At 39.2% G+C, this 72,089-nt stretch overlaps 1 protein-coding gene across 2 annotated transcripts; it reads left to right on the top strand.

Annotated features, from left to right (window-relative positions):
* Positions 1–48,422: 48,422 nt before the first annotated feature.
* CIBAR1 (CBY1 interacting BAR domain containing 1) lies at positions 48,423–68,847 on the top strand. Of its 2 annotated transcripts, none has more exons than XM_058024480.1 (8): positions 48,423–48,501; positions 50,275–50,509; positions 52,964–53,032; positions 58,115–58,216; positions 61,760–61,864; positions 62,390–62,503; positions 64,071–64,190; positions 68,027–68,847. In XM_058024480.1, exons 1-8 carry the CDS (start codon positions 48,470–48,472, stop codon positions 68,135–68,137), a joined length of 888 nt encoding a protein of 295 aa, XP_057880463.1. In that variant the 5' UTR covers positions 48,423–48,469; the 3' UTR covers positions 68,138–68,847. The 2 variants fall into 2 exon arrangements, with proteins under 2 accessions (XP_057880463.1, XP_057880471.1); XM_058024488.1 differs by lacking the exon at positions 48,423–48,501 and adding an exon at positions 48,665–48,818.
* The last annotated feature ends 3,242 nt before the right edge of the window (positions 68,848–72,089 follow it).

The following is a 72,089-nucleotide window of genomic DNA, read 5'->3' as shown; positions in this document are numbered from 1 at the left end:
TGTCCCCTTTGTGTAGCTATGAAAATGCAGCCAATTAGGCATAAAATTCTTTTTTCCGTATGAGCAGCAAGTTAAACAAATTGATGCCATTTAAAATTAACATGGAAAAAAAGAAAGAAAATTGGTGGCATCAAATATCCAATAATCAATCTTTTATTTCATAAAGAAAAAGAAAAGGAAGAAATTAGGGCTGCTATTTCTAATTAAAGTAGCAAATAGAGATGTGATAAACAATGAGGGTTATGATTGCTGCCTATAAGTATGATGTGGGGAGGTAAACACACGGAAGAGAAAGAGCTACTTAAGCAAAAGGAAAATGGTGGCATGAGAACAAATGGGTATAAATTGTTCCTGAACACATAAAATTGGATTTAGAAGAACATTTTGAGCCATTAGAATAAAACGTTCCTAATATTAGAGGAGGGGGAAATTGCATAAGTGGGATAAATTGACGCTTATTAAATATATTCTATAACCTGTTTTCATCTGAAAGCAAGGAATTGCTTGCAGTAATCACGGATTTCCCATTCAATCTAAAACTGTGCGTCCTGGGTTGTCTATATGATGCTTCAATCCCCAATCATCTGTTCTGTCCATGCTGAATAATAAGTTTTGCACCTTTAAGACTTGTTTGAGAGAGTGAAGGGGGCAGAGAAGAAGCTGCAGTTTGTTTTCAGACACTGCACTCACTCCTCCACATTCCTGCTCCTGGACTGTGTTGTCTGCCGATGGACAGGCAGCAGGACAGAGCTCTCCTTTGTTTTTGGTTAGTTTTAGCTAGCTGAGGCAAAGTTCCCTGGGCTGTGGGGTTTCTTTCCCTTTTCTTTGGGCCTGTTTAAACCTGCTCTGGACTGAACACCAGAGAGCACCGGCAGCTGCAGCTGTGGCCCACCGGGCCGGGCCTGGGCCTGCGGCATTTCCAGCACTGAGGGACTGATCAGAGACTGAGTGAGCTGAGCTGCAACCCAGGGAGGGGACTTTCTGAGTTTGTCATCTCTTTTGGAGCAGCAAGAGGTTTTATTGTTTAATATTGTTTAGATTTTATTGTTTAATAAACAGTTTTTTCCACTTTTCTCCAAGGAGGTATTTTCTCCTGAACCGGAGGGTCCAATTGAATCTGCTTTCCTAGAGGAGCCCCTCTGGGGGTTCTCTCCCAGATTTGCCCTGTGTTTGCACACAAGGCCAAATTCAGATCTGTTGCAAGAAGCACAGCTCAAGCAATATTTGTACAACTGCACATTTTTACATTGAAAGAGAATCCATTTCTCTCTTTAAAAGGTAGAAACCGCCTTCTTCCCAAACCCAACAGACAAATCGGAGTTAATACCATTTCTGAATTTGGCCCAGTGTGGAACAGATTCAAAAGTTCATGTTTGAAACTGAAGCTGTCCAGTACAGAAACTTTTGGGGTCAATACTGAATTGTAGCAAGTAAATGTGAGAGAGCAGAAAATTCTGGGCTTTGTCCTTCTGTGGATGCTTTTATGTGCATGTTAGCCCACAGTAAAGACTGACATAGTGAGGACCACATTAGAGTGCAGCCTGGATTTTGACAGCTATAGATTTCTGAAAGAAGATAAAATATGTGCTGAAGAAACAATTAATTTTTGTACAAAAAATGCAGTGGTTGGACACACAAACAAATATGAGTTCTCATACAAATCAGCAAATCTACTCAAGAGCAGAGTGTGCTTGATCCTAGAAATCTCAAACCCCACTGCCTTCAAAGTGAGCTTGGCATTTACAAACAATGTTTGTAAATGGATCCATGCCAAGATGCTTGCATTAAAAAATGTGAGTGCATGCTGTATTATAACATTTTGATAAAAAAGTATAGAGGTAAAATAAAAGTAATGTACCAACTCTTCTGTCTGTTCATTTTTGCTTCAGGGTAAGAGTCAGATAAATGGTTTTCTTCAACCAACTTTCTACAAAATCCTGTACTACAGCAGAAAAGGTCAATGCTACAAAATCAGGTGCTTTCCTTTCAAATTGTGCTACTTTCACCTAATGTTATCAACTATTGTATGGAGCATTGTGTAAAATCCTGGGAAAGGACAGTCATTTATACATATTTCCTTCTTAGGGGTTTTTCATTGCATAAAAAGTCATCAATGATCTGCCCCTCACCTGCCTTTGATGCTGGGTGAAAGTTGGTGACTGCTGAATTACCAGCACAACAGGGGATGGAGGAGGCAGCTGTTCCTTGGGAGAGCTGGCTGCGATGTGGCAAGACCACTCCAAATGAGAACCTCCCTTGTTCTCATCGCACACAGAAAGTATCACAATGAATGGGGAGTGATGCAATTAAAAAAAAAAAAAAAAAAACACAGAAAACCAAGAAAACAAAAACAAAAAACAAAGAGGAGTAATATTGTTACAAACAGCAGCAGCATCCCCAGAGTACCACTGCAGCTCAGAGAACTGTTGTTTTGGGAATTGCTTTACTATTAGTACTAAAAATTAAGCAGTCTCACTAGATGTGGCTAACAGTTTTTAAACTGTCAAAGTGTTTCATATACAGTATCTCTGTTTCCCAATTCCATTTCCTCATTAACAAGGCCAGAAAAAAAATTACTGCATTAATTAGTTCTCCTTCAGCTTTTTTTTTTTCCTTCTAATTACACTGGCTCCCCCTCCCCTCCTCCCCTTGCCCATATACATCAAGAAACGTCACCACCTGCAGGGGAGAGATTGGTGCAAGCCTTGGCTGAAGGATCAGGACCAGTGTATGAGCAAGCACTGATTCATTCTTTGTCCAACACAACAAAGCCCCAGAGATTGAAACCTGTCCCTTGAACACAGGAACACTGATTGGTCCCAGTGCAATGGTTTCACATCCCTAACGATTTGGACTGGTTTTGGCTGGGGTAGAGCTAATTTTCTTAGTAGTGGCTGGTGTGCGGCAGTGTTTGGGATAGGTGATGAAAAGCATTGAAAACACAGGGATGTTTTAGCTGTGGCGGAGTGGGGCTTACACCGAGGCAGAGCCTTTTCTGCTTCTCACCCCACATCCCCAGTGAGGAGCATGGAGAGGCACAAGGGGCTGGGAGGGGATACAGCTGGGACAGCTGACCCCAGCTGACCAGAGAGAAATTTTAAACCATATATAGAATCATACTCAGCAATAAAACTGGGCAGAGGTGGAGGTTGGTGGAGACTGATTTTGCTCTGGACACCAACCTGTTTGTGGCGAGAAATTGTTTGCTTTTGCATCATTTGTGTTTCTTGGTGGTGGAGGGGGGAGAGAGAGGGAGGGTCCCTTCCTCTTTGTTGTTTTTTACTTCTTTTGTTTTATTGTGGGGGCGGTGAGGGTGGGGTGGTGTTAAATATTTGAATATTATTTAATTGCCTTAACTGTCTCAATCCACAGGTTTTCTCACTTTACCTTTCCAATTCTCCCCTTCATCCCACGAGGTGGAGGAGTGAGCAAGCAGCTAGCTGTGTGTTGTTTTGCTGTCTATTGGGGTTGAGCCACAGAAGATCCCAGGGCTCTGACCCTTGCTGGTGCCCTGCTTTCTCCCCAGCCGTGCTCTGCTGCTGCTGAGTGCAGCAGCCTCAGCATCGTGAGCCATTACAGGGGAAACACTGGAACCTCCAGCAGCTCCTGCTCTCCCACACAGCTGCAGCAGCAGGTGTGCATGGGCTGGTCACACACTTACCAGCACATTTTCTGCACTCAGCCTCCAGGCTTGTTAAGGCTTTTGTTAACACCAAGGTGAAAAAAGGATAATATCCCTTTATCAGTGTTTTCCAGGGTCTTATCTTCCTTTCTTCTCCTCAACCACAAAAATGACTGCTCTCCAGACACTACTTTGTCACTCAGCATTTTACAGGGGAAGAGAGATGGAAGAAATTGTTACTATTTTACAATTATTTTTACAATATAGTAAGCACGTGCAAGGTGAAAGGCTGAGCAATGACAACAGTACAGATGCAGCTGCCGCCTGCACCTCACATCCCTTTTTCAGCCTGTCCTCGCACAGCCTGTTGGTTTGACTTCCAAAAAAATCCCACTTAAATATCTATGTACTAAAAAACCTCTCATTTGCCCAGAAAAGAAAGCTCATTTGCACTGCATAATGCTGAATGTAATTTGATTCCACCAACTTGAGAGGTTTGCTGCACTGCACGGACACCTGTGCGATGAACCAGCTGCCTCTCTGACTGACATGCACACACAATGCGAACCTGCAAATCCCTATCTCTCCTTTCAGCAGGAAATGTAAGGCATTAAAATGTAGGCATCTTCCAGAATTTTTAGAAAGGACTGAAATCCAAAAACTGAACTCTCATTAGATGATGCCTGGGTAGAAAAGTATTTGGTGCTATTTCATTGTTAGTCCGATTCTTAACAGGGACAACATGAGCTCCAGTTTACAGTAACTGGGTAAATGAGCTTGACAAGAGTGATGTCTGTGCATCCAAAACTGGATTTCATACAAACTATACTCAGTGAGGCCAGCCAGGCACTGGATGATTTGATGGCTGTTTGATTGTTTCAGCCACTTTTTTTCTGGTAACTAAATGAGGAGTAGTTCCACATGACATTATTCGTTTTCTAAGCATCCTGTTAATTTCTCTGCTTTACTGTCCTGTGAGTGCTCAGCCCTCCTCTTCACTCAAAAAATAAATGTCTGGAGAAGAGACAAATTGTGTTGCTTGTGTGGACTGGCAGAGGATCCAGGGACCACAGCAGAAGTGCTCTCTGCCATCTTCATCTGCACATGAGGGCATTTCTTTGCTCAGCATGCACAGGGGTGTGCCCGGCAGCAGCCCCCCTTCAGGAGCAGATGCAAGCCGATGCTTTTGCTCTGTCCCCCATCGCTGCTGGGGAAGCACCGACAGCCCTCTTTAAGCCCCTGCCTCCAGATCTGCCATCTTCCCCTGTTCTTGCTCCTGCCTGCTGGGGCTTCTTGCCCCAGGAAAAGGGAGAGGAAAGGAGAAGGGTCACAAAGGACATCTGCAGGGAACGAGACAACCCTGCTAGCGTGCCTCAGCCTGAGCTGAGCTCTCCTTCCCATCCCATGCCTGGGCAGTCAGTAGTCATTCACTTCCACTCACAGTCACTGTATATGTCTTCTGCTGCCCTGCCTCTGGCTATGCTTAGCCAAGTTCTCATTCTTTAGGCAAAAGATGTGACAGAATGCATTAGATTTCAATAGAAAAGCCTCTTGATGGAGTTCATTGTGAAACTTCAAAAAGTTTTTGGATGAAGAGTCATGCGACCAAAAAAATTACCTCCTATAGCACAGAATATCCTCAATTTACCACTGGCTTTGGAAATACTTTTTAGATCTGAGATTTTAAAAATGCAGACTGTTTAATAAATATACATTGTTTATTTTACTTTCTGTTTATGTCCCAGTTTAATTTAAACAGAGTATTACAACCATACTGCTGATTTGATATGCTAAGTACCTGCCAGCTCAGCAATGCAAAATAGTTCAAAGAAGCATTCTTATATACAGAACAATACATTATTTTAATAATATTTAGTTCAATCAACAGCAAAAACTAAATCAAAGATCACAATACCATCATATTCATAAATCTGCACCAGTCATACTCTAAGTTCTAGATCGCTGTGTTGAATTCTGTACAATCAGGAATTTATAAGACCTAAAACCATTTTAGTCTTTGAATTTTTATATCATAAGGAAGGCAACTGATTTAATAAATGTGCTAGAGTTTATTCTTTCTTGTAACAAGAAAAATCTGGAGTAACCTGAAATTAGTTTCATCATCCAGAACTTTCAGTGGAATCCAAAGCAGAATGTACCTATCTCTGCTTATATATTACCTATATAATACCTATATTACCTTGTCTCATGTTTGATTTTTTTTTTTCACATTTTTGTACTGTTCTGTTTTGCAAACATTTGGTTTTTAATTTTTTCTTTGAGTAACACAATTGTTGAAAGAAATTTGAGTAACACAACTGTTGAACTCTCTTTTCCCATTACTATTGCTGATATCTGCATTCCACCAAAAGGAACAAGTTTAGTCGAGAGCGGAAAGTTAATTTTCTTTTTCCCCATGAAAGTAACAAAAATATTTATGAACAAGAGAAGATTGCTGGGAACTAAAACCCTGACTTTCTTCCCTGGTGTGAGAACTACAAAACTCTTCAGCTATGATTAATGAGAGTTCCAGGTCAGAGCTTGTAGCGACGACAACATATTAGGGAACAATAAGGGAACGGTCTCACGAAATACAGAACTATTTCTTACAGTGTATTTCCCAAGCTGCATCCACCACATTTAATAAACAGCTTATCTAAGTGAGAATGCTTCAGGAAATGTTGCCTTTTTGAGGACAAGAACACCAGGTATCTTCACACAACCTCACACTGTATTTGTTCATGATCATTACACCTTCACCATGAAAATTAACTTTCCTCTGTCCCACCAAGTACTCTCCTGAAATTATCCACATTCTTCACTTCACATCACTTGCAATTCTCAATAATCCAGTCCCCAAGGTCAAATTATCTGCCTGTGGCTCAGGTCATGTCCACAGGTGTTTTCCATCCAACATACTGTATCTTTCCTAGACAAGACAGAGATGGAAGTTCAAGCAGAAAACACTATCTAAACAGTGAGAATTTTCTCTCTCCATGTTTTGTACTGGGTCAGATAATGTTTGAGAAGAAAAATATTTCTCTGGTGTCTGGACTACCCTAAAGAATGGTGACAACCCAAGAGACAGATTTGTGTACAGAACAGATACATAACCTGCTAATTCCCTTAATGGTTTTTGATATTGACAATGTGTCATACATTTAAGGTATTTTTAACAAAGAATTAAATATAAATAATGCTTCTGCACAACAAAGTTCCTGTTTTGTCTGCATTTAAGTTAGTTGTTGCAGTTTTGTTTGCTTTTGGACAGGGGAGTCACTAACATATTTTTTGTTCATTGCTTTTCAATGAACTGGGCTGAAAACCTGTAGCTCAAAGAGATTAACTTCAATCCTGAAATAGGCCAGAATTACAAAGCAACCTATAAGTATTTTTTTTTATTTTAGTTAAATAACACCCTAATGGAATTTCATCCAGACCTATTGGTGTAGAATAGCCACCTTTTCCCCCTCGTTTTGTCCTTCCAGCTGCTAACCCTCAGCCATGATTACTCCATCTTCCAGCTGACATATTATTAAAATACAACTCTGTCATTCCAAGTGTATTTCCCATTCCAAACAGATGCTTCTGGTTTTAGTAATTTGACTAATAAGACCATACTAAGTGGCTGTATTGCTCCTCCTCATTTTGCTTTTAGTCACAAGGAGTATTTAGAAAAGCTGGACAATCCTAAATAATTTTGATAGCCAAATCACCCACCTATATCACTGTTTGATCTCTTTAAGCTCTTATATACATCCCCTCTTATCTAGTTTGCACTTAAATAAACTCAGCAGCGCTTCCCAAAACCCCACTATAATGATTCCCATTACCTTTATAAGAACCCTTCCTTTCTGCAACTTTGTGAGGTCTTTGAATCCCTTCCAGACTTAGAATTCATTTTCTTCATTTTCCAGTAAAAATGCTAGAGCCAGATTTTGAATTGTTCGTGCTTTTTCCCCTTTAATTTTTCCTGTTCCTCTTTCCTTTCTGCCTCCTTTTCTGCTTTCAAAATCAAATCATACAAGATTCAGATTCAGTGAGTAGTCAAGATAGATTGCACTTATATCAGCTTTATTTTATTAGAGAAAACAGGTAATAGTACCCAGGTGCTTTCCCTCATCACCTCTTTTAAGCATGACCTAATCAGGACTCATCACACGCACCAGAGCTACTGTCTAAAGGCTGTACCAGCTGTACCAGCTAATAACAAATATCACTGCAGTCACAGTCACTTGTGTGGGGTTCGGGCTCAGGAGACAAGAAATGGATGAATTCTACATTGCTTTAGTTAGAGCAAGGTGGGATCTGTTAATTAGCACTTGTTCTGATGGACAGTGTTGAAGTCTCCCAGGTTTAAATCTGGAACAGTGTCACTACTGGTTTTTCCAAAGAGTCATACTGTGCTTAGCTTCATTCTTCTAACCCTCAGTCACTGACAGCCTTCCAATTACTTGTCTCTCCTGTAGCACTGTGCCACTCAGTAAGTTGTCCCTCCTCCCAGTTTTTCCCTTACTGACAATTTTCAGCCCATCACCATCACATTTATCTCTCTGAACAAATCCACTTCTCTCTTGATTCCATCTGTGAATTTTGCTAACAGTACTCACCGAAAAAAAAATTGTATAGCAATAAATGTTGTGATCTTAAGTAGTTCTGGATATGTACAAAAGCTTACAATACATCAGTCCCATCTGCACTGTGCAGATGCCTGCACCACTCAACACTTACCTTCCAGCCAGACTATAACCTTTTTCATTCACGGCTTGCTCATTTCATTTCTTGCCTTTGTAACACTTCACTTCTGGTCTCCTGTATAGGATGTATTTTTTATAACTTTTGCAGATATAACCTTTGTGCCGCAGCTAAACTTGTTTCTCAAAATCACCCTGATCCGCAACTGAAACATGTTTATTTTCACAGCAAAACTTAGTCACTCCAAAATGGTTTCAAGTCTCCAGCTTCACAATTACAATAAAAACCCCTGTAATATATGTTTTCTTCCACACTGCTACCTGAAAGTCTGCAAGCTTAAAATTACATTGAATTCACTCATACTTAATGTCCTACAAATACTATAAGGTTATTCCAGAGGCTGTCTGCAAAAAAAGATCTGCAGAGTGGCACCATTTATTAACCTCTGTTTACTGATTCAGCAACAGCAGTAAGTGTTTAGATTCTTACTTCCTACACTGAAATAAATTAATAGATTTACTCTCAGCACCACCACTTTAACACAAATCACAAAGCCTGACCTGAGTATGTAGCATCTCAAGAGAATCAATAACACTGAAAAAAACAGATGAGCTGGCTTTTCTCCAAGAGGAAAGCTAAGTGCCAAAAGAACAGGCAATAATACCAGTATTAACATGTTTATAGCTTTTTTTTTTTATTCTGAACTCTGCCCAGGATCTGCTGGATGTAGCTAAGGAAAAGCTGCTGCACAGAATCATGTTTGACTCCCTGACTCTGGATCTACTTCTTCTCCACTTCTAGTTACAGTACTGTAAAAAAGACACTTTGGGCCACTCAGATTTTATATTTGCTGGCCTAAAATCTAAAGGAACATCTGCTCTTAAAGGACAGCCCCCGCACAGAAAAGCCTCTTTAGGCATAGCAGACCCCCATAATCCTGCAGGCTTTGGAAACAAAGAGCATGGTAAAACCAATTAGGAGCCAGACTGGTCCAACTCCTCAACAGAAGTTGTATGCTCTAGAGCACAGTCTCTGCTGTCTAACAGAACAAGGCATGCTACACTTACTTAAAATTATGTGAATACAACTGTTTATTAATTTTTAATTAGTTCTGTATCATCAAAAATACTATGATATGATATTATATTATCTTTTATTCAGAAAATCTGTTCACAGCTTCTGAAAATGTGCTGTTATTTCATCCTCACACAGAAGTTTTAGTCATAGTGTAATAAAGCAAGGAGAGATTTTTGAAGACTCTGTAATGGTTTGAAAAAGGAACCTTTGTATTTAAAATTCTAATTATGCCATTAGATAAGATCATTCCAGAAGACCTATTTTTTCCTACTGTGCACACAGCATAAAACTGGATTTCAGCTTAAAAATAAAACTATGAAATTCAGATAGAAAAAGACTGCCTGTAAGAGTGGGACTACTTTTAATCACAGACATTATGATGGCAATAAGACTTGAGAAAATAAACCAGTCTGTCAGCCATCCAGCTCCTCTTTTCTCCTGGACATCCCAGCAGGAACACTAGTTAGGCAACCCTGGTTAGCATTCGACTTTGCAGGCAATGACATAAGATGATATAATGTTCATGGGTATGTGACAACAATAAGTTTCAGTCATCCAGAATATGGATTTGAACAGATCTGCAAGCAAAGTCCTTTGCAATCCTTAATTTCTCTAAGGCACCTACACCCCCAGCCACTTTTAACACAAGTATGTACTTTCACCACATAAATTTAATTTAGTACTGTATACGCAGTGTAAAGAAACAAGCTCTTCAAGGGGGTGATTTCTAAAGAACAACATATGAGTTATACCAGGTCACAAGAAGAAGTATTTAGACTTTAAATGCTGTACTCCAGACCTAAGTTGTAACTATTCAACAAAAGCTCTTACAAAAGGTAGACTACCTTTGGTGATTTGTACCCTGTGTTGTTGCTCAGAGAAGTCAGTGTGGAAATTCTGCATCCATTAGAGGCAGTAAAAATTCCCTACAGCACCAAGACCCTTTCATTTGGTTAGCTCTGAAACAGTTCATAGTTAGAAAGTTATCCAGACTTCAAATGTGAAAACTAGGGCTCGAGACAGAAGCCACATATCCATTACTACTGCATACAATTCAATAAAACAGCAGGAGAACACATCTTTGTAAATATTTTTCCAGATAATAATAGAAAATCCTTACAAGTGATTCCAAACCTTTTCATGCTTATATGGTATAAATCTGAAGTAACTCCACTGGAATTCATGAAGTTCCAGAGCTGTAAAATCTGTATCAGTGATCAGAGACTCAAATTTATTAATTTTTGGCATACGTACCAACTTTTCTTTATGTATCTGACTAAACTGCTAGGTGTAATTTAACCAAGAGAATAAGCATTATTTGAATTTATAGGCTAAATGATTGCATGTCCTGGGAAATACTTGTAGCAGGTGCACGTTCATCTAAAGCAGATTTAGCTGGGGCATCATTGCTAAGATTGTTGGCACCTGGCTCTTTATTGTATAACAGTCTAGTAAGAGTTATGGCAAAAGAACAAACCGATGTTGGAGCAGACAATGTGCATTGGACTCTGGGTGTCTGTAAACCCAACACATCCAGCTGCATTCTAGGCATTAAAGAGTTATATATACCCACTGGAAGTGTACCATGGTTCTGGCAGAAGTTCAAGAATCTCTGAATTTTTATAATCCCCAGAAGACTTGTTTAATAACCAAAGAGGATGAAAATAGGGTTAGTATATCAGTATTTTTTTTCTTATATAACAAGGCTTCTTTAAGCAATGAAACTGAATTTTCACTCTGAAAACCCTAAATTATCTTCCAAAGACAAAACCTGCAGAAAAGCCACACTGGAACAATCTCAGGGGGGAAAAATTGATCTAAAAGGCAAACCAGAAAGTTAATGAGGTAAACAAAGAGAAAAATACATAGTCATGGATATAATATCAAAAGTATTTGAGAAGAGGCATAACCCCAAGAGTTCTTCAGAGACTTTGAAACTGATTGCAGACAGAAGAGAATTAAATGCAACACAATACATTAGGTAATTTTTTCAGCCAATAATTAATAAGTAGTTCATCGGTATAAACTGTCCATTCACAGTACATGAGTTTAAATGAACACATTCTGTGCTGAAAACTCATGACACTTTCAATACCCTCCTTATTTCACAAAAGTTAGAAGAACTGATGCAGCACAGGTTCTGATATTAATTACTCCCCTTTGTCTTTGTATTATTCCAGACTCAAGTGGCTTTGAAAACAGAATCAGCCTTTGTTTCTAAAATGCTAAATATGCATAGCAGGCACAACACACCTGAGACAGAGACAGATTAATTTCACAAAACACCTCCACAACTGTAATAACCCAAGCCCTGTTTTGTAGCAGATCTCACCAATCTCTTACTCAAACCTCCTGGGATGACTGGGGGCCTGGCTGTGGTCACCTGCAGGGATCTAAGTGGATTCAGCTCCTTTGAGTTCAAAGTGTTCACTGCTTCTTTCTTCTGGATCTTTTGACTTTGTTCCCATGTTTGTTTTTGAGGCTCACTTTAGTGTTGCTTTTCCTCTCTCAGCTGTTACACTACTTTCTTTGTCTTTCTAGGGACATTTTCCCCAAATTTCCTGGTTTGTTCCTTGTGTCTCATATGCAGCACATGGCAGCACCTATGCTTGACTTTGCAAGAGAAAAATTCTCAAGAAAAATGTTCCTACACTTACTACAAGCCATGTCAGCTACCATTTGTTTGTCCCACCTTCCTTGAAAGCTCACCTTTAATAACTGAGGCTATTATCAGCACCAAGGCCTGGCATGGCAGGTGTCTGTGGCATTTCAGGCTCACTGGGAGGTGCCCAGTAATGCAGCCAATATTTCTTTGTGGCCAAGACAGAGGCATTCAAGACTCCAGCAACTGTGGGTGACACACCAGCCAAAGAAAACCATACCAATGATACTTGTTGGGATTTTGGCTGACTAGAGATTGGAAAAGTACAAGGCTGTGGCTAATTCCAAGTCTTGCACCTGCAAGATAGCGTGTCCTTGGGCCTAGCTGTAGTATGATAACAAATAGTGAAAGAGACATGAGAAAAGAGAGATGTAACCCCTAAGGAATGGGGAAGAGCTGATGTTGTGGTGTAGCCAATAGACAGTGTAGATTACAGAATATTCATGAGTTTATTACTTGCTGCATAAGTGTCTGACGCTCTCTTCAATAAACAGAGCTTGCTGAACACTCATATTGAGTGTCTGAGTCTCCCCTCACCCAACAGATATTCTTCCTACTTCCAATTCATTCCAGTATCTACCACTGTGGTACACAACTATCAAGACCATTCTGTCTGCTTCCATAGCATTTCTGATAGTTATTGAAAATCGCTGTGTTTAAATACTTTTACATCAGACAATTTCTTATTAGTTGCCTTTGGGCTTATATTTTGATGCTGGGTACAGTATTTAATGACTAATCCATCAGAAAACACAGGTGGTTTATACAAAAAAAGCATCCAGTAACTGCTATATTTGAGGCAGTAAACACAGTTTGATTGGAGATGTCATTAATTAAATCAGATTCACATGTTATTCTGAAACACACACATCTTTTCCACACATCCTTTTCATACATAAGCTAATGCTGTTTTCTTATACTTCTGCAGAGTGATCTTAAAATGACACACCAGGCAATCATTAAACTGAGAACTTGATCCTGGATAAAAGTGAATAGTTTCCATCAAATCTGTGCTTGCCACTCTTTATCCATAGCTGAATCCAACACAATCCTTCTGATCTCAGTGGGAAGGACAGTCTCCATCCTAGTGCATCTGCTGCAAGTGCTGTTTGCAACCAAGAACAAGAGACTTTGGTTTGTGTTTTTGTTTTTCCTTTCCATCCTTTCAGTACTTTCAATAACATTAGATCTTTTCATTTGTGGATTTTTTTTTTTCTTCCAGACAGGCAACACATCTCCTATGAATTGCTGTTGCAGTACTGTGGCTTGGCTTCTGTTCAGTTAGGAGGACTTAGAGATCTTGTACAACACTGTAGGGGCCCCAGCATTCATGCTACTGATGCCTGAGTTCTCTGTTTCCTGCTCCTCTCAGTGCCATGGCCAACAAGTAGGATCAGCCAGACTCCATATAGGAAGCAGCTGTGCTCAGGGTAGACAAAAAAGATGTGTCATTTAGCCTGTGTTAAATACTGGACAAGTTTAAGCACACTTTTAAAAATTTTATTTTCATATTTCTAGTATCTTTTCATGTAGCCTTTATACCTTGACCAATATGTCTTTTATTTAAATATGTTCTGGATTCCAACTCCTTTGTTAGAGTGTCTTTTCATCTGGGAATTATTACCTTTCCTGCCAAACTTCTCATAGATATGTTAGTTTTGTCAGGTATACATGTACCAGCAACTAGGGAAAATCCTGAAATCACAAATTTGAAAGTACTTGCACTCAAACAAGGCCAGAGATGCTGTGATATTTATGATTTTTCTGTCCCAGTCAGGCTACATTTTGATTTTTCTGCACAATGAGAGTCAAATCCTCAGCTTCATGATCTTTTCCATGCATTTGAATATAAAAAATAGAACATGTTTTTCCGGCCTTTCTTCCCCTTTTCAGATTTAGCTGGTGAGGCTGGCCTACTTGACACTTCTAAGAAGTCTCATCTCCTGAAGTGTCAGTGTGTGATTTTTCCCTTTGACTCTCTGTTACTCAGTCTCCAATATTTCATTCTGCCAGGTGCAACAAGCATGCTACTTTATCCGTCTTTTGAACATTTGCTTCTAATGTATGCTGGGCTACCTGGTGGTGTGTAGCTGACACTGTCTTTAACATGCCTTGAATCCATCTGTCTGTTGGACCATATGGTTGTAATTTATTTGGCAGCCACGCTCCTAATCACAAACGGAGCATCCTTAAGTCTCTTCTATTCCAGGAGATGCACTAGTTCCTCATTCCAGCATTAGGATTATTGGGAGATTCATTTCTCAGACCTTCCCTTGCTGCTTTACAACCTCTTTCAGAGCCATCCTCAGCGTTCAGCAGTTCTCTCTGGGGATGTCCAGCAATGCAAAGCCTTTGTGCAAACCCTAATGCCAGACACAATCATTTATAATTTTTCCTGTGACATACAGACCCAAGTCATAGCCAGCTTCTGTCAGAGAAACATCTGTCCTTTCATTGTCTGAGCAGCTGTGCTGGCTCTCTTCCTGTAAGTTGGAAATGCTTCAGTCAATTGGTGAAAATATTATAAGTTTGGGGTAAGAAGGGTCCATTTCACAACCTGCTCTATTATCTAGACAAACTCTTGTGAGTTTATTACTTTTGCATGTAACTGGTGGTCATAAATGTTATATTTCTAACACACATCACTACATCTTCACTTATCTTAGACCATCAGGCACCACTTCATAATCTCATCAAGGTTTTATTCATTCCTGAATTTCCCTGAGGGTTAGCACATGTTAACAACCTGATCTGTGTGTTTAGGCACTGTCAAGTTTTTATCTAAGTTGATATGCTTGTGACACCATACCATTTTCCACCCCAAATTATCCCACCAAATTGGAGATGGTTAGGTCTGGTGTTTGCAATACTATCTTTCCAGAACTCTCTGTTCTTCCTTGAGATGACAGAGCAGGCCATCTCTTGAAGGCTTACAGCCTTGAGTGCTGAAGCCGAAGGAGGGGTGCTGTTTGCTGACTGCACACCATTTTCCTGCAGAGCAAGAGCTGGTGCCTCACTGCACAATCTGAAACGGGATCCCAGCAGAGCCTGATCCACCAAGAAGTCTTTTAATGATGCCACCTGTCAACCTGAACATAAAGCAACAGCAACTTTTCCTGGATCATTTTGCTAATATTTACAGTTCCTATCACACACCCCATGCGAGGTGTTTCCCCTCCATCGTAATTTGGGCCACCTACAAACCAACCAAAATACTCAATTTCTTGGCTTTGTCAATTTTACAGTACCATCCAAAAAGTTTTCTGGTTTCTGTGGTTTTGGTTTGGGCAGGAAGCCCTCATAGCCTTACATTGCTTTTTCTTCATCTATTAACAGATCAAAGACAGAGACAGCTATGGAGACAGAGCCTGACCTCCTCCACTTTGTTTAGCTGAGGCAGTGTCCACTTATTTATCCCAGGGTCTGATGTGACTCTTACAAGCCTTTCCTGACAGCAGATGCATCACCAGGTGTGTCACAGGTGCCTCTTTACATGCCATAGCTGACTGGATGGGAGGGACGTACATTTGAAGTGTGAATTGCTAACTTCCAGTTATTTCTAATCTATTTTGTAGTAATGAGGAGATAACAGCTCCTGTTTCAAAACAAAGTTATCTTGGCACTTCCACCTTCCTTGCATTCAGAGAGGGAAACTGTGATCCTTCAAACCCCTGGTCCTGCCTGGGAGCCTATCTTTCTCACTTCACTTAACTAACAAGCCCACCCAGAAAAGCCAAATCTGATGCCAGAGTGATAAATGTGGGTAGTGGGTAATCAAGAGCTGAGGAAAAAAAGTCCATCCTCCAACAGACAAGCTTTACTGGAACATGCACAACTATGCAGAGCTAAGCACTGACATGTAGCCTCTGTTAATAAACTCTCACCAGTCTGTTGGCCAGATGTCCTGTGAGTCATGAGACTGGAGATGCTCTACAGCAGAGATCATGCAGATTCAACTCCTTAAAGTTCAAAGCATCCGCAAGTTCAAAGCATCCACAACTCCTCTGTTCTGTTCACCTTTCACAACTTTTTACCATTTCTTTCTTTAAAGCTGGTAATTCCTCATCTTACCTCAGCAGTCACTTTTCCTCCCTGATCTGTTGCATTCCTTTCTTTATCTTTCCAAAGAGGCCTTTTTTGGCTTTCCTTATCTCCTGTTTTGCTTATGGAGTCTTAGATAACACAAAGGCAACAGCTACTCTTGTTCCTGAGGAGACAGGGAGGGAGGAGGGAAGGTTCAACCATAAAACGATTATGTCAGCTGTTACTTGTGCTGGCTACTTGGCCTGTAGTCTACTGACTTAAAATAAATTAAAGATTAATTCAAATTTAGATTTTGATTATTTAAATCTAGTCATACTAACCCATCACTAGTAATTCTTTACTTCTTTGGTATTTCAATTATATTAATGCCTTTTAAAATCCAAGAAAATGATGGCTATGAATTCTGCTTATCTGTTTTTCTCTTGAAGTATTTAAAATATTCTTGCCCTCATCTTACTGATGCAAGATTTTCCTTTACATAACTGTCATTCATGCTGTGCCATATCATGTCATCTGGATGCTTTATAACTATTTCTAGCTATTTCATCCAGTTTTGCTACTATAAGTTTTATTGACTTTTCTAGAATCATCCCCAAATTTGCTGCTATTCTCTTTCAGAGTGTGGTGGTTTTAATCACTTTAATCACACAGTTCCAATCTAGGTCACGTGTTATTGCAGGAAGCTTTAACCATATCCTCATTACTGGGTGTCTTCACATTTCCTGGGTGCTCCCCCAGAGTCCTGAAGGTATTTTGCCACTGCCTTTAAAAAATTGTTCCTTCCCATCATTCCATCTTTACCTGACACAAGTAAGATCAACATGGTGAACCCCCTGACACCTTCTGAAGAGGGGACCTATACAAAGAAATTATTCAGGTTTTTGGCAGACTGTGCATCTTGTCATACCATTTGTTATTCTTCAAAAGTTTGCAAAAACCATCATTTCCTTTATGGGTTTGATGTTCTTGATATACTTAAAAGTTTCTGGTTGTTTGTGCTAATGTCTCCATAGAGTGATTCACTATATCCCATTTAACTAGGAGAAAAAATGAGACTTTAATTAGTATGTACTCCAGACAACACAAGGAAACAATTCAAATATGTAAACACATGTTAAAAAACATGGAAAAAAGGAATATGATTAGAAACAGTTGGCATGGATTTGCCAAAGGCAAATTCTGCCTAACATGATAGCTTTGTATGGTTAAATGACTGGCACAACGGGCAAGAAGAAAGCAGTAGGATAATTTACACAACAAGACTTCACCAAAATCTTCCTCTTAGGGTCATCTGTGGCCAAGCTGGTGAGATATTGTCTGTAAAAGCAGATCATGAAGAGAAAATAGTCTAGATCACCAGGCTAAAAGGGTTTTGATTGGTGGTACAAAGCCCAGCCAGCAGTTCATTACCAGTGTCAGCCCTTAGAGATTGATACTGGGGCCAATACTGCTCATGACAGACCCAGAAGATTCTCAGTAAATGCAGAGATGATCAAACTGAGTGGAGCAGTCAATATGCTGCAGGCAGAGTTGCTATGCAAAGACTTCAGCAGCTTTGAGAAAAGGGCTGGCAGGAATCTTATGAAGTGCATAGAAGCCAAATGCCAAATCCTTCAATACTAAGCAATAATACAATCTGGGCAAATAAAGTGGTAAAAACCCTGAAGTTTTGCCAAAAAGGACTTTGGTGTTTTGATAAGCAGTACAATGAACACCACCAAAACGTTAGTCTGTTCTAACAGGAGTGTAGCCAGCAGGTTGGATCAAATTGTTCTTCCTCTGTTTGGCACTAATAAGCCTGGAGGACTATGTCCAGGAGGTGTTTCCAGTCCAAGAAAAACACAGACATAGTGAGCAAGGCCAGTAAAGGGCAGTCAATATGGTCAGGGCTGGAGCACAAGAGGCATGAGGACAGGATGAGGAACCTGACTTCCATCTGCCTGGACAAAGGCACACTGGAGCATTTTACTGCTATCTTCAGCTGTCTGATGGCACAGTACAAAGGAGATGCAGAAACTCTTCCCAGCGGTAAACAGAGAGCTGACCAAAGGCAGAAGACACAAGTTGGAACATACAAAATTCCCATTAAATATTAGGATAACCTACTACAAGGGCTGTGAAACACTGGACCCTAAGGGTTTATGGATCCCCCATCTTTGGAGATGTTCAGAACTTAATGAGACATTGCTAAATAAGTTGATCTATTTGGTCCTCCTTCAAGACTTCATTCCAACCTCCTTCTGTAAATATCATACATCCACCTTGGTAAGTCCCAGGCTGCTTCCACTTTCTCTGAGAATTTTCTTTGCAATCAAAAAGTTCCCAAATGACTCCTATTCCTGCAACATATTTTTTGCATTGATAGCCCTGCTTGAAACAAACTGGAAGGGTTGAGAGGGTGTACCCCATTAACAGGAATCAACAACTTCTGTGAATCAGATGATTTCTCATAGTCAGAAGCTGGGCACTTCTCAGCACCTATATATATGGTACCTAAGGTAAAGATGGTTCAGGTATGTCTTCTCTAAAACAAATCACATTTCATAGCTGATATTTGAGCTTAACCTCCATTCTCTCCCATTATTAGTAATCAGTAGAAGGATTAGTAGAGATAATTCACTCTCAATGTAGCGAGATGGTGACACAGTTTTAGGGGGTCTCCTTCCCACAGATCAGATCACATTCTGATTTCCTCTTGACATTTGAAATTTTTCTCTCAGGCAGCCCAGCATGACTGCTGAGTGACTGGATTTCCACTTTGGTAACTGAGAACATTGACTGTTGTGTTCCATCCATTCTCCCTCTGCTTTTATGAGAGGAGACAGCAACACTACATAGCCCCTATTATTTACACAAGTTAGGCTGAGTTTTTTTCTCCAGAATAGATTATATTAACACAACACATGTTAATTCTGCTACACTTTTGAAGGAAAAGAAGTAGATTTGCCATTTATACCTTAGATTTCTGCATTGTCTGAAACAAAACAAAACAAAAAAATCCTCAAGTCTCCTTTAACATAACATTACAATTAACTAAAAAATTGTCTCCTGACTTGAAGGGACAGGAGTTATCCAAATAAAGTAAACAAGTAGCTTTCTCTGCAGTGAAGCCAAAAACACCCTGCTGGTTTACATCTCAAGGGGGAAGTCATCCACTGGGATTCTTTGATGTCTTTTAAAGACAGCAGACTTCCCTTTGGCAAAGTCCTTAAAAGGGCTTCTTTCCCCTACAAGAATTTGTATTTTTTTCACAGAATGCTTAAGAACACGGTAAGACTGTAAGACTTCTATCCCTTCATTAAATTTTGTTGAAATTGGTAAGACAAACATTAAGGCACTAAGGTAGCTATATTCATACACCTTCACAAACATAATTCACATACACATGTATTCCCATTACCACATAAAGTCTTATTTCCTTAAGCAAGCAAAATAAAGATATCTTCACAGAAAAATGCAAAAAAAGGCCCCAAGAATAACACTCATCCTCAGTACTTTTATTATCAAAGTTTTTTTCAAGCAATAATTAAGGAGCAATCATCAATAATTCATTAGAGCAGTCTACCAACCAATTACTAACAGAGGTAGCTCACAACTATAGTATAAAACTCCAGTAGAAAAAAAATAAAGAAAAACAAGGCAAAAACCACCTTTTATTTATGTTATTCATACTCTTCCAATTATGAAAATCCATTTCAGGGATGATGATCCCAGCAGGATTACAAAGGGTCTGTGTCAACACTTCCAGCTGTTCCAGCCCTCCCCAACAAACACATAAGAGTCTCAATTTAGGCATGTTCCTTACAATCACCCCCACTTGCAGCTCCCCACCTAGTTGAAGAGGACTTCAGGTAGTAATATTCTCCTCTACCTCCATGACCAAGGACAATAAAGGATAAGCCATGGCACCACCCGTGCCTGCTATCGAACTCATACTTCTATCTCTGCCTGCAAGGCAAGTATTAAAAATAGCTGGAAACACTGACAGCTCTAAGTCAGAAATTCATGGGAGGGTTCTTAAGCTGGCTGTGTTTTCACTCAGTAATTTCCAACCTTCTCTGTGCCTGTGCAAACAAGCAGCCCATCACACCCAGCCACCCCCACATCTTCCCCAGCCCTGCTTGCTGCCCCGACCTTTTGCCGCTGGTGCCGCGGGACCGTCAACCTTCGTCACTGGGGACTGTGGGGAGTGACATCCCACATGAACCAGGCTTGCTGCTGCTGGAAGGTCAGCTTCTGCTCCATGTACAATGGAAAAAGCTGGAGGTCCTGAAGCCCATTCCAGTAGTAAAACTTAAACTGATGTACAAACCAATACAATGGAATCACTGCAAATATGTACTCTGTCAGATCCACTTAAACCCAGGCTGCATCCATTTATTTGTACTGATATCTATCAATCCAGCCAAGATGCAGTCAATGTGAAAGGATATTTGCAGGTAGAATTCAAAGTGTGACTTAAAACTGGCTTGGTAAAATTCAGGTAGGTTTTGAACCTAGAACAGGCATAAATTACTAGTGTGATCTTTCCAACTGCCAGAGTAAAAAAATTATATATTCTAAAGAGTACTAATCATCTGAAAGAATTCTAAAATTATTCTAAGTGAAAATTATCATCTCTATGGGAGATGAAAGTTATAGAGGCAAGCTTCATTAAAATGCATAATTAGGTACAGGAAATACAAAAGACTGATCATAAAGCAGCACAAACTAAAGCCCTGAACTACTGAAAGTATTCCTGAAGGATTATCCCAGAGTCTTAAAAAGGTGATTTGGATTTGATCAAGAGATTTTAAACCCGTGAAGAAAATGAGTAAAATTTAGGCTGAAGTTATGCCAATGGGATCTTGGTAACTTAAGTGTTGTAAGAAATGTTCTACATTTATGATATAAAGGGAAATTTTCACACTGGCATTCAGGATGAAAGAAGTATATATCAAATCTAACTTATTTTTATCTGTTTTTCTGTAATTTCATAGCATGAAGGGTGTTTTCTCTCCAACCTTCCTTCTATCCATCAGCTCCTTTCCCCTCAAGTATTTTGGTCAATACCAAAATTTCACAAAATCACAGAATGGTCAGATGGAAAGGGAGCACAGTGGGTCATCTGGTCCAACCTCCCTGCTCAGGCAGCGCCATCCCAGAGCACATGGCACAGGATTGTGTGCAGAGAGTTCCTGAATATCTCCAGTGAGGGAGACTCCACCACCTCTCTGGGCAATCTGTTCCAGTACTCGGTCACCTGCACAATAAAGTTCTTCCTCATATCCAGCTGGAATTTCCTGTGCATCATTTTCTTCCCACTGCCTCTTGTCCTAGTGTTCAGCATCACCATGAAGAGCCTGGCTCCATCCTCTTGACACCATCCCTTCAGAGACTAATAAACTTTGATGAGTCTATCAGATGCCTCTTCTTGGGCTGAGCAGAGGGGCAGGGTCACCTCCCTGGACCTGCTGGCCATGCTCTCCTAGTGCACCTCAGAATACCTTTGGCTTTATTGGCCACAAGGGCACTGCTGGCTTGTTGCCCTCCAGGTCTGTTGGAGAATTTTGCTCAGAAATGGCTTATAGAGTTTTGTTCAGACATGCCATAATCATATACAGCTGATGGAAAAGTAAAAGGCAGCTGTGAGGAGCAAATTCTCACAGCCTGTTTCTGTAAACAACAAAAGTTCTCAGGCACGTTTATGTAAACAGCAGAGGTTCTCAGGTTGTTTTTAATAACAAGTAAATATCTTGTCCTTGGCTGGTTTGGGAAAGCAAAAGTTGACAAACATGGAGGCCTTGAGAACTTCCATAATAGGGTGAGAAAATAAATCTTGGATTCAATAACAAACCACAGGTATTGAAAACAAAAGGAGGGGTTAATGTGCAATCTGTGACTAATAATGAGCTCGGATTTTGCAATATGCATGAGCTTAATTAACACCACTATAAAAGTATGTAAGTGAGATCAATAAATTGGAGTTTGATGCTGATCAACAAAGATGGGTCGTCTCCCTTTGCTTTCAACACAGGTCCTTCTCTGCAGAGCTGCTTCCAGCAGGTTTGTTCCCAGCCTGTACTGGTGCCTTGGTTGTTCCTTCCCAGGTGCAGGACCCTGTATTCACCTTTGTTGAATTTCAGATGGTTCTCTCTGCCCATCTCTGCAGCCTTTCGAGATCCTTCTGAAGGGCTGCTCAGCCCTCTGGGCTATCGTCTGCTCCTCCCAGCTTTGTGTTGTTGGGGAACTTGCTGAGGAGGCCTCTGCCCCTTGATCCAAGTTATTGATGAAAAATTAAGAACTACTTTTATAAAACTACTATTTGACTAGTTTGAATTTATGAATTTCATTTCCCAGATTAACTTCTGCAGGATATTTCAGTAAGGAAAGGCTTCTTTTTAAGCAGCTAAACTCAAGTCCTTACTGTTGTCTGTGTCACAAAAGCAAAAGTCACTGCATGACTCTCAAGAGTTCCCAGTAATGCCAGAAGAGCAATGCAGGTCAACACCAAGTTACCCACAGGGTGCTCTTCTCTTGAGGCTGTGCCAGGAGGCTCTGCACATACTTATATTACCTCAGTGACACAGCAGCTTTTTACTTTCCCTGGACTACACATTCATCTTGTACTCCAAAGCAGACTTCACTGAGTGCTATTTTGCCATCAGCTTCTCATCCCCATGCACCCCAACCATGACCAAGGTTACCACCAGGCAGGACTGCAGCAGCAGCATTTGGTTGGTCAGTGGTCCTGGCACTCATGATATTCTCATAAAATGTTGCACTGTCTCTGTCACAGCGTGTAAACCCTTGCAACGCATGTGCACATCTACACTGAGCTCTGGGAGTACACACTTGGATGTCACAGGACTGCCTCTCCACACTGTTACACTGCACAGAGAGATGCTGTGTGGTTTTTTTCCTTATATTCAGCCAAGAGATGTTCACTCTGCCAGTTGTTAAATATTCTGTCTTAATGAGAATATTTCTATTTTTCACTAAAAGTGAGCAATTTCAACCTGCTGCAGAGTTATCCTTTTCTATTACATACATATATTAGATCTAATTTGCAAATATATATAAAAATTCTTTAGGGATAAAAATCGTGCTTATCTTAAACTACACCATACACTCCACATACAATATTTTTCCAAGAATTGGTGTGTACTTCCCTACCCATCATTTATTAATAGGCTTGCCATCTGTATTCATCTTTAAATTCCACCAATTAATATTCTCAAGCCTGGAAACTGTGGGTACAGCTTTCATAATATGCAAAATCTGATATGCAATTCATTTTACACTGAGGAATTTAACCCAATACCAAAGAGATTGTAAAAACAGATTTGTTGCAAAGACTTAAAATAAATGGATTTAGTTGGATGAGACAACTTTCACAGGCATTCACTTAAACACTAAACTTCACTAGCTGCACAGAGTTAACAAATGTGCTACAAAGCTCTTCAACTCCCACACAAGCTGACTCACACATGATAACAAAACTATTAGTTCTTGAAAGAACTCTTTATTTTTCTTTATTGTTCCAATGACTTCCCCAGTTTTGAGGGGCACAATTTCAGAAGTGTACACTAAAGAGAGTGATGTTTGGAGATGGATGGGTGACCAGGTTATAAATGAAGGAAAATAGCTGTGAGACAAGTAGTTTATGTCACCACCCCAGCTGCAAAATTCATCCAAAACTCAATAATTTGTCCAGCTGTATCCATTATTTTTCCCACCAGCTAGCAGCCCATCCAAAGCAAGCACAACCATCGCTGTTCAGTTCCTTCTTTTCACTGCATCCCTCTCATCTCATCCTTTTTTGTTGCTGTCATTTCATAACTTGTGCTATACGTCCTCAGTTAATTTGCCCACACTACTCATTTGCGGGTCTAAGTGCCATTTCATGTGACTCACCTGCTCTCTTATAATACTTTTTCATGTCTATTCATCTGGAGTGAAGGAGCTTTGTTTTCTGATGGATCCATACAGACCTGTCAAATGTGCATCTGAAGGCAATGCTAAGAAATGTCAAATTTAGATCAGATATGTCTTCATTTTAATTTTGATTTGTTTCTATTTTTATTGATATCCTCAAAAAAAGACCTTACAGTTATTTCTAGGAACATTATTTCTTTGCTTTGTGTAATACATCTGAATGTATTTTTACTAAAAGCAGTGACTTGTAAAGCAGGTAACACAAATCCAGGCTTGTGTTTTCATTCTATTTCTGTACGAATAGGGTCCAAATATAGATAAGTAATGAAAATAAAATAACAAAATCTCTGAGTGTTCTTGTCTTTTAGGCTGTATCCGAGCTGGCGCACCTTGGAGCACTTCCAATCTCCTTGAGCTGTAATATGCACTCCAGAAATTTGGACTTGGGCAAAAGGCAGGCACACACACCAGCTCCTTCACCCTGAAGGAGCCTGTTTTCCCTGGAGTGAAAGCCAGAACACATGAGTCAGAGCTACCCACGACCTGAACCTTCAGGGGACTGTGACTGCAGGGATGCTGCTGTACCACACACACCAATTCATTTACACACAACATTAGAAAAATAAACAAAATTATTGGACCATATGAGATATTCCCCCTTGTCCTACACTACATGCTCTTGTTAGAAGTCCCTCTCTGTCTTTCTTGTATGCTACCTTCAAGTACTAGAAGGCTGGGATTAGGTCAACTTGAAGCTGTCACTTATCCAGGCTGAAATATCCAAATTCTCTCAACCTTTCCTCATAGGAGAGGTGCTCCATCCCTCCAATCATCTTGGCGGCCTTCTCTAGACTTGCTCCAACAGATCAATGTCTTTCCTGTGCTGGGACCCAGAGGTGGATGCAGCCCTCCAGGTGAGGTCTCAGAGCAGAAGGAAGAGGGGCAGCATCCCCTCCCTCTGTGGCCTCACACACCCACCTCTTCTGCTGCAGCCCAGGACACGTTTGACTTTCTAGGTTGCAAGAGCACATTGCCAGGTTCATCCAGCCTCTCACCCACCAGCAACCCCAAATCCTTCTCAGCAGGGCTGCTCTCCATCTGTTCTTCCCCAGAACCTTGCTCCTAGTCTTGTTAAACTTTCATGAGATTCCCATAGGCCCACTTCTAGAGCTTGTCCAAGTCCCTCTGGACAGCATCCCCTCCTTCAGATGTGTCAACTGCAGTTCTCAGCTTGGTGTCATCTGCAAATTTGCTGAAGCTACACTCAATCCCTTTGTCTATGTCATTATTAATGATATTAAATAACACTTTTCCTAATATGGTCTCCTGAGGGTCACCACTTGTCACTGATATCCACTGAACTTTGAGCTGTTAATCACTACCCTTTGTACATGACTCTTTGACCACTTCCTCATTCACCAAACAGTCCACCCACCAAAGCCATTCCCGTGCAATTTAGAGAGAAGGATATTGTACAGGACTGTGTCAATGATTTTACAGAAGTCCAGATAAATGACATCTGTAACCCTCCCCTTGTGCACTGATGTAGCCATCCCACATCATAGAAGGCCAGTAGTTTGCTCAGGCAGGACTTGCCCTTGGTGAAGCTTTGCTGGATGTCTCAAGTCACCTCCCTGTTCTCCATGTGCCTCAGCATAGCTTCTAGGAGGATCTGTTCCATGAAAATTCATTACTGTGAGTGTGGTGAGGCTGACCAGAGAAGCTGTGGATGTCCTATCCGTGAAAGTGTTGAAGGCCAGGTTTGGGAGCTCTGAGCAGCCTGGTCTAGAGGAAGGCGTCCCTGCCCATGTTAGGGGGGTTGCAACTAAATGATCTTTAAGGTCCCTTCTAACCCAAACCATTCTATGGTTCTGTGGTTCTGTGGATTAAGTCTTGTACAGGTATGTCAACCAGAAAGTCAGGAACATCAAAAAGCATTACAGAACAAAAATTATTATAAGATAAAGCCTGCTGTTATCAAAGTAAACATTTGTGGGAAACTGAAAAGAGAGGAGTGCAAAGTGGGCTCCAGGAAAGAGCTGGGCAGAGGAAACCAAGTGCCAGTCACATACAGAAACAGCTGATGATATGCCTGGAATGTGTAAAGATGGAAAGGATGGAAGAAAGAGAAGATTGTCTAAATTTAGATTAGGATTAAATCTGAGTTTAGATAGTGATGTGAATTGCTCAAATCTGGTTATGGGGAAATTACAGAAGGGGAAGGAGGGAATGCAGTAGGTTTTTTGATCCATCCTGCCATCCAGAATGGGAATTCCTGGATCAGTCTTGAAGAGGATGAAGAGAAACAAACAAAAGTCTGTCAAAAGTCTGTGCTGATCTCTACATTGATATGTAGAAATAAGATTAACTGCAGCTACTACTTGATCTATTGATTAGATGCCACAAGATGATGAACTGCAAGCTAATGGCAAGCTATTACCCAATTCAGTCCAGGAGCAGTGGAGTAAATCAATACATAGCAGATATCTGACTTCTATTGCTGGTTTGCAGGGAGGGAGACCTGTAAGTTGCTACATTCTTTTAGGTATGTACAATACAGATATGCACCTTAGGAACTACATTTGGCTCTTAGATTTCATAGGACAATTAAATGTTTTTTTCTTCAGTGGAATGACTGCACTATCATTATTGCAGCCTTAATGCCAGAAGTATCCCTCACTTCATTGCTCAAGCTACAAAATGGATTTCTACCTCAGAAGTAAAACGAGAAAAGTCTCTACAGAAGATGCAGATAATACCTGGAACTTTACCATTACTGGAACAGCCAGCTTAAGTCAACTGAGGAATTCTCATTGAAATTCAGGAGTATGGGGCTTTCATCCTATCCCTTATGCAGAGATTAGACCTTCCTGCTCTTTAAACTTAATGAATTTTGACAATGTTTATGATATTATTTCTAGAAGGTGGAAGAAGAATATTTTTGTAAATGTCACTTTGAATATTTGGAGGTTTATAGCACTCTCAAGTTGAAAACCCAAATTGTAGGATCAGCAATATCAGTGACCAGATGTCATATACTTCAGCACTGGAGATTAATATGATATTAGTGTCTCTCCAGATTTAAAATCTCCTTGAGATGAGTTTTATAAAAGTTTTTAAAAGGAAGCTATCAGTTCAAAATGCTATTGCTTCAAATTAACACATTTCCTTGAAATAAACAATGGAAAAACATGGACGTACTGCAGCAAGACCAGTGAAGATCCACCAGTGTGGTTGGGAGCTGGTACAAAGACAGGATGAGAAATCTGAATTTGTTCTACCTGCAGGAAGAAGGTTCAGTGGAGAATCATACTGCTGTCTTCAGCTACCTGACGGAAGAGTGCTGAGAAGATGGAGTCACTCTCTTCTCAGAGGTGCACAGCGATGCAGGCAGAGGCAACAGACACAAGCTGAAACATACAAAATTTCCATTAAAGATTAGAAAAATCTCTTTCACTGCAAGGGTGGTGAAGCAGTGGGCCACGGAGCCCTGAGAAGTTATGGATCCTCTGTGGTTGGAGTTGTTCACAATTTGAGTGTGTATAGCTCTAAGTAATTTGATCTAATTGGCCCTGATGTCCACAAACTAATCTATTTTGAGCCTGCTGAAACTCTGTACACTGTGTAAAGACTTCTATAGCAGCTAAATCCAGAAATTCCCTGTCTTTGAAGTAAAAAGAGTATTGTTTCATGTTTTATTCCAGTCTCCTAGTGGCTTCACCAAGCTCCCTCTATAACTCAAGAAATTTGTTAAAAAGCCATTCTGTGTTCAGCTTATCCAATATCTCCACAATTTCCAAAAGTTTAATCAACTGCAACCCCAACCTTCTTGTCTTCCTGTTTGAAGTGTATCAGCCTTTACAGTTTCTCCTCATAAGGAAACTGCTCCACCCTCTTAACCATCTTACCTGTCTTTGTACCTTCTCCACACTGTCCTTGATATGCAGAGACCAAAATGGCATTCAGAATCCCCTGTTTTATTCTGGATACCCTTTCTGATGATTTCCGGCATTCTGTCAGCTATGTTTGCTGCTTCACATCAACAAAAAATTCTATTTGGTTTAATGATGAAATTAAAATTATTAATCCCATCATGCCATGCATTAGTCTTCCTGAGCTACACTGTGAGCTCATTTATTTACCTCAGTCTGAGTCATAAATTCATAGGATGGTTTGGATTGGAAAGGACCTTAAAGATCTCCTAGTTCCAACCCTTCTGCCACAGGCAGGGACACCTTCCACTAGACCAGGTTACTCAGAGCCCCATCCAGCCTGGCCTTGGACACCTCCAGGGAAGGGGCATCCACAACTTTTCTGGGCAACCTGTTCCAGTGCCTGGCCACCCTCACAGTAAAGAATTTCTTCCTAATATCTAATATAAGACTACTCTCTTTCAATTTTGATGCCATCACATAGTGTCACATTTTAAATAAGTTTACAGGTTTCTCATAACAATGAGCATGTCTTCTATTTTATTATGATGTGCCCATAATACTCTTGAGCATCCTGCAGGCCTGATAGGCAGGAATAAGAATAGCAGGTATAGTATTAAATCTGAATTACTGCACTTTGGGGTTAAGATCAACAAATTTTGTTACCAGTTGGTTTACTAATACTCAGAGATTTAAAAAAAAAAGGTTTTTTAGCAAAGGTGTCAACACTGGAGGTGATTTTGGCATGACAAATCATGCAATTTAGGATTAACTGGGTAATGCAAAAAGAGGATTGTCATTACTGCCATTGGCAGTACTGTCAACAGTAAATTCTAATTTGGAATGCTCTTCATCAGCCTGGTGACAAAAAAAAAAAAAGGCGGGGGGGAGTGGGAAATGCTGGAATTATCTAAAAGAACTATTGCGGGGGGTGGTGGGACTGGGGGGAGGAGGAAGAGTCAAAGAGCTCAGGTTATTAACCCAGCAAAAGAAAGTCTCAGATGCGATACAATTTCTCTCTAGGAATATCAAAGGAGCAACATCAGGGCTGGAAAGAGCTATGTAAATCAAAGCAAAACACCAACACAAATGGCCATGAATAAATTTACATCAGAAATTGAAGACCAGAACCAGAAGAATGAGGGCAATGGGTTGCTACAGGAGGATTTAATGTTCAGTCAGTTATTAAAAATTGCTCAGTCTCTCCTAGATCATGCAGACTTACTTGAATGGTTCCCAAGAGCAACCACCTTTTCCAGCTGGGGACAGCCTTGTCCCTTTATCATAACCAAAACTTTACACTCTTTAGCAGCCAAACAGGTTTCTGTTGGAGGAACTGGTCTCAAAAAGAGGTCTCAGCAAATAATAAACCTCTAAAATCCCAGAAACTAGATAGTGAGTAGAAGATCACTCCCATAAAAGATTACACAAAGATACAAAAGATTCAAAACAAGATGGATATTTTTAGCTTTAGGGTTATAGAGCTATTCAATCTGCAAAGCTGCTGTTGTCTGTATCTGCCCTGAACTTGTTCCTCTCTTTCTGTCTGTGAAAGCAATGCTATGGAATTCTATTCAGCAACAGATCCGTTTGGTCTCAGCTGGAGAACTTTGTTTAACTGCTTTTTAATAGCTCTTGAGAGGGTGTAGAGAGAAGGCATGTGCACACACATGCAGAAAGGGTGTCAGGAAGTATCCTCTTGTGAAAGGACAGGAGCACTAAGCCTGCCCACCCTGGGGAGAGCCTCTGACATCTGCTCACAGATGCTGACATCCAGGACGCCATGAAGAGAGAACCTCTCATGTGGGGATACGACTCAGGCTCTTCCTTCCAAGGAAATGAGACAGTGAACTGTAGACTTTCCCTCCTCAGGAAGCTGAGAGGCCTTTTACACAGGAAGAATTGAAGATCTGGTTCTGGCAGCTCACAAACTAAAATAAAAGGTGAAGTCTTGCCTTCCTGTGATTTATTTTCATATTGCCTGCAAAGTTCACTTTTCACTCCAATATTTCACAGGTCAAATATGGAGAGGAGGACAAAGCATGAATTATCCCTCCCCTCATGCCCCAGAGCTTTTTCTGGAAACCAAGGAGGGTCTTCAAATGTAACTTTTGTTCCTTACAGCTCCTGATGGTGTTAGAAGAAGTAACACGCTGGCATTTATGGGAGAAACCAGCAATTGATTTGATCCATTTTGCTCTCCTTCTTGTTAACAATCATTGCAGCAAAATAATTTCCACTGCAAAAATGGCCTCATAATTTTTTCGGCACCCAGCCTGGGTTATTACTACATACAGCAATCCTACATAAATGTGGGGAAGCAAATACTAGCCTAGCATACCAGATAAAGTCTATGAAGTGTGAACATAAATAGATCAATCCAGATTCGATAGCCCTATCCTCAAATTTTTGTTTATTCAGTATTGCTCCATTCATCCACTTCAACAAAATGTTCCAGACAGTATGACAAATCATGATTATAGACAGGCTAAGTGCTTCAATTGCCTCTTTCCCCATGGTCTGAGCAGGAAATGATGATCATTTTCCTATGAGATTTCACAAAACTCTTTCTTATTGAGAAATAAAATGGGTTTTTGGAGAACGTGCAAATGTTCCTGTGAATCAGATAATTCTGCCCCTTGGCAACTTTTCAAAAGTTACCAATATCAGGCAGAAAGTCAAAGAGTTATGAACTGGGTGAGGGCAAGCCCTCCCAGGGAAAGAAGAGAAAAGCTTGATGCATGTATGTGCCCTACAGGGAAGCTTTCAGATCAAGATCCTTTCTGACTCATTTCTGGTGTCAGCTCAGTGTAAGTTAATGATCACTTTGATTTTTCAAAAGAAGCCAAAATTTCTCTCAACTGATTACTAAAGCTGCACAGAGCATACTATTAACCACATAAAGACCTGATTCTGTCACTAGTAGCAACCAGGCTTGCTGCTCTACCTGCATCTCATAAAAGCCGTGGGGGTTTCCTGCAAACTTAAAAGCCTGCTACAGACACCTCATCTCAGAGGACCTTGAGCCTCAGTAGAATGCCCAGTCTCCAGGGGGACAAGCTCAGGTGTGGGGTCTCTGGTCACACCTTCTCACTGCTGCAAAACTATGACCAACACCAGTGATACACCAGAAACTCAACGAAAAGCAAAATGTCAACTTTCAATTTCGAAATTATCCTTCACCCTGTTGCCTTCAAAAGAGTTCCCAGGAGCTGGATGTATTTCCCTGCATGCTTTCCACTGTAATTTCAGCCATCAGCCTTCTTTTCCTACCCAGCACGCCTGCCCTGTACCTCACTCAGGTCATGCAAAGCTGGCAGCTGCCCATGAGGTCTCAACTTCAGTTTGTGCCAGCAGAGGCGACTTGTAACCAGTGAGAAGGACATTCACAGCTGTGCCTCTCCTCTGGAAGGTCCTCTGTCCACAAAGCCAATGCTCAGGAGGTGCAAAACCTGGCCGAGCCCGGGGCCTTGAAGGAACCAAGAGAACCCCCACACCTGCTGGACACATTGGGGCACAGCTGGACACAGCTGGACACAGCTCTCCTGCCGCATCCCTGGCCAGCTGGGGCTGCAGCCTAAGCACTTAATGAACCTTCTCAGGAAGGTGGTGACTGATTGCGTATGGAGCAGAGGACAAAAAGTTTCAGGTGACTCCTTGACTGAAAGGAACTGGTGGAAGTTTCCCAGCCTTGCACGGTACACGGCTCAGCAAGGACCCAGCTGCTGACTGGAACTCTTCAATGCCTCCAGACCTCTACATCCAGCTCAGACTTTAACCTCTCTTTCCTATCCAAGCCCGTTGCTCCATTACAGCCCAACTCACAAGCACTTCACTGAACTTTCTCATTGAAGTTACTTTCCATCCACAAAGACAGATATCTGTAAGTGGTCATACAGCTGCAATTTCAAAATAAAATTTTAAAAAATGTGCCCCAACAAACCAAGTGAGGTGATGAAACAGGCAGGTAGTTTAACTTCAAACCGGAATAAAAATATCAAGCTCCTATTCAGAGAGCACAAGATTGACAGCAGAGAAAATCCTGTTTAGTTCTGTTTGCATTTTCTCCAGCAGAAGTGTAGAACCAGTGCAACAAGTGCAATTTAGTATATTTTAATTATTCAGGTAAGTGTCCTCTCTACTTTTATTGGCTGTTACCCTGAAATAAGATATTGAATTTTTAGAAGGAAAAACAAGAACTTGTGAACAGAGATGCTTAAAAAACCCCACCCAACCGATTAAACCAGTATCAGCTCTTTTAAAATATAAGGAATAATACTTCACTTTAAAGAAAATATTATAAAAATACAGTTATTTTTAGCATATCATTCACTTTCTTGTTAAGTATGCATTCCTATTACTATGAAATAAAAGGTTAAATTAACAAAAATGATAAAATGTCATTATTTAAATTATATTTAACATTTGTAATACCGTTCACTCTGTTTTGGTTTTCTAATAATTTCTTAGACCTCTTTGCATATAAAACAAAAATAAATTTAATTGAAGTTCACCTTTAGCACAATCAGTCTTCAGCAAATTTCTGCAAACTCTCCCAAGAATATTTGCACCAGGAATGTAGCCTCCTGCTGCCATACTAGAGATAAGAAGGGACTTTCTAACTTCCAAAACAAGACCAAACACTCAACTGAATCCCTCGGACATGCTAGTTGTCCAACCATGCTTCTAATTTCCTAAATTACCAGCATTTTTTTCACCATCACTTTCCATTTTTCTCCTCTTTTTCCATGAAGCATGCTTTATGTACAAATGCCTATGGCCAAAATTTGTCACAAGCTTTTTCTGGTAATTCACCATTCAATTAACAAATTATGTTTTAAGCTTCAGTACACACAAACCCAAACTGTTTTCATGTTAAAAGTGTATCCATAGAAATCTTGTAGCACATTGTAAACTGTCACTGGAAATATTTCTGTGTTTTCTATATTTTCATTTTCCTGGTAGAATATAAAATTGCAGTTGTGCAATTCATACCTAACAGTAATTTATATGAGATAAAGAACATTTTAAGGTTCTTTCAAATGAATAATATAGAATTAACCACCTTGTGGGGACATGCTTCATTATTTTCTCATCTTCAAGGCTGACAACATTAAATCTCCCTTGTAATTTTTAAACTCTGACAGACAGGATGCAATGTCTACACACAACCTCAAGAAAAAATAATAACGTAGCTATTACACTTATTCATGTATTATGTAGTAGAGGAGCTATACAATTAGTTGAAAACAAATAACTTTTCCATTTTTCATTAAGTTGCATACACTCTCCTTCAGCATTATCTGTTACAAATGATAGAATATCACGATGATGCATTATCAAAGTTCAAAGCTGGAGTCTCTTCGAGCTGGAGACACTTGTAATGGGCTATTATTAATGTCTTGAAAATAATCATGCATATGGTGGATGATTCTGCTTTAAACTGCATAGCTAACAACAATTATGGGAAACATTTTAATATTTCCATTATTTGAGTCCAAAATAAACACATGCCCATTTCAAATGAAAAAAGGATATAATATATTGTTATACTGACATAATATCTTCTGTCATTTTATCAAAGAGAACCTTAGAAACCAACACTAATTTGTCATTGTCATTACTCAAGCTTTGGAGGTGAGCATAAATTCTACTGTGCTTTTTTTGCTCACTATTAAGGAATTTTATTTTTATAGATGTTAGAAAAAATTTCTGTGTGTTTTATTTGCAGCCTGAAAGCTGAAACTTTTCAGACCTGCTTTTGCCTTGAATCTGGCAATCCACTATGATTAACTGCAAAATTTCTGCATAAGCTACAGCAAGTCTGAAGAGGCATATTCCATTATTGTCTTCACTGAACCAAGCATCCCATTTTTCCTCTCCACCTGGAACGTGTCAAGGGTTGAACATTCGGTGTCACAGCAAGAAGGTGACTTGCCAAAGTGCCCCCTAGCTGGCAGCTGTGCAGCCAGGATGACAAACTCCACGGGAAGAACATGACCAGGGGTGGCCAGGCCCAGTCAAAACAGCCCTTGGCACTGCATTTCCAAGTGTTGTGGCAAGCACTAGCTGAACCTCTGCAGAGAGCATCCCTTTCACAAAGCCATTAGCACAGCTTTCCAGGGGGATTCTTGAGTGCCAGCACCTGATCTAAGTTTAAAACTTCAGAGAGGCCAGGGTTAATACAATTTTTTAAAGGACAATGATTTATCTTTGTTCTGTGTGAACTTTATTGCAACCTTGGCTAGAGATACAAGGAAAATCTTTTATGAATTTATTTTTAGGGTATGGCATTTTCTTCTTAGCTTTGAATTTAGGTTTTGCCAAAAGATTTTGTTTTCTTTGGCCTGCCTTGATCTCTGAAACAAAGTCTAAGCAACAGTTGCCCTGTTTAGTGCTACTTTTCAAAACAACTTTTACCTTACTCATATAACAAACCCCAGACTGTTATACTGAGGAAGATGTAGAAAAAACATAGCATGAATACTTCATCCAATATCACCATCTCTAGGAGAATTTGAAATGAAAACTGATAGACCATTTAAAATAAAGTTATTTTCAATGTAATTAAGAAAAAAAAATCTCCATTTTCAATTACTTTCTGATTCAGTTAAAGGACTTACTTGTGTGTGTGTATATGTGTGTGTGTCTGTGAAACTCCAGCATGTACTGGCATGAGTTTATTGCAGTTCATGTTACTGTACAGACTGCCTCCACAGTGAGATATTGGATGGATTTTTTAGGAAATTCAAAGCAGCAACAAAGGCTTATTTCACTGCTATCAGTCTGAGCTGGTTTGGAGTTTTTTATTGGCTTGTAAAGGTGGTCATGCTTATTAAAGTAAAAGAACCAAATTCCTGCTTTTTGTCAGTTTTGTGCAAAAAACTGGGAACTGTTCATAACCATTTCTCTGTAGGAAAATTAAGTCATCTCATGTGCAAAGAAGGGAGCTTGTTGCTGGAGCTCCAGGTGAGCTGCCCTGTGCACAGCTCACTGCTGTGCAGAGACAGCAGCTCACATCCATCAGCCCTCAGCCAGCACACACTGTGCCTGCATGGCTCTCAGAGCCAGCACCAACCTCCCCAACCCTTGCTGCACCTCCAGCAACAAGGGCAGCACACAGCCCTGCTGTCTCTTGTGCCCACAGCATATTTATGCCCTGATATAGGGTAAGATATATACTAAGAAGGTATTGAGCAGCTCTAAGCTGTCTCAACTTTCCCTTTATTATCTCAGTCCTGAACTTCCTGATCACTTTGTGCTTGAACTTGTGCCTGTCAAGCTGGCTTACTTGTCTTCTTCTGTATCAAAATGAAGGCATGGCTAGTTTAAAAGGGCAGACAACAAAATCCCCTAGTCTAAATGAAAGAAAGCAAAACAAAACAAAATTCCTACCTCAGCATAATCATCTCTTTATAGCATGAGAAAGAAAAAAGTGACAGCAATCCACAGATTTTTAAATTATTTTTATTGATTTGCATTGATGTCCTCGCTGAAATGTGAACAAAAGATCGAGTCATTTACTGAGGTCTATTCAAGATTTTTCTGATAGCTTAACCAATAATAACTCTATAAAAAACTCAGCTGGGTGGTGGCAGAGATCCTAAAGAGTCTCTTCATAATAAGGGAAGAGTTCACAGAGCTGCCACAGGGCAGTGGACTCACCCTCGAATGCACCAGATACATTTCTGCACAGAGGTTGAACGGTGGAGTACCAGCATGGGCATCGACTCTGCTGGTTCTGCCCTGCCACAGTGTATTGGGTTTGCATGGCCAAGCTTTGGTAGCCAGGGACCTACAGGGGCAGCGTCCTCTTTGTCCATCAGAGCCACCTCTGGTAGCTCCAAAGGCACACTTGCCACTGGCCAAGGCTGGGCCAATTAGAAATGGGGGTAACACCTCTGCAGTAACATGATTAAGAAGAAAAAAACCCCAAATTATTGCACAGTTGTAACTGACGCCAGAGAAGAGCCGGGTGAGAATGTGAGAGGAACAACTCTGCAGACACCAAGGTCAGTGAAGGAGGGGGCAGAGATGCTCCAGGCACTGGAGCTGGGATTCCCCTGCAGACCATGGAGAATACCATGGTGAAGCTGTGCCTGCAGCCCATGGAGGTCCATGGGGGTGTAGACATCCACCTACAATCCGTGGAGAACACCCATGCCAGAGAGGGTGGATGCCTGGAGTCTGTGACCCTGTGGGTGTGTGGAGAGAGAACACTACACTCCTACACTGGAGCAGGCTCTCCTTGAAGGACTGCACCCCGTGGGACAGGGACCCACACTGCAGCAGTTTGAGGGGGACTACTCCCCATGGGATGGACTCACATTGCAGCAGCTTGCAGAGACCTGTTGTTCCTGAGATGGAGCCACATCAGAGAAGTTCATGGAGAACTGTCTCCCATGGGAGGGACCCCATGAGCAGAGGTGGGGTTCCTTTACCTGACCAGCAGGAGAAACCACGATGAACTGACCATAAGCCTCATTCTCTGTCTCCATGCACTGCTGTGAGGAGGAGACAGAGCTGGAAAAGAGGGAGAAGAGGGTAAGGTGTTTTTAAGGTCTTATTTTACTTCCCATTATGCTTCTCTGATTTTTTTAGTAATAAATTCAATTAATATGTCTAATTCAAGCCTGTTTTGCTTATGTTGCTATTTGGTGAGTGATCTCTTCCAGTCCTTATCTTAGCTCATGAATCCTTCATTATATTTTCTCTCCCCTGTCCATCTGTGGAGAGGAGGGATAGAGAGGCTTTGGTGGGTGCCTGGAGTCTGGCCAGCCTCAACCCACTACATAAGGGAAAGGCAGATACGGAAATTTATTGGGTTTGGTAGTAAGTTATGATTTGACTAGCACAAGGAACTTATTTGTTGAATTATCTTAAAATCACCACATTTCAGAGTAGAACCACACTTTAAATATGGGAAATGTTATTTGCTGTATATGTATTATGTTATTAAGCATAATTAAAGTTGAAAGCCATGAACCACACTCAAAGCTACTGCAAGGCTACAGAGCATTTCTGTGGCCAGCAAAATAAAGTACCATATGCTGGAGAAGTCAGCAAGCAAGAAGTAACACACTTAGTAGCCTTGACTACAGTATGCTGTGGGCCAGTATCTGTGCAAATATTTCAGAAATGAGTAATGAATAACTATTCTATTCTGAGAAACAAGTATGTGACTGCTAACATCATCATTTCTAGATATGCAAACTGCCAAAAAACTAGACCCAAACTTTGGAGGAAAAAAACCTCTCTTTTTATGGGTGCAAAATTCTACAGTGCCCTGTTTGAGGCATCTCAAAGATACCATATCTAGCTAAAGTATTTCACCTCTTGACTCTTCTAGAAGCCTTGCTGTGATTTTTTCAGGCACTAAGTCACACAGAATATTCTATGTTTCCTTTGTATCCTCAGAAGTAGACAACAAAAGCTTTTTTTTCCTTTATGCTATGTTTTATTCATAACCATTGAAAAGAAAAATCGAAACTCTGGTGTGAGTCACTCTTTAGATTTTTCTATTAGAAAATTGAATCAGAACTGTAAATGGTTTCAGACACAGATACCCAGGACCAGCACAGAAACAGAGCAAAAACTAACGCAGACCTGGAAAAGGCAGTTCCAGTGCAATGTTTTAGAATGCAACTGAAAAGAGACCTGATTTGCACCAGGATTGCCACCAGAATCATTCACTAGTGAAAGAAGTAAGGGCTATCTCTGAGACAAAAATAATAGCTGCAGGCTTCACTGGACTCCAGAAAAGAAGTGTTTTACCACACTCATCCTCCTGCCACAACTCTGGACTCTGAGCACCCTCAAGGGAACTAACTCTCCCCAGAAAGGTCACCAGTGGCAGGAGTGGAGCAAACACAATCCACAGTGGCTCTCCCTCAGCCAAAGTCATCCGATCTAATATTCTGGGATGTTCCACAGCTGAAAGAGAGCTTCTCCATCTCTACTGGAACAATCCCTTTCTTCACCTGCATAGCACTGACATGATGACAGCCAGAGCCTGATTCTGTTCCACTGCTGTTTCTGAAATCTGATACTTGGTAAAAATGCCCTTTAAGCTAGAGGATATACAACCCATATTCCCAGCCAACAACACAGAGTTTGCATTAGCAGAATGTGCTGAACTGTGTCTGCCTTCAGTCTTCTACAATCACAGGAAGCCATGAGGAACAAACCACACCTTAGAGAAGCTCAACAATTTCATCATTATATCTGGAGCCAGGTTGTCCCCTAGGTATGGGGAGCACAAAACTTCAGCTCATTCTAAGCAAAGAGCCAAAGAGATAAAGCGTCAAAACAGGCTCTCTAAAGAAGTTGCTATCTGACCTGTTCCCATTCTTCTAGCTCTGCACAAATCCAACTAATGAAACGTTGAAAAGGAACTGTGTATTTTTTCTGGGGGAAAAAAAGGAAGAGGAAGAGATCCTGGGGGCAAAAAAGTTAGAACAGCTTCTGTGGAGATGGATCACCAACTGAGAAAAATATAGTAGTTATGAGATGTTTAGCCAATTCATCACCATTTAGATTACATTACACTGGTATAAGCTTTTGTGAACATACCAGGGCAGTGATAAGGAGGGCTATAGAGAAACCTATACTATGTAGACCTATGTAAATAAAAGTGAAATGCATTTAAAATAAACCTTTTACTTACAATATTTCTTTCTTTCTTTTGATTGTATTAAGCAACACTTGTGAATTTACCAGTGGTGAGTCTTTTCCAAAAGAAGGGGCACTCCCCCACTGTTCTCTACCATGTGTGGACAGAGCAAAGAATTCATTCACATTCCTTTAAATACCACAAAACAAAACAGATAAAAAACCCCAATGAGCTCATATTTATACAAATACTATTACATTTGTGTCATGTACTTTTTATACCCCATGATCTGTAGCCTCAGAATGTTAATAAAAACCATGTTTGCATCCATAGTTCATAGTTTAAAAAACTTACAATTGATAACAGGGGTCCTATGCATTTTAAGCACACTATTTATCCACTGAAAAAGTGGGAGTGGGAAGAAAGCAAGGACAGCTCCAGGGCCCTGACCCTACTCCCATCAAAGACAGTGGGAAGTTTTCCTGTTGACTACAAGATGTTGGATTGTGCCTTTGATTTTGCTGGCAGAGCTGTATGGGACTTCTTGTTTCTCTTGTGGCTAAAACACAGTCATTTGCTGCCCTCTAGAAGTAGACTGACACATACACTTTAGTTCACTTCCATCCAGGCCTTCTTGCTGTAATTTTAAAAATGCACCTAACAACAATGAAGAGCAAAGGAGCAAAGTGAGGAACTAGAAGGTACTGAGATTTTGAAGTTATCTCTAAATTCAGTCATTTGATAACATCACTGGTTTTTCTGTTTGAAACATGGAACAGTGTCATATATTCCTCCTGGATTATCAAACTTTCAAGAAGAAATTAATTCAGATTATTGCTTTATTCTGCTTAATAAAACTGGAAATTAACAGAATAGAATCATTAGTGCTTTATTTAAAGCCCAACCCTCACCACACTAACACAGGACACTGAGAGAAATGGGAGCTTCATCAGGTTAAGATGGAAGAACTACAAAATAATTCAGCGAGTTTCAATTGATAGCTAAATCTTTTACTGCCTCCAAAAGTAGTAGCAATCTCATATATTAATAATTATTATTTATCAAGTGTTTAGAAATTTTATTTCAATTTTATTTTGGTTTTATTAGTGGAGGGGGAAAAAGGCTAAAAACCACTGGGAAGGGTCTGATTTCCACAAATTCCCCAATGAATGACAATTAGGAATGAAATTAATTTTAAATAAAAAAAAAAAAAAGAGAGAGAGAACCCCTAAACCTTCTAACTTCAGCTCCAAGAGGTTAAAAAACCTAAGTATGAAAGCAATTAATGAATAGCACTCAAATGTCAATATACCATTCAATTATAACTGTGTGATGCAATTAGATTACAAGTAACAAATATACAGCTTTCTTAGATTTTTATTTATTCATTTATTTATTACTTCATTTCCATCACAAGTGGATTTTATGTGTGAAAACTGTAAAAATAGAAATATTGTTCTAGTACCAGTTCACAAACAGCCAAATGCCATTAAGTTACATCTCACACCTTGCTCATTGCTATACTGTATTCCCTGAAGTGACAAAGGACTTGCAGACCAAGTCTTGAATAGCTGAAAACTTCTTGATTCTCCTTACACCTGACTATCAGAAAAATTGCCCACTTAAGGATATATGCACTAACCAACCAAAAATCAATTTATATTTAGCAGCCATTTTAAAAAAATTGTCTTAGAATCACCAAACTGTTTAGATTGGAAAAGATTTTTCCAACCTTTCAAGTCCAACTATTTACCCTGTGTTTGCTTCTCTTCTCAGACAACAAATACAAGCAGGACAGGCTTGCAACGTTAAATCTGAAGTTAGGGACTCGTAAGATTCAAACTGAATGTGACTGTTGTGCTATATGCCCTTTCAGAGACAAAGAGCTTCAAATTAAGATTTGGGCAGGTGAAATACATTTCCGATGTCTCATTTAAATGTCAAAATTTAGGTAAAGTGAATCTGTAGTTGCTTATATCTGCTAATAAACATTCTTTAGTAATGCCAATGTTTCACACTTTCTAGAATGAGTCTGAATATTTTTCCTTTGAAGTGTAAATCAAAGATTCAAGAAGGCTTTCTAAGTACACTCTTCCCTTAATCAGATCTATGCGATTTTTGCTGCTAAATGCCTTGTCTAAAATCAAACATTATTTTAAACTCAGGTAAGGTAAGCAGCAAGATCAAGACCAAGGATCCAAGAGCTTAAGCATATTTCCTGTGAATAAAAAATAGTTGAACAGTCTTCCAAAGAAGGGCAGCAACATAGAGTTTAATCACTTTGATTATTTGAGTCAACTGCAAAATTAATAAATGTGTATACTCCCACATGAAAATAAAAACAGAAACTGGGTCATGCATGCCAGGCCCTGACCAATCCAGACTAGTGTAAGGTTAACCATTTTAAACACCTTTAAGGAGTGAATGTCAAGCCAGGTACTCCCAAAATTTTCTCTGATTGCTGGCTGTGGAGTTTCCAGCTAAATAAAGTATGATTTGGATGCCACCAAGTGGTAGCTGTTATCACATACCAGCATCTTCAGCATGGCCTCACTCTAGGCTAACACTTCTGTTGCAGAAAATATTCCTGGTACAGGCATTTGCCAGGAATGGAGTACTGCTACTCCAAGAAGAGGAAAAGAATTCTCTAAGAAAAAAATTGATTCCTACTACTAATGACAGCACTGTCATGGACTGAAATGAAACCAATACCAACTTCCTTTTGAAATCTTATAAAATACCTATAATCTTCTGGCAGCAAATTCAAGGTTGATCAAAAGACTAGATCTGCAGTTCAGACCTGCAGAGAGATCCCAGGTGTGGCTGGAAGAGACCCTGTGTGCAACTGATTCTTTGGGTGTATGGTTCTTTGGTACTCTTAAATGTCATAGCACCGTGAGACAAATCCTAGTATTGCTTATCTTATCACTACTCTGTTTTTGTCAGTTGCAAATTGTTCTCTCTCAGACAAAGTATAAGCATAGTGCTGGGAATAATTTCCTCCAGGGAATGATCACAAAAGCCAGTTGGCTGAAACTGCTCTGGGTTTGCCATGCCCATTTGCTCTGCAATTAACCCCCTGCGTTCTCTACCATCCTTCAACATTATTGCAGGAAAGTTTGCAAATATCTCATAAACCACATCTCAGGATATAGATAGCCTCAGTTCCATGCCATAAGAGCACTCATGAGGGCCATTTCATGCCTTTGCATTATTTCAGCCACAGTGGCTCAGCAAAAGGCCCACAGGATCCATTCAGGCACACAGCACAGAGGTGGGCAGCCTCTACCCCTACTGAGTCAGGAATTACAGCAAGGGTGTAAGACAACCCCTGCCACTTGTTGGGATTTCTGGCAAGAAGTTTCTTATGTGAGAAGCAATTTAGAAACATGCTCTGTCTATGATCTCATTCTTGAAGAACATCCTTCAGGAACCCTGCCACGAGTACCAGCATAAGTCTGCATAGAAGACATGAAGAACCTTCCATCAAAGGCATTGCACCTGGTACATGTTGGAGATTCCTGGTTCAAATACATGAGCTCCATCCATATCATCACTCTTCCAATCTCACTCACTTCAGTTGTGAAGGACCTAGGAGAAACTACCAGACTGCTGAATGGGACAATCAAAGAACTCTGTACTCTCTGCTTTACTTTTCAGGCAGCCAAGTGACTTGCCACTAGTTTAATAGTTTAATAAATACCAAATTGAAAGCGAATAACTCCGACTTGCTTGTTCTTGTTGACTCATACTCATTTCAATAATAAAGTTCATCTGGAAAAAAACCTATTTACTAATTAAAATTATGTACTATGTTAATAATAACAGTGTCTATTTAATTAATGAGTTTATTAACACAGTTATCTGAAAACAAAAGGCACATTAGATTGCTTCTGGCACTAGCCTGAGGGGAATGGCAAAGCAGCCTGGCTCCACTGCCCGCCTTCATCAATCAGAGCCCTGGAAAGCTGAGCAGGCTGTGACAGTGCTCCTGCCACTGAGGAAAGGAGAGACACTGCTGCAGAAAGACTAACAGACCTGCTATCCAAAACTGCTTTTCCTCACCATCTATGCACTAAGTTCAAATAACTGCTTTGCTTTTTACTAAAGATTTCCGTGGAGATGTGTAGTAATAGTTTCTTTCCAAAAGTCCCCTCTGCCTTGTCTTTCCAATAACAGAAGTAGATTGGCACAGGCTCTTTGTTCTCAACAATGTTCACAATGCGCCCACACAGCTCAGGAGCCATGAGCAGACTTCAGGTGAAGTATCTGACAGCCTAATCTTGGATTTCTGCAGTGCAACTAACAAAAATCAGAGCACCATTTACTGATATTAATGAATTAGAGCACTCAGAATCACGGAGACACTGAATCCAAGAAACAGATGTTTTCCAATTCCTTCCCTGGAATATGAATCAGCACTCACCAAACATTACTGAGACCATGGTCTGCATCACAACAAATATAATTAGCTGAAATAGAGTATTAAACATCATAAACCCATGTCAACAAAGAACATCTTCATCTGTCCATATTTGAGCAGTAGGTCTTAATGATATACCAGAAACAACGCGGATTAGTCAGGCTGGGGAAGCAAGCCAAGGACTCAGGATCCTACTACATGAATAAGAGTTTGGGAGAAGCAAGTCTGAAAGTTTACATGGTAGAAAAAAGTGGCAGTAGCACTGAACAAAACCTTACTGCCTGACAAATCCCTGAAAGGGAGACACAAACAAAAACTTGTACAGCAGCATGTTCCAGACATATTTTGCATTTCACCTTTGAACTTAGTTTGCATAAAGAGAAGCACAGGAGCAGAAATACTTACACAGAAGTAAACAAGGAACTCAAGCTAACAAAAGGACTCTTCTTTGTTTATAAAAAATAACACCTTCAAAACAAGAGTGCCTGTGCTGAACAAAGACCCTGCTAGCCCAGCATCCTGCCTCTGACAGCAGCTAAAGCTCTTTTGCAGAAGTAAGAAAACAACAGGCAAATGCATAAATCATCAAGAGGTTGCTATGCTTTCACCAACACTGACAAAATGAATGACAGAAGGTTACACCGGCCTGCGGGTATTAGCCTGAGGAAACAATGTTTTACTGCTTTTCTAATTATGGTGACAACTTTTCCTCTAACAAACTAACTGATATTTAATTAAGATGTCTGAAACTTGGTATTGGGAGATTGTGCATCAGAGAAGGATGTTTCCCAGAAGCTGCCTCTTGTTCCTGAGAAAACACAGAGCTAGGAATAAGAGGTGGTCTAGTTCCTGCATCAAGTAAAGGAGCTGCAGGCCCAAAGAAGTGAAATAGCACAAAGAGGAAAACAGTTACAGAAGGAGAAAACACTTGAAATTATTAAATCTATATAATCAAATCTACCAGGAGCTAAACTTCTCTGCCAAAATAATGTTTGACATTCAAGGTCTACAGTGATTGCCTTTCCATACATATAATGCGAATTGATAGCATAGGTGAACAGGAAAATGGAATGTTATATAAAGAGTTTAAAGATCGCAAAAAATTATTCTCAAGTTATGAACACACTGTGAGAAAAGAAGTAGTAACATGAATATACAGGCAGCTCATCAATACATATAGACTTAATCAACCACAGTGCACAGATGAACCTCTGGACCTCTATGCATCCCTCTGTAATTACTGCACCATATAAATTAACATCAGTTAGCAAAATCAAAAGTTGACTGAGCATTCTGTTGGTATTTTACATATATCTAGTACACATTCATTGATTAAATTCCAAACCAGAAATATGGCTTTACCTTACTAATGGTTAAGGCATTCCCTAAATATGATGGAAGAAATTCTATCCCAATTAATGTTTCTGAAGTTTCCACAGACTTATACATATCCTGTTTTTTCTACGCAGTAATGACAGGCAATTCTTCACTGCTGCTGAACACTGCTGGAGTTACATACTGTTGTTCAATAAACCAGTACAGAGAATTTACTCAAGCTGATTTAAGTCAGGAGGAGTCTGTTGCTTATCCTCTGGAGAAATATTGGAAAACACTGTCAACTGGATATTTCAGAGCTTTCTTATCTGCAGAATTTGTCATTTATAAGATGTCATCATCTTTAGTATGTTATTCTGGAAACTTACTTAGAGGTAATGAGAAGGAAATTTGGCATTACTTTCAACATAATTCCCTGTAATTATTTCTAAATCATCGTACAAAAATATTTTTCCACTCCGTGATTTATGCAGCTTGTGCTCTTGTACACTCTGATGACTCAAAATTTCAACAGGCCCTCATGACATTATTTTCAACTTTCTATGTGCAGCTGGAGCTGGTGGGCCATATATTCCAGGACTATCTACAGCATCATATTAAGAACTATTAAGTCAAACCATGTGTGAAATCAGCATATATAAATTAGGTTTTTTAATATCTACGCCAAGTACCATACTTCAGGACTGAAGCAGAATTTGTTTGCAATAACTGAAGATGAGCTGTGATTCCTCTTTCATGTCGTACTCCAATGACAAGTACTTCTTGAACTTCAATCACAAGTAACTTTTCCTTATTTTCAATCTTTTAGCCTCTCATTAAGTGGCAGTTTCTGTTTCTCATTGACCAAGTCTATTTGCATTCGTAATTTGAAGCAAATAGACTTGTACTTCTTTTTACCGTTTGCACAGTACCTCATATAGCACCATTCTGCTGTTTATTAAGAATTTCTGGGTATTCTGGAACTTGCTTTGCTTGACCACTCCTGGGTGATGAAGTCCAAACATGCCCTCAGTAGTAGAATAGATGTTTTCAACTTTCAGAGCTCTTCAAATTTGTGAGTGGAAGGTTCTGCTGGAGTATAGGTCCTTGTGAAGAGACAAGACTACCTCAGGAGACCAGGAGATTGTCCAAAGACAAGGGCAATGACTTGTAATTAGGCACTTGAGAGCAGGATGCTTTCTGAGGACAAAAATAGTGAGGAAAAAATAAATTAAGAGGATAAGCCTTGCTCTGGTATGTCAATTGTCTGCATATAGGAAAAAGTGCTTAGATGTAAATTGATTTAGGTGAAGGAAGGAATAAAATGGAATGGTATGTCTCAGAAAGTGTGCCACATAAACAGCACACAGACAGTAAAAACTACATAACTGAAGGAGAATTTGGGAATCCATCCAGAGATGGATTGTACTGCATCTTGATAACAAGCAGTGTGGCGCAGTCAAGAGAGGGGTGATAGAGTTGTAATTCAGTAGTAGTTGTGTGTAATGAACAAGATCCAAGACTGATAAACTTGGATCTTGCTACAGTGTGGGGAACTGCAGGATTGCACAGTAATAATAGTGACATCATCATTTGCTAGGTCATTTCGCTGATTTATTAGATTATTATTACTATTAGATCAATAGGGGGTAGATTCAACAATAAACTCTGAAGCCTCTCCTCTCAGGCCTGCAGTTGAGAAATTAAAACTTCCAGGTAACAGCTGTCCTCTCATCCTTGCATCCTCTGAAAGACATCTTCCATTTAGATATATTAGCCTACCAAGTCCTTAAAGGCTGCAAACCTTTGGAGTGAGTTTTACCACTGGCTTCACAAACTTGCCTTAAGAAAAATTGGAACATTTTGTTTTAGCTTAAGGTGATCCAAACCACTAATTAGTACCTCATTATTTGAAGAATATTTTTGCTGCATGGAATTGAAGTTTTTATTGAAGTGATCTGAATGATCTACTTTCAAGAGAAAACCAAGATGAAAAGTTAAAAAACAAGTTTTAAGTAAATCAATTTCTATTTACATGCTCATGCAAGCCTATAAAGTTTTTTTCATACATGTGTGACATCCCCTGGCTGACACATGGGGACAACCAACCTTTCACGACCCAAGGTGGGAATAGGAAGAGGCAGAACCCCTTGGTCCATGAACAGGGTCCCCAGCCAACAGGGCAGAGACATTTCTGCACCATGACCTCCATCCAAAGAGACTTCCCTGGTCGGAGTGCCCCTCACCACTCTCTCCCACAGCAGTGACTATTTTCAGACTGGATATCCCTGAGTGATCCTTTGATCCTTAGATCTTCTGGGTACCCTTGAGTGAAAGGCCTCTTTGTGTGTGTGTGTGTGGTGTGTGTGTGTGTGTGTGTGTGTGTGTGTGTGTGTGTGTGTGTGTGTGTACACATGTACAATTTTGTGTAGTAACATAGTCCCAAGGGGTACACCAAACCTGTAACCTGCTAAATGCCATGGGAGCATCACCATTACCCACCTTGTTCATTACTTTTGGCCATTGGTTTTAGTTGGAAATTAAAGTTTGTTATCTGCATGAAGTTTCGCCATGTATCTCTGTGCCAGCATGCTGCCAGTTGTCTGAGTCCTTAGCTCTCATGGACCACTATAACATCAGGTGGGTTTGTGTTGGACACAGCACAATTCCCTCTCTCCTCCTTTAAGAGTCTTTGCTGCATTGGTCCCATGAACAGCATGTGCAGGGACACTGACAGGATCATGGCCACACAATCCTGAAGCCACATTCCCAATACATTACCACTACAGAGAGGGGGGTTAGGGTTTTGGGTTTTTTTTTAATGTTTTCAGTTTCATTTGGTTTTGTTTTGTTCTTCTTTTTTTTCAGGATCTTTTCTGGTGCTCCATGGGATTTTTCCCATGGCTGCCCAACCTCAAGAGTTCTCCCTTAGGTGAAGAGAAGTTGGCCTTTTTTAATTTTTTTTTTTTTTTTTTGAGTAATGGGAGAGGCATGACCTTTCTGGCTTTCTGCTCCTGTACCAGCCCAGGCCTTGACACTGCGCTTGTCCTTGAACACACCCTGCCCCTGCCCTTGGGCAGGCTCATGTGTGGGGAGCACCAGTCACTGCTTGTCGCCCCCAGGGATCAGTGTTGGTCCCAGTCCTAGTCACTATCTGTAATGATGACTGGGATGAGGGAATCAAATGCACCCTTAATAAATTTGTGGGTGACAGCAAGCTGGGCAGGAGTGTTGAAAGGATCTGCAGAGGGACCTGGACAGGCTGATCAATGGGCCAAGACTGTGTGAGGTTCAACAAGGCAAAATGCCAGGTCCTGCATTGGGTCACAACAATGCCCTGCAGTGCTACAGGCTGGGGGAAGAGGGGCTGAAAAGCTGCCCCGTGGCAATGGACCTGGGGGCTGCTTGCCAGTGGCTGAGCATGAGCCAGTGTGTGCTCAGGTGGCCAAGAAGGCCAATGACATCCTGCTCTATATCAGCAATAGTGTGGCCAGCAGGACCAGGGCAGGGATTATCCCTCCGTACTGGGCAATGGTGAGGCCACACCTCGAGAGCTGTGTCCAGTTCTGGGCCCCTCACTACAAGAAGGACGTTGAGGGGCTGGAGTGTGTCCAGAGAGCGGAGCTGGTGGAGGGGCAGGAGCACAAGTCCTGTGAGGGGCGGCTGAGGGAGCCGGAGGCGTTTGGCCCGGAGAACAGGAGCTCACGGGGACCTTATCGCTCTGGACAGCTCCCCGACAGGAGGCTGTGGGCAGGCAAGGCTCGGCCTCTTCTACCGGGTACCAAGGGATAGGACAAGAAGACATAGTCTTAAACTGCGCCAGAGGAGGTTTATGTTGGACATAAGGAGGAATTTCTTCACATAAAGGGTGATTATACCCTGGAACGGGCTGCCCAGGGAGGCGGTGGGGTCACCGTCCCTGGAGGTGTTTAAGCAAGTGCCATGTTCCGGCTGACACGGTGGCGTTCGGTCAGAGGTTGGACTCGACGATCCCCGCGCTCCTTTCCAACCGCACCGATTCTGCTTTTCGGGGACTGCGCTCCCCCGCGGCGCCTCCCGGCCCGGGCCCGTCCCGCAGGCCGGGGGGCGGGGCCAGGCCGGGTGGCCATGGCAACGGAGCGCACGCGGAGCGCCGCCCCCTTCCCTGCTTCCCGCCGGCCCCGTCGCCACCATGATGCTGCTGGGCCGCGGGCTGGACGCCAGGTACGGGGGCGCGGGGGCCGCGGAGCCCGGGCCGCTGCCGGCGAGAGGCCGCGCTTCCAGCGGCGTGCCCGGGGAGGCGCGGGTCGGGGAGCGATGCTGGCCCGGTCCTTGTTAGCGCATCTGCCTCCCTGCGAGATGGGGCCGCTGCTGCCTTCCTCCGGGTAAAGGCCGCAAAACTTTTCCAGGCCTAGCGTGCTGTGCAGAGATGGAGTAAGGATGTGCTGCCGATATTTATTTGGACCTCTCGCGAATAATACTGTGGACAGTTCGAAGCGGTCGCGATAATGAGGGTGGAATAAAAACTTTTACACTCCCACGTAAGAAACCGTAGTGTTTCGCACCCCAAAATTAAATACTAGTTGCATGGATGTACTGTGAGATCTGAATTGTAAAGTAAATGATTACGTCTTCCTCCTGGAGGGAAACACTTTTTGACATGAAGATCTTTCAAGAAAATAGGAAATATATACCTTTTACTGAAGATCTTGTCAGGGAATATAATTTTGAAAAACAGCTTTTTTAGTACTTAATGAAATATTTACTTGCCTACTCACCAGGTGGAACTGTCCTTATTCAAGCAGTTCTGTGCTCCAGCATGTCCTGGAAGACTGAATAACTTCCTTGGGTTTTTTAACCTTAACAGAATCTCTTTTGAACAGTCTTTCAGACAGCTTGCCATAAAGCAGTGCAGTTGGGTTTTGGCAGAACTTGGCATGAAATACTTTTCCTGAAGTAAAGGTGTTCCTCATTTGAATTGATTGTATTGTTGTTTAGTCTCAGAGTACCACATTTCTTCATTTTTTTCTGATCATCATATATCCTGATACAAAGTCAAATATTGGTCAGCAGTATTGGGATACCTTACAGATATGAAGGAAGTTTTTGTTTCTGTCCCTTGATGAGATAGTGGTAAGAGTGAATTCTCTTGCAGAGAATTCTATCACTTCACATCAATAACCTTGTGTTGGACCATAGAGACTTCTTAAGACTTCTGGCAGGTACTGTTAGCTGAATTGTCTTACAGCCATTCACTCAGATCAACAATGGGCATGAGTTCCCGTGACCATCAAATAATACAGGAATATGAAAGCAAAATACAAAGTGAAATCTGGGAGTTACTGGAACAACTTGTCTAAATCATTAATAATAAAGTGTACAGGCCCTGGATCAAATAAATTAATTAGATTTAGGTCCTTTAAAACAATTTATTACTGAGATGAATGTCCTTTCAGTGGTAGTACAGTTTTCACCTCTTGTGTCCATTGACCTTTATTCTTTAATTCTCAGTGGTTTTAATCCTCTGTAGCACAGTTTGGTAATTGTTTGCAATTTAAAGAACATTTAATACCTTTACCAGTTTGTCCTCTACTGCCTAATTTCTCCGGCCATTGCCTTGCTTGTTTAGATTGCAGGCCATAGCAGGAAGGGGGATGGTCTTGCAGAAGTCTTATTTGAGACAGCAGGTGTTACCACTGTGTTAGTAACTAATAACATTAGTAATAGTGAGCTTTTCCTTAAATTCAGGAGGAAAACTTCCAAGCAGATTTTTGTGATTTGGATTTTCATCTGTTGGATCTTTAAGTGTAAATCTGCTTTTTTGTTTGTTATTCGTTCATAAATAAGCACAAATTACATCAGTTACAACATTCTCTTTTCAGAATAAATTTCTGCCCTGAGATGAGATATCCAAATTATTAGAAGTATTATTATATAGTTTTTCTTCTGTATGTGTTGTAAACATTTCTGCCTTTCTTATTTTTCTTTGGTATCCAGGGACAATCAGACTAGACAAATGCAAGATGCTGTTTCAAATGTGGAAAAACATTTTGGTGAATTGTGCCAAATATTTGCTGGATATGTACGTAAAACAGCCAGACTACGAGACAAAGCAGATCTTCTAGTAAATGAAATCTATGCATATGCAGCTACAGAGACACCGAACTTAAAAGTTGGACTGAAAAACTTTGCAGATGAATTCTCCAGACTTCAAGATTATCGCCAGGCAGAGGTACAGAATTAAAGCTGTACATGTTGTGTTTGCCATCTGAACTTTTCAGTTACTTATCTGTGATTAAAAGGGAAATCATATACTCTGCAATCAGAAGAGAAACAGGAGAAAACACGTCTAAATATATTAATGTCTGAGCAGGGTAGGCTGCCAAAGCATTCATCATTTACACTCCTAATCACTTCAGGGAAAACTGCCTAAAGTTAGTACTGTTGAAGTCAGGAAAACTATCCATATGAACACTTGATGTATTTGGGAAAGAGCAAGTTTTGGTTTTTTTTATTGGTGTTAGACTTTAGATAATGATTTATGGTTAATAAAGTGTTCTTTTTTAGTTGTGTTACTTGAATTGTCTAGCAACAGCTGAGGCAAAATCAGTCATTTTCCTTTTGCTGAGCATTACCAGAAATAGTATTGAAGAGGTACTGTCAGGGACCACTGTAGATTTCATAAGTTTGTAGTTCAACATTAAAAGTACAAGCTTGATTTGGACCATATGTGACTAAATAGTCACATTTCTGCTAGATGAATGAGGGTGCAAAGAAAGGTGTTTATGCCACTTACACATTTATGTGTGGTTGGTGCCAGTCAAACTGTAACTTATGATGCAGAATTCCAAATACTGAGAGTTAAAAAAATTCATTCACATGTACTCAAACTAGTTTTTGGAGTATGTATCTATTCTTGAAGTAGAACATAGAAAATTCCCATTTATAGTTTTGAACAACTGAGGTCCACTATAATTCAAAAAAGAGACTGAAGTAGTTGACATTCTTTGTCTTCAGATAGGACTTTTTTATTTTGGAGAGCATTGCAAGTCACCTCTTCGTAATAACAAAGTGGAAAAAAAACCTTTGAGAAGTAGTTAATATGGGAAGCAGAGAGTTTGAAATACAAGGAATATTGTGTATCTTTAACAGTCTATTGAGGAAGGGATTTTTAAGAAGTAATAAGAAACCTTAGAGTGTGTGCAATTTTTATTTTTCCATAAGCTCTTATATGTCTGGCTCCAGCTGAGCCATATGTAGGTCTTTATGCTTCAATTGATGTAACAGCAAATTATCCTCTGCTATTACATTTATATTGTGGCCAAAGGTGAATGTAAACTCAGACTGCATGATCTCTCTGTTTTCATCAGTAAACTGTGAACCTGTAATTTTGAGGTACATATGTAACAACTTGAGTTTTGCTTTTGTTGATTTTAAATGTTTTTTTAAAAACTGGCATTTGGCTTCATCCTCATGCCATGCCTGTCTATAAACCAACATTGCCCTGTGAAAGAAAAAAGGCAGAAGCAGCAAAGGAAAAGAGAAGCTTTTAGTCTTCAAATCAAGTTCTCCTTTGCTCCTGAAAACAAAATATTTCTTTATTTCTTCTGGGCATCAAGTCACTTAACAGTTTTCCTGTATGCTGGCAAAGTGGGCAAGAGAAAATTAGCTTGCAAGGGTTATTAACAATTTCTGGTCTTTAGGTGCAGTGCTAGATATTTAAATCCTGAGGTGTGAGGTACCACAGGACATGGTAGGGTAAGTAAGTAAGATGGGCAGGTTATTTGGTTTGTCTCTAGTAAGTGTGTTGTTTAGAGCCTTACTGGCCTATTCCTTTCTATTCTATTGGCACTTCAAGTGAAATTGTTTGACAGTGCAGTGGTAGATGGTATCAAGGAGAAATGTTTGCTCAGCTGGCCTAGATTTTGGCTGACTGGTCACTACCAGTCAGGGGGAGCTGTCCCTTCCCAGTAGAGGTGTCACCTTGTCCTAATCTGGATGTAGCAGCAGTGGGCCACAGGACTCACTCATGGTCCATAAGTCATTGGCAGATTACGCTGGGGCCACTCAGACAGTTTGGTCAGATTCCACAAGCGGGACTTATCCTATTGCCTGTCTGACCATATGTAGCTGTTTTTCTGAAACAAAAATTCAGAACCACTCATCTGTGAGAGCATTTATGCATTTTACATACCCTGTTATTGGTATTTTTAGTACACTCAGTACCAGTGATGCTGTTTCCATTATTTTTAAGAAGTGTTCCATTTTGCACAGTGTCTTTGATAGCAAAGATAGCAAAGATTGCTTAGTCTGTAACCTTACTAGTGTAGAGCAAATACACTGATCTTTAGATAGAAAGCTACAGAACTCCAAAATGCAATGCTGGATGTATTTAGTACTCAGTTTGATGTATTCATAATTTTCCATGTTTCATTTATCCTGATCTAATTAAGAAAAAAGGAACTCCACAAGAAATCAGCTTGAGCTCTTCAGGAAATAAATTTCTTTTTGGTTAATATACTTGACTGTAGTTTTTACCAAATTTTTAAAAACCCTTATCCTAATATTTTTCCAGCATATATGGATTTAATTCATAATAAGATGAGTCACTGTTAAAGTAATTGATTCCCATTTCTGCACACCATGGATATGGATTATTTTAGCAACTTGTGATTTCTTTTTGTAGGTTGACAGGCTGGAAGCCAAGGTTGTTGAACCTCTGAAATGTTATGGGACCATAGTGAAACTTAAAAGGGTAGGTGAAATATGTATTTTCTCACAAGGTACATTTCAGTGTCCTGGCCACTCAGTTGAAAACTTTTTGTTTATGGGAAAAATGGTTCTGATTTTTCATATTTCATTAATCAGTGTAACTTAATTTTATAATTAGACATCTCAACTGAAGCTGTATATATGTTAGAGGAAAGAGCTTTGATGTGAAGACAAGGATATTCAGGCTCTTTGAGCACAAACAAATGCTCAGAAAAGGCATTAGTATGAAATTCCCTAGAGAGTGTAAATTCAGGACTTTTTGTTTATAAATATTGTCACTTATTATTGTGTGATTTTGATGATGATTATATTATTATTGCTATTATTATTACTATTACTGCTTTGGCTCTTAGTCATCAATATGCTGCCTTTAACAGCTTTTCTAACTCAGAATTATGTTCTGCATTAAAGTTCATAACTTAGAAAACACATTTGAACCTGATGAGTAGGTAGTGCCTAGAACCCTCTCCGTTAAATCCTCATGATGACCTGAAGATACACAAAAATCTGAGGTCTCTTCATTCACTGTATTTTTGAAACAATGTTTATAGGGGTTTGAAATAATCCCTTAAAATACCTGTAAGTTTCTTTCCTCCAGGAAAGATAAGCTTGAGCAAGGAATTTAATAAGCAGATACTAAAAGTAGATTTTTGTAATACTCGTATTTTATACAGAGAATACCTTAATCCTGCAAACTTAAATCTGTAATTGATGTAGGTGTCTGTATCATAATCTATGTAAATCAAAAGCTTAAATTATTATTATTATTTTCTGATGGTATTTGACAAAATTACCAAAAGAAAAATCTTGCAATGTGTTCATCATGATTAATTTGAGTAGATGGTGGCAGTGCATCTGAAGCAAGCAGTTTTCCTATGGTTTTTTGGAGTTTTTGTTTTTTCCATATGGTGAAGAACCAAGTAGTGTTTGGGACTTACTGCACAGTTACCTCACTTGGTGGTTAGAGAAACAATTGTCAAGGAAATGCATTCTACACTTGAGTGGGAGTACCCACAGTTATCCTTAGCTGGGAGCTAATACTGTAGTGCCTAAAACCTGAGCTGTAGACTGTAGTGCCTAACACCTGGTATCTTAATGGTCACCAGTTTGTGAGATCTAGAACTGGGTACTTTGTAGGGTAAATGTGCTGGGAGTGGAAGACAAGTTTCATGTGTTTGTGGCAGTAGGGTTGCTGAGGAAACACAAAACATTACAGCAATGCCTGGGGCTGCCAAAGCATTGAAGAGACTGCCTTGAGGTGCACTGCCACTGACAGCCACTAATGCTGAGGACAGAAGCAACTGAAACCAAGTCATTGCTTGCAGCAGTGAATTGAATTTCCTGTGGTCTTTGCCTTTCAGAATGTCAGAAAGCTTTGCATAATGTTGATTTTAGCTACAGTGGGGAGTGCAAAAGCATTTTTAAACCGTAGATGAGTTCATTAATTTTACCAGTTTACCTTTGAACTAAGATAGAGTTCACTAAAGATGTAGGCCATTAAATGGTTATTTTTTCCCTTTGCATGTTAACCTTGGTTAAAACTTTACCTATCCGGTCTTCAGTTATCATCTGTAATCACTGGGACATATTTAGTGACAAAGGAAATTTTGTCACTCATGTAAATCTAGCACAAGCTGCTAGTTCTAGGACTGCTTTAGCTGTAACTACATTAGCTGACTTAGTAAAATCAGGCAGTGCATGTCATTATAACTACTTTCTATAAAGAGAATGTTCTCACTGCTGCTTACTTACTGGATCTGTTCCAGGAAGTACACAGCAGTTTTTCTATGCTTTATCTAAAAATAACTGTTGCTTTGTCTGTGGTGTAAGACATCAATGTCATGTGCTACTAAATGCTTTAAAGAGGCCCAGGTCAATCAGAGTAGTGTTGTCCTTAATCTGCTAACGCAGTAAAATTGTTTCATTCATTTGTTCTGGTTTACAATGCTGAATAGCTTCAGTGGAAGCTAAAACAATCTTCTTGTCCTGTAACACAGCTTAAATGTAGGCTATGAGGATTTTTTCTGTTTCATTGTTCTATTTATCAATCTTCACTTTTCTGCTTTTTGGCAACTCTGTTCCTGGTTCCTTTTCTTCCTGTAAAACAGGACATCATAAAACCAAGGTGATCCATATGCAGAAGAAAGGATTGATTTGCTTTAATAACTTCAGTGATTAAAGCAGGTAACAGTACAGTGATGAGGCTCTGCCAGCTCATTGTCTGGTGGATGAACTATAGCTGTACTTCTGTATGATTTAAAAATAGATGGGTGACCAGAGTTCCTGTGTGTGACTTGAATTCATAGTTAAAACCTAGAGAGACTATGAATGATTTTATATTCTTTGTACCTTTCATCTCATTGCCTATTCCATTCCACTTTTCCTTGAGTGTAACTAAAACATATTTTCCAAAAACATGTCAAAAGCTTGGTCTAAAGACGCTGTGAATGTAGGACTGTTGGTGGTAGTTAGTGATTAGTTGATGTTTGTGGTGCTTTGTTTTAAATGAAAGACTTCTCCTAATCTTTGGTTCTTGTTACATGCTCCACTGAGATGAAAGAGCTCTGTAATGTTCTGGGTTTTTTTCTGGATGAAGTTATTTAGATGCTAGTAAAACAAATTTTTCTCTTTTTTTTTTCTGTTAGGTAATATACAACTTGATTCTTTCACCATAAATTACATTTTCTCCAGCTTTTTAATATTTTTATGTGACTGTGCCCTACTTTTGTACATCCAAAACTTGTACACAACTTCACCATTGTGGCCATAGTAGCACTAATTCTTTGTCACACTTCAGCTAGAAGAGAAGTATGTTTCATTGTAGCTCTTTCTACAGAAAGCAGGGGCAGAGGAGGAAACAGTTCAGTCTCTGTGGGTATTTCCAAAGTCATTACATGCTAGAAAGAAAACACTGAATTTAATAATGGTAACTCCAGAACTTGGCGTCCTCAAGTATACTTTGTGTGAAAGGCAGCACCCTTTCAAGCCACAGTGTTAAATCTGATTGACTGTGTTGAATGTGCCTAGAAAGTCACTGCTATTAATGGGGCCCAGTCATTAAATAGCATTAAACATGCAGCTGTGACCATTAGGTGGAAAACTTTGTTTTTCCAAAAATAGATACATTCTTTTCTCTTTCTCTACCTTTAAAATGTAAAACTGGAAAAAACAATTTAAAATTTTCTATTATTGCTTTTCTTGTAGCCACATGGCTCTCAGAAAAGCAATAGGCCTTTTCAGTAGTCTTTGACCTTAGAGGTTGTGTAAATTCCCTTCTGAAAGAACAGCAGTAAAACCAGCATTTATGGGCTGAAGATGAAGTAGTTTTTATTATCAGAAGCCAGCTCTGTGTCCCTGGAGATGAAGCAAAATGACAGTTATGTACAAGGACATACAGACAGTAAGGATAGAAACAAGTAAGAAACTGCATGTTTTGACCCTGTCCTCATGTACAGCCTCGTTATTGAAGGAATACACAGCACTGTGAAACTTGGCAATCTTGTGCTTGTCACTGAGTAGTGATCTGGTCACAGGATCACAAAACTTACTGAAAGACATATTCTTAGTTGCATATCCTTCTGTCATGGTGACATACAAGCATTAAAATTGTGAAATCCAAGGAAGGAGCACAGACAACTTCCCAATATGATAATTTCTTACAGCTCTAACTCCATTCTGGAGTAGTAAATAAAAGTGGAAATGGTATTTTAGAGTAAAAGGTAATTTGAAATGAATGCCCAATCCTACCTCAGATTTTGTTAGACTTTAGACTATATTTCTGCTTATTCTAAACTACTGCTCCTTTAAACTGGAACCATCAAATTAATGACCTTTTCCATACCAGCATCAGTGGAGTGATAAATACTTGACTGAGCATCTTACATTCCATGAATGTCAAACAGTTTGCAAAACAGTTTTATCGCATGAAAGTTTGAGAAAACTGGTAGTTGAACATTCTTAAATTGTCACAGGTCTTCCCAGAAGTACATACTACTTCTCCTTTGGAAATGGAGCAAAACTAGTTGTCAACAGTTTCTGCCTTTTCTGGATTGGTTAAGTTTTATCTTCTCCAGCTCCACCATTACTTGGATGTATTTTGTTTCAAATGATTTTAAACACTTTAGTAAATGCGTATATATAAATATGCAGTTTAACCCTTTCAGTCATAGAATTCCTATGGTGTCTTGTAGCACAGAATTGTTTAGGTTGAAAAGGACCTCTGTAATCATTGAGTCCAACCATTAGCCCAGCACCCCCATGTTCACCAGTAAACTATGTCCCTGAGTGCCAGGGACACCTTTTTTCAACACTTCCAGAATGGTGATTCCATCATTTCCATGGGCAGCCTATTCAAATGCCTGACCACCCCTCCTTTGGAAAAAAAATTCCTAATATTTCATTTAAAAATAAATGGTGCAGCTTCTATGTCCTCATCCTGTCACTGGTTGCCTGGGAGAAGAGACTGACCCACACCTGGCTACAGCCTCCTTTCAGGGAGCTGTAGAGAGCACAGGTTCCCCTGAGCCTCCTCCAAGCTGAACACTCCAGCTCCCTCAGCCACTCCTCATCAGACTTCTGCTCCAGCCCCTTCAGCAGCTCCACTGTCAGCAGTGACAGCAGTTATATTTTCTTCATAACTTCTCCTTGGTACTGACTGCTACCTGCTTTGTTGTTTTGGGTTTTTTTAATGATGCCACTTTATTTGATGCTTCTTTTTATTTCTAAGTACCACATTTATTCTATTGCTAAGTCAGGAATAAGTCTGCCTTCTTAACGCTTTGGGGATCTTAGCTTGTGACCATCTGCTGTACTTTTCATGTAAAGCTGTAAATATCTTTCTTTCCTTCCCCACATTTTCAATCATAACATGTGCTATAGGGAGTTGCTAAACTCTCTCAATCCCCACTAGACTTCTCTTTGATAGGATCAATTAACAGGTCACTAAAATCTGGTTTTATTTGAAGCAGAAGTTTTGTCCATGTTTTCTAGGCAATGCATGTATGAAGAGTATATTTTGTATTATCCTAGATGTATTTCAAACATGTCTAAAACATTTTATTTCCAGGATGATCTTAGAGCAACTTTAACAGCAAAGAGCCGAGAAGCCAAGCAATTATCTCAACTGGAAAAGACACGTCAGCGGAATCCATCAGATCTACACGTTATTGTATCCTGCCTTTCCAGTCACTATGAGAAATATGTTCAGAATTTCTTGGGAATTAAACTGTTATGTTTGGGAAGTAGTAATAACAATAATGCCCCTTAGAGAAACTGTTCCCAATGTTGAATCTTTTCTTAAACTTAATGAGGAGTTACAGCTGCTACAGAGCAGTAGTTACTCACTTTTGAATTGAAAAGAAACTATAAATTATTTGATATGTTTATGCAAGAGAGGTAGGCATAGATTACATCCAGGAATTTGGAAGCTTTTGAAAGTAAGTGTAATCAGACAATTTATTTTTTTATTTCTGTGGATTTACTGTTTTTCTCGCTGCCATTTTGGTTATTATGCTTCCTGGTATCTAGATGAGATATGAGTTTCCTCCAGCTGCATGAAAGGATAAGTTGTTATTCTGCTAGTAGAATACTCATCTAGACTATTCCTTTCCAAAGACCAGTCACCCTCCTCAGTATACTATTCTATATCACAATGAGAAAAATTAAACCTCTATCAAACTGAATTAGAATTTCCATTAAAATCTCACTGAAGTTTAAAATTTTGAAGCAATCAGAATCTAGGGAATGCCAAAATAAATGGGATCAAGGCAATCCTACTTCAGTCCCTTTATACTTACGTATTATAATACATGATCTAGGTTCATGATGTGCTGTTTACTTTTTATTACATTTTAGTGTTGGACCTGAGAGTTAAGGAGTTCTATTCATTGTTGGATTTTATCAACTGTATTTCAGAATCTTTAGGATCTTTGTAGTGACTGAGGCATGAGACTTTAGAAAGAGTGAAAATTACTATGTTGGTCAGACTGAACACAGGAGAACTACATTTTATTTTTGTCTTTGCCAGAGAATTTTCATTTCATATTAATCAAATCAGTTAAGTCATGACTAATTAGAATTCCTCATGTAATAAAGACAGACATTTGTCAGCCACAGGGTTAGAATTGAGTTGTGTTGCAAAGTTCTCTTTTGTTGGAATTAGGGAGTAAATTATAACATTAAGCTGTTTTTTCCCAAAGGGAGACTGGTCCCATTTTTCTCTCTCAAGCTAATTCCCATTTCATTTCAATTCACGGATATGTCACTGGCACCTAGTTCCTCTCTTCTTGTTTCTTTTCTAAGCTTCTCCCAAATACTATTCTGTGACTTGGCTTCTTGTAGCACCTGTTTTCTACACTTAAGGCTTTGCCTGAAGAGTTATAAAATCTCAGTACAGTCTGATTCTACACATGGCAAAAGCACCAAATGCTGCCTATTAGCATATTAAAGTGATTGACTCTCAAAAAGGTCAGATTGACACTTAAAACACATAAAAAGGTATTAGGAGCAGGAATGTGTTCATTTGCTTTTGAGGATGTGTGCAGGTCAGCTTTCAGGTCTGAGAGAGGCTTTACCACATTAGAATACAGCAGCTGGGCTCCTGCAGGGGTTCTCTTAATCTTGAGCAACTGTGATGTTGCAGCAGTGAACAACTTTGGCCACAGATAGCAAAGAATCTATATTCCCATCTTAGAAATGGTGTGTTAGCACAGCTTTGAAAGGAAATCATTACCAGATTTTTAAAAATACACTTCCGTAAATCAAAATAGATTTTTTTTTCCTGAAGAAGTCTGCTAAACTATAGATTGCCTGCTTTTTATTTTATTCTTTTAAAAATAAATAATGAAGTTCTCACTCCAAAACAGACAGCTGTCCTGAAATGTTTTGGCCTGGATACTTGAATTCTAGCAAAGCTCTAACAGATTTTACATCTTGCAGCCAGAGGCTTCAGACAATGTAATAATAGTACTAAATATACAGATGTTTTGAAATAACTAAGATAAATAGTTCACAGTATATTAAAAGCAGAAGTGAAAATGAACATGTCCCTGAATATTGATTGTTACATTGCCATTTTTTCCTTTACTAATATTTCCAGTCACAGGTGAGTGTTCAGAAAATACCAAACTGTTGTCCAAACTATGCAGGCTCTGCGTCTTGGGACACTTCACTCTAAAACAACCAGAATTCCTCTGCCAAAGCATATGTGCACAAATTATGTTCAATCTAAGATTTATTGAGGAGGTGTATTTGATTACCATAGAAATAATAGACTGTATTTGTATGTGTAAAGACTGTATATGCATAATAGCTGCCATCACTTACAGACTGACTGATTGAAGTAATTGAAAATACACAAAATGTCTTTTCTTCCCTCCTGTGGTTTGGGCAAAATCAAGAAAGAGAGATAACATGTGACCTTATGTACTACTAAAGATCATGATCAATTGTTTGCCCCGTAATGGCAGAATTGTGTCTATGATATTAGGCTGTTTTTGAAAGGAGATTGTTTCAAATTGCTAATCCTCTAAAATAAGGTTAGCAGATTACAATCAAATAAGTGAATAGAGCATGCCTTATTCCTTAAGTTGTAACACTAAAAGCTAGATCACAGGAACTGGACCTGTGGTGTCTTTTTCCATTAAAAAAAAAATCATCTCAAGTTGCAGTTTTGTAGAAATGGGAAGAACCTTACAACCTGATCACGGGATACAGTACTTGATCCATATAGTACTTTCAAATCTCATGACAAAACAGATTTGTGATGATACATACTGACTGAGCCTGTAAGTATCACTAGTGTATGATGTTTGACCAGTACTGTATGGAAAATAACAGAAGTTTAGAGCCAAATCTTGTAGATTTCAAGTGCAAGCTCTTACATTGTTAATTGGTAATACTACACAGTTCTCAGACTTGACTTAATCAGAATAGTTTCAGTATCTTTCATTAAATGGTAGTGAACTTTCTGTAAAGTTTATAAATATATCTAATTAAAATAGCTATTTAAAATGTTTTTTGTAGTAAGTAAAATAAGAAAAACTGTGTGCTTATGTGTTAAAAAATGGTTGATGTGTCCCCTTCCCAGTGCCTTGTTGAAGATGTTTTTTATGAGATATTTTAATAATACAAAAATATTAAAAGCATAAAATACCTGAAATGCATTTGAATCTAAAAACTACAACAACTCTAGCCTGCAAGATTGAGATATTTACAGGATAAGTACATTAGTTCCAGCTGCTGCTATAATTGTCTATTTAAATAATTTGTAAAAATGTACTAAGATGAGGTTCAGCACACTATACTGGAAAAGAATCTTTCTGGACCCACCAGGTTGATCTGCAGTAGAAGACAAGGGGTGATTTTTCCTGCTCTCCCACCACTCTGGATTAAGTACCTAAACCCAGTAACTGTACTGTCAGTGGGATGTCAGGACTGGCTCAATAAAACTATCCCATGATTATTACAGAAAATGAATCAAGGCAGAGGGACTTTACTGACTGGCTGCAGCTGGTCATTTTTCATGTTTCACATCAAAGTCACAACAGTGTAGAAGGCATCTTTATATGTTCATTAAGCTGCAGATTTAAGTACTGTAACACAGATATGTATTGTTTTGCAAACTTAGACTTAAATAATGGCAATTACAGCAAATAGCTTTGTATCAAATATCAAATGCAAGACTAATTTCACCTTTGTGTTACTTTACCAGGCTGAAAATGAACTGCAGAGAGCAACAATGGATGCTACTCGAACAACTCGGCACTTAGAGGAAACCATTGATAATTTTGAGAAACAGAAGATAAGGGACATCAAAGTATGTGTGCTCACATTTCATCTTGCATAATAAAATCACTATAGTTAGTTGGGGGCAAGATTAGCAACATTCTGGTATTCACTGAAATGCAAATCTTGTGGTATTCATGAATATTTCACAGATTTGTAAATTATAGATATAGAATCTAAGATAACTTATCCTCAACCTGCTATAAAAGACAGTCTTCAAAACAGCAAAACTTCTGACTGACAATATCTTGGGAATGCATATTGGAGATTATCAAGTGGCTTTTCAGTAAGATGTGTTATTCCTAATACATTTCCTCTTTACTTTTGAAGGATTTATTCAGAATTTATTATTAAATAATAATTGCATAAGTGATAGCCCAGCCAGAATTTATGTTTATTGTCTAAAGTTCATTTAGATTCATTCAATCTGACTATTTAAAAGTACTAAGTATCATACAGTTATTTATATCCTATAAATACCAAACACAGAATACAGTAATTTTTTGAAGTGCAAATATACTGCATTAAGAAAACCTTTCTTTTCATTTGCTTTCAGAACATATTTTCTGAATTTATAACTATTGAAATGTTGTTCCATGGGAAAGCTTTAGAGATATACACTGCTGCCTATCAAAATATCCAAAATATTGATGAAAATGAAGATTTGGAGGTAAGAGTGATTGAGATTTGCTTTTCTGTTTACTTCCTATATAAAAACAGTTTTCACAATTGGGCTACACATGTCCCACACAGAAAAATGCAACAAATATTTCAGGTTCCCAGAAGAAACTCATGTATATCAGGCTTTTTTTTTTTTTTGCACTTCTTCAGCAAGAGCATGCGGGTTTGTAATCTCAGAGAACACAGAGAGCAACTGCAGTGGCAATCTAATCTTTCCCACAAAACAAAGAAAAGACACTCACAAAATTACTTGCCACTTCAAGCTCAGGTAAACATAAAACAGTTTTTAAAGAACACTTCTGCAGTGAGTCTTGCTCTAAAGATGCACATAGAAAAAAATCTTCTACTGCTGTGATAAGATGATGGAAAGACTAACTACTATATTAAAGATCTCCCTCTAACCTGAATTTTGTTTGTTTTCATCTTTTAATCATTTTTATTAGGCTGTTCTAGAATTGAGAGACATTTGTTACTTACTAGAGTGGGTTTTTTGCCTTGTGGCAGTAACCAGCTTCAAGTCACCCTTTCCTTTCTTTCTGAATTATAGTCTCTCTTTCCCAAGATAGGCTTTTCAGTCCTTTATTCATTCTTGCAGTTCTTCTGGATGTTGGGTCTTTAAACTTAATACCATGGAAGTGTGTGTTGTGTATGTATGTATGTTTGGTTTGTCAAAATATTTGGATCATTTTCAGTCTTTTTTTGTAAATCCTACCAGTCATAATTTTATTCTGTCTATGACATAGCTCAGAACCAAGTTAGCACAAGACTTAAAAAACCATGAGTCTTCAGTGACAGTCATATTTGAGACTACTTGGTAATTTTACTTCCTTTAAACTATGCCATGGCAATTTTGTTCTATTTTAGTTTCACAATTATAATGTCACATGGCACCAATTCAGAAATCTCCTTAAAGTCAGTACTTTGTCTTTCACAACCAAATTTTTAATCTCATTTTAAATTTTCTCTTAATTGGACTATTATTTACTTTTCATAAAAATACTGACCATAATATACCGTCTTCTTAACTTTAAGTCTTGCACAAATAGCTGTATTGGTTATTGAAATAACTTGAAAATGTAATAGATGTTGTGGTCTCCTCTGCATTCTAGGAGGTTTCCCAAATTTTTCTTAAGTTGTGCATCTTCTGTACAATTCAATAACATTTTTTGATGCAGTTGTGTCTGATAGTAGGGATTTGCTTGTGAAGGCATTGAGTTCATCTTCACAAGAAACGGAGAGCCTGAAGGAGTTGCTGGCGTTCACACTTCTAGCTTAGCCTGAAACTCAGCTACATATGTTGGTGGGAAACCATTGCAGTTTTCCCTGTGTAAATGCCCCCAAAGCTCTGAACAATGTTTACCTTGACCACATCAGTATGTTGATGTGTCTCAAGTTAAGCAAGGTCATTTTTTCACCTAAAACTGATCAATCCAAACTACAGTTGATGCACATCTCTAGATCAAGTTTCATTCTCCAATGCTGCATTTCTGCAAGCTTCAGTCTCAGTAATTCTTGGCTTGCAAGCATCTAAGTGACTGCTTTCTCCATGTGATCAGGTTTTTCGGAGCTCACTCTATCCACCAGACTATCAGTCTCGCTTAGACATAGTTCGTGCAAATTCCAAGTCCCCCTTGCAAAGAACTGGCTCCTCAAAATCTTCACTGAGAACAGCACAGGTAAGAAAAACATTGCATACTAAATCAGTATATTAAAGATCTACTTAAGATAATCTTTTAGTTAATGCACATGGATCCACTGTCTTCACTCAGTTCAGAACCATCAGAAATGTAAAGAAACTGTCAGTGGCATAAATATCATAATAGGCTCTTGATAATGCAGCTTTATCATTGAAGGGGAAAACCCCTCAGCTTTTAAAGCTGTGTTGCTTAATTTTGACAAATGCCATTTCCAGCAATACTTGGTCTTCCATCAACAAACTCTGGCATTTTGCAGAGAAGAGATCTAGATTATTTGAAAGAGTAGTGACATTCTCTGAATATTTGCATACTTTTAGTATTCAGATTCTAGAGTGTGGCCTCTCTACCACATCCTAATCCAGCCTAGTGATACCTTCTAGCAACAGAGCAAACTCATGACCTACAGTCCTCTCCTTTTATACTCTGAAAATTCACAGCAGGTGAGGAAAAGGATGGTAGAAATGAGTGAAAATGTTGAAGACAGTGTCACTCTTTTTTGGACCAGCTACCGTGCAAATATTTATGCCACTTGTTTACAGCAGTAAACTTGCAGACATTGCAAAATGAATTATTTTTAATTCATTGCAATTGTAATTCTGTAACTGCAATGATTCTTACCAGAGTTTCAGTTACAGACAAAACCACGTTTAAAATGCATTTAAAACCTTTCTTCTTTGAATAGACTCATGCATTGATATTGTAGTAAGGAAAACTTTTCTTGACTTCGTACACACTTTACCCCTTCTCTGCTCTCAACACAGAACAGATCAATTATTACAGTTGAGCTGTTCTGTTGAAAGTATGAATTTTGTCATCTGAAGAGATACAGCCTAGTGATTCAGTGCATGAAGTACTACCTTGACTGAGTAACTTGCCAGTCCTCTTTATCACTCAAGCAAATTTCAAATTCAAGCTACTTCAGAAAATATGAGAAAAAACACAAAATGAGAAAACTGAGAGTACGTACACTGTGATTTCTCCCAGAGGTAGAGTGGAATTCCATTCTAACTTGCAGATTAACCTTTCTCATTTCCTAGACTGCTCTTAATTACAACTTTGGGTGTTAGTCTTCTCATAACCTCTAACTTACCTGAAAACAACAGGAAGTCATCTAGACCTAGAGGGAAACTGCAGTGCAATTCAAAATAAGGTCATCTTACTGGTCTGTGCAGTGTGTCTGCAAAGGAGGATCATATGGCAGAAAAAAGGGGTGGAACACCCAACTAATGCAGTCACCATAGGTCAGTGAAGAAAGGGCAGACCTTTCTGATTCTGTAAATAGCATCGTGCTGAATTACACTGAGGGCTAATCTTTGAACCACCAAACAAGTCTTAAGAAAAAAAAAAAACTGTATTCAGAAAAACCTGCAGGTGACTTGTTTTATCTTTTCTGTGAATCTTTCACTATGAAATTTTTGACACACCTAGTTTCCTGCTGCACAGTAATCCTTCACTGTCTGTAATGTAGTACTTTGCAATTTCCAGTGTAAAGCAGTATAAATGATGTGGGAAGCAGTTCACAGAATCACACAGCCCAAATACGTGGGGCAGGGGAGGACAGACACACACAAACACTAACCTGTAGGTGGGGGACAGTGTAAGAAGTCACTGCATACCAGATGGAATAAAGTGTGCCAGTAACACAGTTCACGTCTTTTCAGAGGATTTAACACATACCATCCTTGAATTTATTTCTGCCTCTGTGGACTAACCTTCTGTATTATCTGTATGTTAAAAATGTAAAGTACTCCTTGAGCTTGATTCATTTTCTCACAAAGAGCTATGTCCTTCATTTTACAACACTTGACAATTCACCCTCAACATTTTGGTCTACCAATTCAGGTTGATACAGCTTATATTTTAGAACTGTAGCAAAACAGAAGGACCTTTTCCAGATATTTTAAATCAAATTTGACTACACAAGTTTTATCTACATCCATTAAATGTAACAAACTTTTGCACTGACACTCTGTAGGACAGCAAAGTATAATTTTAACCATTATTGAAAATGTCGGCATCCAGATGTTCCAGCACTAAGACGTGGACAGAATTGCCATGTTTCTGCAGTGAAAGATGGAGCTGAACTGCTTAAGCAAGGACTGTCATCACCTGCATGCAACTCATAGAATTAACTTTTACATAAAATTATTTATGGTCAAAAAATTATCATATTCTTGTTTTGCATTAAGTTCTGAAAAACTAAATTTCAATATTGGTATGTTTTAGTTCTTTGGCACAGTAACTTGGATTTATACTGCATAATTTCTTTTCTCAACTTCCTTCCCTGATACAGTTTGGTTCTCAGGGATAGCCATCTTACCACCACCAGTGATAATATTTAATATACTATTTAGTTAATTGCTGCATGGTCAGAGGTATTTGAGTAGTGAGCAGAAAAAAGCCATAAAGCGAAAACAGTTCCTGTTTCAGGAAAGGGAGCTTTTACTCGGAAATATGATGCAAGTTCTGCTGAAGAATTTCAGATGCTCTGAAGTAGGAAAAAAACTTAGAAAATTAGTCTGTCCCAGTGAAATTCATTTCACCTTAACACGCTCAATCTGCAGCATTCCTTAAACTCCAATTACAAATCACTGCCATTGTCTTTTTCTTCTTTCATGGATTGAGAGACTGTTGCTTTAGACATTTCAGCTCAAGTTAACCCAGCTTCACCCAATGATTAACTCCATTTGCTGTTGTGTTCAGGAATTTGTAAGCAACTATTTGCTTCAAGCTAAATTACATACTTGGTGAGCATGAACAAGACTTAAGTATTTTTCTTCTTTCAGAAGTTCAATGACTGCAGTTTGCTTTATGCACACACAAAAAACTTACATTACATACATGGCTGAATGAATTGTAACACGTCAGAAGTCAATTTAATAATGAGCATTTAAGGACCTTTAAAATAGGAGGCTGCTTAAAAGAAAAGGCAAGCTCTGTCTTGAGTGCAGAAGTTTTTATTATATCACTGCATGTGAGAAGACACAGAAAATATAACCAAAATTAGAGCTGCAGATGCCCTTAGAGAACTACTGAACCTGAAATTTTTCAAAAGCATTCCAGATGACTTGGATAACTGTCTTCAATGTTCTCTTTCTTACGGGGAAAGCAAAAAAAAACATTTATCCTTCTTTAAATTTTAAATTTTGCATTGTCTGTGAAGAATCCATCTTCAATAGGAATTAGATTGAACCCTCATTAAAAAAAAAGTACAGACTGCAGAATCTGTCAAATGAGATGAAAGCATGGCAGCTGGCACTTGTTTTTAATGTTTGATAAACCAAAAGGAGGAGTCACTCCAGAGGCAAGCACTGATGGGCAGGGAAAGAAGTTCATCTATGAATCAAGACTCTTAAGTTTGTCTAATTAATTCTTGGGAAAAAAGGTAAAAAGCTTAGAGCAGCATCCTTTTGAGCTTTTAACTGACAAGGTCTGATGTCTTCAAGGTAAGATTAGACCCTAATACTCCTCTTCAGCCTGCTGCTTCAGCAGCCAACCCATGGAAAAACTGATTTGCATCTTGTTGATTTGATTTTTAGCATTAATTAGGTAAAAAATACCATTTTCCCTATCCTATAATAGTTCTGAAGGACTACATGGATATTTTTAGCTTTTAAAAACCATTATATTATTTTTATTCTGTGTCATGTATCTTTCCAGTGCTGTGCATGTTATGAACAGTTAATAAATAAACAACTTACCCCCTTCCCCCAAATGAAAACCATGCAAACATTTAGGCTGAAAATGCCAATGAAGAATTATTTTTTGTTTGCAGAAAACAAACAGTTTATATCCTTTTGTTGGATTTTTATCAGATTTCCCACAGAATGCTAAGAAAAGATGAAGAAGAGGACGAGGAGGAAGAGGAAGATGATGAAGAGGACGATGAGGAGGATGAATTTGATGCTACTAAGGAAGTGAGATAACAAAGCTGTTCTAAGAGGGGTTTTTTATTAAGGGGGGAAAAAACCCCTTCACCTAAAGGCTTTTTTTGTATGTTGGATCTAAAATTTCACTGGGGCTATATATTTAGAATTCCAGCAGGAGCAAGAATCAAGTGCTGATTCTAGAGTGCCAGACAGCAAATGACTGGTTTCAAAGAATGGAAAAAAATCCACTGAAAGTGGGCAATTTCAGTAGCTAGAAAATTAAATATTTAAATAGATGCCTGTATTATATTTGCATAGATGTTATATTGTAATCACATTTGCTTAAACTTACGTGATGAACAGTGTCCAAAAGCTGCACTAAGCTTTCAAGCAGTTATGAACATTGTTTTGTCCTTACTTTGCCAATATATTACCTCTCTAGCTATACACCTCTTGAATTTTTTAACTACTCTAGCTGTAACTGTTATAATTGGGTTTATACATGCTAAAGTAACCGTGGTAATTACAAAACTGTTTGCAGCAACCGCCTGTTAAGATTTCATTTTGCAATCCACCCTGGATGGCAGAAGGCATGGTGAGGTGTACTTTTTTCTTATTTTCATTTTTCTCAGGCTTTCATCAGGTACAGATGACTTTTGATTCCTTTACACATACAGAATGAACAGTCACAAATAAGGACCTGGCCCAGTATCTTATGTTCAATGCTGCTTTGCTTTTTAAATAAAAGTGCCTTCATGATAAAATTAGTGGATATTTTATGTAGTTGATGTTTGTTATATTAGTTGACATGCTATACATAGTTCAAACTTCACGTGTTTAGCTACACGATTCAGTTACTGGTTCCATCAAACATACAGGAAATTACCCATTTTGAGTGTAATTCCTTGTTCTGTTTGGGGATGGAGGAAAAAATGTGTTCATTTTTGAATAGTGCCTAGTTGTCTGCCAGAAAGTTTACCACACTGTTCACCTCCAGCTTTAGTATCTGCTAAAGAAAAAATGCAGAAGAATTTAAATTTGAGACTGGGAAAACAATTTTAAATTATAACAAAATCTTCCTTTCAGTTACAGAAAAAAGCCAGGAAGTGCATTTATAATACTGCTACTTTTTGTCCACTGATGCATATGTATGCAATGCATACCTGTTTTGACATGTGAAAAAACAGGTTTTGCCAAAAATTAATGAGATGATAATAAATGAAAAGTTCACAATATAGGGTTATTTTAAACCGAAAAAATAATTTTACACCAGCATTACATACCATTGACATTGAATTACTGCTGGCAAGGAGTAAATACCAATGAGCAAAATTTTTTAAAGTATCTATGTGATTAATTCCCATCTATTTCAGCAACTAAGACACTTCAATAAATAGTAGTATGACATCAGAATTCTGGTGATCACCACTTTACCATTTCATACACAATGAAGTAGTCCATCTCCAAACAGATAGCTATCTTCATAACAGTTTCAGGTTTTCGTATAGCAAGTATTTGTGTATTATGCCTTGAGAAAGCAATTCTGAAAAAAAGGCAGTTTTGTTTAGATAAATTGCACTCTAAAAGATTATGCAGTTGACCAGCATAAGATTCATTCTTCCTACATCACAAAAAAGTCAACTCCAGGAACCACAGAAAAACTTCCAGAAAAATACAGTGTTCGGCAACTTTGTCCTGCGTGTGTGGTGTCTTAACTTTGCATGTTGCACAGAAATTGTGACCTCAAAACTACAGATGAAAAGTCCCTGACTAAAATACTTCACCAGAAGTAGAAGCCAGAATAACAATTTAGGATGTTAGTAAAGAATTAAATATTACCTAAAGATCCTTCTGCAAAGAACTTTGTCGTGGTACCGAGTGCATGCTGCAAGACTGACTTGCAGTTACTCCATTCACTCATTTTTATTTTTTATTACTGCCCTAGATGATGCAAACTTACAACCATTCTTGCCTAGACTGTTTTGCCTCTCTGTTGAACACACTGGCACATTCCTTAGGGATTAAGGGTGCTCATCAGACTGTCCTGTTCCACCTTCCCTAAGTGCCTCAAGCTGCTTTCGTAGGTAATCACTATTTCTAGTTTTTGACAACAGAAACTGTTCTCTTTTACATCAGAATTTTTGGACAATGGTAGCAAAAGCAACTTCAGAGAAGACATAAGTAAAGAAACTTTCCATGTTTTATATCAGCATCACCAAATGTAGCATTTCATTTATTACTCCTTACTGTATCAATGGTACTTCAAAAGGAAGCACAGGATTTCAAGCCATGTAATTATAGGCAGTCTCTGATTTGTCCTTTGTACTGGAAATACAGTGCCTCCAAACCACTAAACATGTGATGTCACAGAACCCTGTTACCAGGAAATGCTGTCATCACACCATGCACCTGAACCATCTATTCAGGCAGAATCAGAATATAATGCCCAGTCTGGAGAGGCAGGGGGAACCGAGGCAGATGGACACTCACATACCCAAAACACCAACTGGGCAACAGCTACAAACCAAGCACCAGCTGTCCTACTAACCTTGTTATTTAGCTGATGGACTCTTTCCTCTCCTTCGGTGCAGCTGTATGTACTTCGAGATGCAGCTCTTTACAGACTGTGAGAAAGTAATTTTTTTTGGTCTATCAGTCAGACATTTCAGATTAACCTGAAGTAGTCATAAACTCTAATCTGGCTTTAAATTAAATACAAATCAGCCACAGGGCAAACAAAAGACCATTTTGTAATGCCTTAATTATGACCTCTGCATTACAAGCTTTATGACACTTTTTATATGTTCACTGGGGGGAAAGGTTTACCATCTGAAAAGCTAATGGTATCTTATCAGCAATTACTCTTAACCTCTTCTGAAAAGACAGTTTTTTTCTAAAAGATAATCTCACACTTCACTGGCAAAGCAACCTCCTAAACTCTTACCTTTCCAACCTCCAAGTTCAAAATCTCCTGTTGTGTAGGAACTAGAAGCACTTTAAAATCAACAAATCATCTAAAACTGATTAACTGGAGAAGTTAGTTGTATTCACATTTTCAACACAGCTTAGTTGTAAAGATGCTAGTTTACAAAAATAGTCACAATGAAGTTTTCAACATGATGGTCAGGGAAGTTTATTTTGAGAATTCTCATGTCTTTATTTTTCCTGCAACATCTTCTGGCTCCTTGATCTCTTTTAAAGTAGCTATTACATAAAGCACAAAATTGTTGGGTTTTAATTCCTTTTAAGTTCAGAGGAGGATTCAAAACTATATGATTCCGAAGCTAATTCCTAGCAGAAAGCAAAAATCAGTATGTGTTCAAAGTTGAAAACCTGGCCATTATGTTTCTTTGCTCAGAGGAATCTACATATACAGACCTTGCATTATCATTCAAAGAGGTTTGTTTCTTGGCACTTAAAACACAGAATAAATAATGTGCAGAAGAAATAAAGCTATGCTAACCTTTTAAATATTACAGAACAAAAAATCCCATTTTGTTTGTTTTCTTGTACCAAACAGTTGTCATGGAAGTTCTGCAATCACTAGGATGACTTCACAAAAAGTAATAAAGGTTTGACCACCAGTGAGGGGGGATCATTCACTAGGAAGGCTGCCTGGACAGCTCTGTCCTTAAAGCTATTAAAGATGCAAGAGACAAGGCCATGAGTAGCCCAGATGAGCCAGAACTTGCTCTGAGGAGTGAACTGGAATAGAGACCTCCCTATGTCAGGAATTTAGGAATTCTGGTTATTGAACAAGCAAAGGTTAGAAGTTTTCACTGCCAAGTTGCAACTTTGTTGTCTCAATTTGAGGGGACTGAGACTTAATCCTTTAGTACTACAGATACTATCTTGCACAGCTGTAATGTCAACGAAAGTCCTTGCATTCACAATCAAAGTTTCCCACTAAGCCTTAATTTTGAAGACACAGCTTTCCCAAGCTTTTATTTCTTCCTAAAATTTAAACATGCTGGTAACAAACCAGTGGAAACAACATGTTCTAAATGCT

This window comes from Melospiza georgiana, chromosome 1 (assembly GCF_028018845.1).
Source record: "Melospiza georgiana isolate bMelGeo1 chromosome 1, bMelGeo1.pri, whole genome shotgun sequence".
NCBI classification, from domain to species: Eukaryota; Metazoa; Chordata; class Aves; order Passeriformes; family Passerellidae; genus Melospiza; species Melospiza georgiana.
Note: the sequence above shows the minus strand (reverse complement) of the source record. Positions and strands in the feature narration are given on the sequence as shown.

Coding starts and splice junctions, on each gene's coding strand:
- CIBAR1 (XM_058024480.1), top strand. CDS start 48,470: ATGATGCTGCTGGGCCGCGGGCTGGACGCCAG. Junction 62,504..64,070: donor ATGAAAATGAAGATTTGGAG/GTAAGAGTGATT, acceptor CCATGTGATCAG/GTTTTTCGGAGCTCACTCTA. Junction 64,191..68,026: donor CTTCACTGAGAACAGCACAG/GTAAGAAAAACA, acceptor GATTTTTATCAG/ATTTCCCACAGAATGCTAAG.